This window comes from Pinus tabuliformis, chromosome 4_1, assembly GCF_031772625.1.
Source record: "Pinus tabuliformis cultivar Carrire ecotype Pingquan chromosome 4_1, CPIR1, whole genome shotgun sequence".
NCBI classification, from domain to species: Eukaryota; Viridiplantae; Streptophyta; class Pinopsida; order Pinales; family Pinaceae; genus Pinus; species Pinus tabuliformis.
The window spans coordinates 852,660,944-852,733,032 of NC_142303.1; the positions used below are offsets into that span (position 1 = coordinate 852,660,944).

General features: G+C 40.0%; 1 long non-coding RNA gene across 1 annotated transcript; it reads left to right on the forward strand.

Annotated features, from left to right (window-relative positions):
- The first annotated feature begins 40,117 nt into the window (after positions 1-40,117).
- On the forward strand, positions 40,118-42,199 carry LOC149178897 (uncharacterized). Its single transcript, XR_016258881.1, has 4 exons — positions 40,118-40,176; positions 40,272-40,311; positions 40,493-40,573; positions 42,037-42,199. It is a non-coding gene; the product is annotated as an uncharacterized LOC149178897 (long non-coding RNA).
- The last annotated feature ends 29,890 nt before the right edge of the window (positions 42,200-72,089 follow it).

A 72,089-nucleotide genomic window follows, 5' to 3' on the forward strand; every position in this document is an offset into this window, starting at 1 on the left:
TAGATCAATCTGATGAGATTGGGCTTTGGCAGTCCAGATTACCCCTGTTCATCTTTCCCTAATCCTATTATTTCCCTGAATTTTTCTTGAAGTGCCAAGCCTCTTACCTCTCAAGCAAAAGAGCCATCATATCCCCTAATGGTGAAATCCTTTTTTCCATTACCCCGGAGAGTATAAATCAGATGTTGCAGATCCCACATAGTGAATCCTTCACCCCCTTCTCAATTGATTCTCTCAAAGAGATTTACCAAAAGATCACTTTTCCCCAAGAGCCAAGATTTTTGAAGTCTTCCTGCCAGAAAATTCTCAATTTCCCAAGAAAAACCCCCCTTATCCCTCTTCTATTTTCCCCCAAATAACCAGACAATTCATCTCTATCTTGTCTTTCCTACTTGGATATTTCTCAGATGAATGGGTAGATGAGCCTATTTTAGGCTTTTTGTCCATCCTTTCTACTAAAGAAGGATATTTAGTCATTTTTACTACGGCCACTTTCTTCTAGATGTCATACATGAACAATTCGTTCAGTTTTTAACTGAAGGAATGTTCAGATACTCTTCTATTCTTATGCATATGTTTCTTTTCTTCTAGACATACAAATTTCCTTTTGGAGTTTAGAAACTCAATAAGTAGGGCGAACCTTAGTCTATAATTTTTTGGACTTCAATTATCAGAAAGAATTCACAGGAGTACAAGTTTAAAGACTTCATTGACCAGTTCATATATCCAGCAACTTGTTTGCTGAGCAGCCAACAAATTCCTAGGATTAGTGAAGACATTCAAAAGGTGTTGCATCTTAGTGAGCAGGTGAAAACAGGTGATTGGTATTTATACCAAAATTATACAGAGATCAGGGTTTATGGCTCTGAGCTGCCACCCTATAAACTACCAAAATACCTTCCTATGAGGATATTTTCCTTAGAATACATCAGACAAATAATCCAATCAGATAACATTCACTTTGTGGCAGCCAAGAAAAAGTCACAGTTCAAAATCAAAACACAGATAGGGCCATTTATCTGTAATAGTAGAGCAACAGGAGAGGAAGCAGACCTCCTTGGTGAATTTTCCCCTCAGCTTCACATGGTCTTATGACCCCTTTGGGGTAATTTCTAAGCTAAGGGTGGAGCAAAAGACAACCCCTTATGTACATACCCAAAGACCAGAGATTGAGAAATATAGAAATCAACATGATTGGGTAGAGAACACATTGTAGGAGGCCGAGGAGTAGGTGCTGTCCAGAACCTCTTCAGAGACTCCTACCCCTAGAGAGAAAACTGAGAAAAGGTGAAGAGAAGATGATTCTTCTCCAGTAATAGAAGTCTTAGCAAAGGAATTCAAGATTTACATGAAGAAAACAAAAGCAAGCTGCAAGGTAGATTTCACACCAGGGGAGGAAACACAGGGTACCATTGTACTCTCTGGCCTTCATACTTTACAGTTTGGTAGTACCACCATTGAATCTCCATCATCCTCAACCACTAAAAAGAATGCAGCCACAACACCTCATACAACATGGTCATTTACAAAACAAAGGCAACTGGACATGTTTCAAAGGTATAAAGAAATCAAACAGAGGAATGAAGCTCTCCATGACAACATTTACACTCAATTCAGGAAACAATCTTCCTCAAGTCAACACGGGCTCATTTCAGCCTATGATATAGAGAAAGGAAGAATGCACATGGCATTCTTTTAGGCCCCAGTACCTCAAACTAAATCAACAACTGATTTCAAGCATACCACATTTGAGTTTGAGGCAAAAGATGTCCATCCTTTGGACCAGATGGACATGCACATGCAAACAGGAGAGATGGCGTACTCAACTTTCACACAGAATTCCATTACTGCTTCCAAGCTACAACTATTTTTGAACAATTTTCAATCACGGCTTAAACTAGAGAAAATTTCCTCTCTGGCCAAAGATAATATAATAAAATATTTAGAGGAGATGGTGATCAAAGCAGGTTTTGATCCAAGTAATTCAAAGGCCATGGAAGAGATTATTAAGAAGAAGAATGTTGATATAGCATCCCTAAGAAGAAATTGAAGTTCCCTGCCACTGAAGATCCTCATGCAAAGGAGTTAGGATAAAAATAAATACCGAAAGAGGAAATACTGAAGCTACTGGTGGAACAAAGTGCATAAATTAAAGAGATGGAGACATAGATGGATACACTAATCAAAGAAAAGGAGCAAAATTCTTAGCTTGCTATGGTCCCTCTTGATGCAGTGCCTATTGCATCAATACTTTAAACATGCATTCCTACATCAGCTACAACTGCACGAGCATCCACCTCTACAATACCCTCTACTTCAACTGCAAATGATTCTAGTAAACTAGCCCAATCAATGGAAAATATGTCGATACAAGGAGAAGAAATAAAAAAGGAGCGAGAAGATGTAAAGGTCCTAGAGGAACAGAACACCAAATATGAGAATTCTCTCCTAACCGAGCTACAGAAATCCCAGAGGCTTACCCAAAGAGTGCAACAGATAGAAAAGGAATTTGTCATGGGTAATACCCTAGCCCAGGTCAAGGAGAACATTTGGAAAAGGACAAATGAAGCCATGATAGAAATATGGCCATCTATATAGATCATATTTGAGCAGAAGGAATTAATTGAGAAATATAATGAAGCCATTGAAGAAATTAGAGAGTAGTTGGATGATAAACCCAGTGAAGCTACATAACTCATCAAATTCCTTGATTCCTAAAACAAGTAGGATCTAGAAGAACTAGAGATTGAGGACAGGACTGAGACCATAATAGAGGTAAAAAAGGTGTTGGCCAAAAGGAATTTGATCAGACAGCTGGAAGAAAAATGTCAAGTTCTGGACATTGGTGTACAAAGGTTCTTCAACAAATTGGAAGTCCTCTACAAAAAGGGACTTCCCAGTTTATTAGTGATAAATGACAAGCTCAGCACATGGTCAGATTACAGCCAGAAATTGATGACCATTGCTAAAGACGGTTCTAAGTTTGCAGGAGTGAAAGGCAACATAACAGGGAAAGTGTTTTTAGAGGCATTAACATATGATTTAGACATCCAGTATGAAATCAAGCACATCTTTATTTCCAAACCAACTTTTGCAAAATATACTGAAGTGGACGAAGTCTATAGGAAGTTACTCAAGATGTCTATCCCTAGTGAAGAACGTTGGGATAAATTGTGTGAGTTACTGGAGTAAGAAGATGATTTAGTTGTACAACTCAACATCAACAACACAACAGGATTCGAAGGGCCAGATATTCAGCAGTTCCACAAATCTAGTGCCACCAATTCAAACAGTTTCAATTTTCCTAAATTATTGTAACAATTAGATATATTTTGTTTAGGAATTCCTAAAATACATCCTAGTCAGTTTTGACAGGATATTTTGTAAATAAACTTATAAATACTTCTCTTTTTGAAGTATGAAGGGTTGATTTTTGCGTTCCACAAAGCTATTGTACTTTTTCATTTGATGGGATGATCAATAATAAAAAGGACATTCTTCATAGGATTCATGTGTTGGACTATTTGGTGAAGTTCTTCTCTCACTATCTATGTGTTTATTTCTTTGTTTCCATACTTATGTGTTCTTAAATCTGAATTATTTTATAGAAAGTTGATGAACAAAATTTGTTGAAAGATACACTCTGATTCTGGCTGTGGATAATTTAAATGTTTTCTTCTGATATCAAGTTAAAGAATTCTTAATTTCTCTTTAGCTTCAATTGAACCTATATCTTTTCTTCTATTACATTTCATTTAAATCTAAAAGATCCAGTTAGTTCAGCTACCTTTCCCTGTGAAACTCCTTTGAAAATCTGAGACAAATCCATGTTAAGTTTGTAGACTCCATAGCCTAATGGAAGTTTCAGGCATTTAATCAACCAAATCAATTTTAAAATCAAACTCCGAACTCTCATAATTGGTCTAATATATAAATACAACAAAATTAAATCTGATAGAGAGATCCCTCTCTGAGTTTAGGAAGGGTAGATCCTTAGCTCCAAAGTGGTTTTTTGGTTACCTTTGTGATTTTCTCTTCACAAACTCATAAAATTACAAAGTGATAATAGAACCTGATGATCCAGGTGGATATTGGTGGGCACCCGCCTATTACACTTGGACCCCCACCATTGTTTCTTTCAGTTTTTCAGTTTCCTTATTTGTAGCACAATTTATTATTTTTGGCATTCTTTCGGGTCCTGAACTTCCAGAGCCGTTTTGAGGCCCTAAACGATGTTTTTTTTTGGAAAACCAAGACCGATATGGGTGTTTTCCAAATGTTGGTCATTCAAAGGTTGTAGTCCTCGGATAGATATTTCTAACGAGGTATTGTGCGCGTTAAACATAAATCGTATGCCAAAGTTACGACCCCGGGAAGTTGATGTACCGATTTACCCAAATAGGGCCCATAGTTTGGCGCTTCATCTCGTAGGGTTAGGTTTTTTGATGTTTAGGGTTTTCCATTGTTTCTCAATAATAAATAGGCCTTTGAGCCTCATTGTAACACAGTTCAGAGGCATGTAGCTGCCACATCTCTTCTTAGAGATAAGCTACCATCGCTCGAGCTAGTCTTATTTCCATTCTGTTTGTAAGCATATTTTAGTATTTGATATTAATGAAATGAAGTTTTATTTCTACTGCATCTTTGTATTTATGGTTATATCTGTAATTTGTTGCATTCCTGTTTAAATTTGGATCAGTGGTATCAAAGCAGTCTGCTCTTTCTCTGTTTTTCTTTGCATGTCCCCAACGAGGTCAGGATATAAGGAGTTAGGGCTTGATCTGGTTGAACCTTTGAAAGATCAGCCTCACAAACCCTAACGACTGCCCATGGGGGACGAAGAAAAGAAAGATGAGGGGGCAGAAGATCTTATCAAAATATTGCTTGAGGATGCTCTCGAGAAATAAAGGTACCCGATGATGGATAACTGTTTAGTCAATTTAGTGTTGTCTAAATTGCTATCATAAATTGTCAACCCGGGGCTCGTAAGCTGATGAAGTGAAGGTGTACAGTATATACTTAAGTAACCTCTTAGATCTTTTTGTCATTTGGGGGTGTTGTGGTCAATTTAACTTCCTAAGATGGAGTGATGATTTTATAAACAAATGAGTGATTTGTGTGTGTATGGTGGTTTCTAAATGAGTGAGTGTGTGTAACTGGTGGTTTCTAACTACCTTCTAAACTTGCAAAGAAAGAGCTTGAAAGAAATAACTTGAAATGAAACTGAAAGCAAAGCATAAAAACCACTTTCTAATGGCACTAGTCACTACTCATGCTGCTGCAATAAAAAGGTAAGAAAAACCACTTTAAAGACCAATTATAATGTTCATCTCTTCCTAACACTCTGCTTCCAACATATAGTACTATGTGAAACACGATTAAGAAGTAGTTAGATATAAGTCTAAAAAGTAATCAAGCTCTAAGATGACAAATTATAACACCACTGTGCCTCTCTCCAACATTCTGCTTCCAACATACATTGTAATGTGTAACAAGTGAAGAAAGAGTTAGTGATATAAGTCAAAAACTACTCAAAGCAAGCTGTGATTTATTAGTATTCTGATCTCTTAAAGATGAACAACTTATGATAAGGAGACCATCAATATGTTAGCATACAACTTGAGAAACTAAATTAGAAATCAAGCTAGAAAAACAGAATAAAGGCAGCAACTATGAATATGACAACTGAAAATACCATTAGAGATAAAGCAAATACAACAAAGACACACAATCCCGGGCTAACACCTGCAGAAAACAATCCTGATCAGTTAAAGTAAATGCTGGAAATGAGATGACAGTGAAAGTAAATCAAAACTGTACATGTATTAAAGAAAAGGAAAATTGCTGAATTCAAAAGAAGGAAATGGCAAGAACATAAAGGTAAATTTACTGTACAAAGGCTGTTATGAATGGGGGCCCTCCATCCACAAAACCCAAGGAAAGATCAGCTACTTGAAGGAGTCAAAACAGCACAGTCTTCTATTAACTCATATGCAGAAATTACAGTAAAAAGTGCTGAAACAGCAGCTTCAAAACAGAGTTTCTGTACACACTAAAATTGTAGCAATTACATAAACAAAGCAACTAAAAACTAACTCTTAAGCGTGCGCAGACGCTGGATTTTATAGGCGTATGAACAACTGCCTACTGCGTAAAACATGAAACTAGAAATTAACTGACAGTCATGCTAATTAAATGGTACAGCAACACGTAAACAGGTCCGTGTGTTATCTGGAGGGTACGGTCGTCATGGAGGTTGAATCCAAGGTTGGATCCTGTCTCCCATAACCTGCATAGCGTGGAGGAATCGCCATCTGGAGTGACGTGACCTATCAGCTCACGCAGCACCGTTTGAGCTGGCTTTGTTGACCGAAGTTTGATCCACGTTGACCGGAGGTGTGCGTGGCGTTGCTGACCGAACCAATAGCATAGGAACCTTTAACACCTTCATTCCCACGTGCCCATGTGATTCGTTTTTCAAAATGACACGTGGAACATAGAGATCAATGAAAAGGCTGCGGAATGACTAGATAGCTGCGGAATTGCTGAATGGCTGCGGAATTGCCAGACAGCTGCGGAATCTCTGTGCATATGTCAAAAATCTAGACAAACAGTCAAACATTAGCAAAGTTAACCAATCATGCTTAAAGACATCAAATGTAATGATCTGGATAGGTTTATGAGGAAAATAGGGCAAAAGAGAGGGATAAGTGAGGAAAAGCTGTAGGTAATGATAGATAATTAGGTGCAAGTTAGAGGCTCTACAATAACTTTGCCCAGATCCTTCAACGACTGCCCACTGACGACGCATCCACATCCAACAACCACTCTGGAGGCTCCACTCCTTTTAAGGTACAAGTAAACTTTGAAATTACCATATTTGAGGGCCAAATACATGCAAACGCCATAGATAAATGGTTAAATATGTTAGAAGGATATTTTTTTGTTCATGATTTTTCCAGCTGAGAAAAGATTACTTTTTCTCTTCTCAAAGCCGCCCCCCATGTCAAGGACTGGTGGGAAACCTATTGTGAGAAGAAGGATGAAAGTACGACCTCGCTGTTTTCAGTTGCACCCACTTGAAATTCATTCCGGGATGTCATCAAGGAGCAGTACTACCCGGACGGGTGCTATGAGGATAAATACATAAAGTGGACAACACTACGGTAGGGAAGGGAGCAAGATGTGCCAGAGTTTACCAATGTTTTTCATACCCTTCGCACAAAGTTGGGTATCAAGGATTATGAGAAACATTTGGTATTTAAGTACCGCGACTGCCTACACAGGTACATCCAAGATGAAATGGAGTTCCTGGACATCTCCTCGCTCGGCATGGCGTATCGAGACGCCGTCAAGATCGAGCAGAAGTTTAAATAGAAGAAGCGAGACTTTGGATCTGCGAATCCAAAGCAAGGGAAAGGTGCCCCCAAACTGCAAAACAAAGGACAAATCCAAGGCGGGGCATCTTAGGACAACCCGCCAAAGCCACAAGCAAAGAAAAACACCGCAAAGTTGAATAAGGACATGGGAAAGTGGTGTGAGTTCCATAAGAGCTCCACTCACAACACAAGTGAGTGTTGGGCCAAGCAGTTACTGGTGGCCGAGCTATTCTCTCAACTAATAACCAAAAAATCCTCACAAATCTATCATCATCCTGAAGTTCTTTGAGCATCACAAATTCTCGAGATCTCTTCTTAAATGAAGATTTGATTACACACCAATTACATCAATATTTCTAGAATTCCCTAAAATCATAGAAAATTACAAATAATTAACAACTAGGGAACAACTACCTTAGCAAATGAAAGGCCCCTATGATCTGGATTTAAACAGGAACTCAACAAAACATAGAGATAACAATATACACAAAGATGCAGCGGAAATAATACTTCATTTCATTAATGTAAAATACTGAAATATGCTTACAAACAGAAACGGAAATAAACTAGCTAGGGCGATGGTAGCTTATCTCTGAGAAGAGATGTGGCAGCTACATGCCTCTGAACTGTGTTACAATGAGGCTCGAAGGCCTATTTATTGTTGAGAAACAATGGAAAACCCTAAACATCCAAAAACCTAACCCTAGAAGATGAAACGCTAAACTGTGGGCCCCGTTTGGGTAAATTGGTACATCAACTTCCCGGGGTCGTAACTTTGGCATACGATCTCCGTTTGACACGCACAATATCTCGTTAGAAAGATCTATCCGAGAACTACAACTTTGGGAAGAGAAACATTGGTCCATGGACCCATGTTGCTCCCAGTTTTCCCAAAAAACGTCGTTTAGGGCCTCAAAACGGCTTCGGAAGTTCAAGACTCGAAAAACTGCTAAAAATAGTAAATTGTGCTACAATTAAGGAAACTGAAAAGCTGAAAGAAACAATGGTGGGGGTCCAAGTGGACTTGGTAGGTGGCCACCAATATCCACCTGGATCATTCCTACCCCCTTAGGAAGCAGTGGTCCCCATTGTGTTGAGTTCCTCCATGAGATGAGGAAACTTCTGCTGAACTTGGTCCCTCGTGAGCCACTTGCCCTAGTGAAGGAGTTGGCCTACTTTGACAACTCGATACAATTGGATATTCTGCTGGCAAGTGTGCTTGATCTGTTTGTCCATGATCCAATCAATTGCAGCTTGTTCCATGCAATTTGGATTTAAATCTGTGGGTGTGAGCTGTTCTACAATGTCGGATGTGTCCAGTAATGGTGGAAAGTATGGCCGAAGGCAGTCCACATTGAACACTGGATGCAGGCCAAGGAATGGGGGAATGCTGAACTCAAATGCATTGTCTCCCACAACCTTGGTAATGGTGTAAGGACCATATCAGAGTGATCTGAGTTTTTGATAGGCTCCGATAAAGCATTCCTTTTGCAAATGCAACCAGACTTTGTCGCCCACCTGAAACTTGTGTGGCACCCGATGTTGATCATGTCGCTGCTTGTACTTGGCATTTTATTTCTCCAGAATGTCATGGACCTGCTGGAGAATATGTTGGATGTGCTCAATGAAGTTGTTTGCCTTATCTGTTTCAGACTGGACATGAGCCGAATCTGCGTGAGTAGCTGCAACTGGCATGGCCACATCAATGGGACATAGTGGCTGGAATCCCAAGCCCACCTGAAAAGGGCTATGGCCAGTTGAGTTGTGGAGAGCCCGATTGTAGCTGTGTTGAACATAGGGGAGGCTCTTGTCCCATGTGCGTGGATGCTTTGAGTTGTACATGCGCAGAATGTGTACGATCATCCTATTGACAACCTCTGTCTGGCCATCAGTTTGAGGATGGAAGGTTATGGACTTAGTGAGTTTTGTGTCGAGCATCGAACAAAGACTCAACCAAAATGTACTGAGGAACCTGCTGTCCCGATCTAAGATGATAGACTGTGGGATCCCAAAGTGTACCCACACTCGTTCAAAGAAGAGTTTAGCAGTGGCTTCTGGTGTGATATTCTTCTTGCAGGTGGCCATAATGGCCATCTTTGAGAATCTGTTGATGACCACAAAAACACAGTCGTTTCCATGCTTAGTGGAAGGAAGACCTGACATGTAATCCATGGAGATGGATTCCCAAGGTCGACTAGGGGTATGCAGCGGAGTATAGAGGCCTTGCTTCTTGATGGTTGGTTTGGCAATGGCGCATGCAATGCATGATCTGATGTACTTCCCGACATCATGTCGAAGATTCGGCCATAGAAATACTTCTGCAGTACTGCCACCATTTTTTCGACCCTGAAATCTCCAGTAGCCCGACTGTAGTGTGCTTCCCAAATCATCTTGGCACGCTCGCTTGAAGGAACACAAAGGTGACCCAGGTGGCATAATAGGGCATCTTGGAGGTGAAAATCTAGAACATGTTGACCCTCTAAGAGTGTCTGGTATGTGTGGCCGAATTTTGGGTCGCTTTTGTAGAGAAGTGGACAATTAGAAGTCTCATGCCCACAAGAGTTGAGCACAGTGGTTAACGCCATGATCGGTGGTCGACTAAGGCAATCTGCAACATTATTGGTGCTACCCTTCTTATACTTGATATTCAAATGGAACTGTTGCAGGTATGTGGACCACTTCTGATGGCGATCATTCTGCAATTTCCCTTGGGTCTGTATGAACTGCAGGGGTCAGTGGTCTGTGTGGATGACCGTTTCCTTCCCAAAATGTAATGCTTCCATTGTCGGCAGGCCTGCACAATGGAATACATCTCTTTGTCATAAGTGGGATACTTTTGGACTGTGTCTGAAAGTGTCTCACTGTGATATGCCACTGGATGCCCCTGTTGAGTAAGGACTGCCCCAATAGCATAGTCAGAGGCATCTGTCTCGACCTCAAATGGTTGTTGCAAGTCTGGTAATGCGAGCACAGGTGCCGTGCAGAGGCGATCTTTCAACTCTGTGAATGCCCTCTATTGAGATTCAGACCAAAATAATTTTTCTTTCGCTCCTCCCTTGGTGACTTGACTCAAGGGCCAAGTGATATGAGAAAATCCCAACACAAACCTGCGGTAGAAGTTGGCAAGACCTAGAAAGATGTGGAGCTCTGTCAGAGTGGTTGGAGATGGCCAATCTCGAATGACTTGGATCTTGGATGGATCCACATGCACCCCCTGTTCATTAATAATGTATCCCAGATACTGAACCTAGGTCATGCCAAAAGTGCATTTCTCCAAATTGGCACATAACTTGTGTTGCCGCAGTGTTTGGAGAACCTGTCAGATGTGGTGGAGGTGCTCTTCCCAACTCTGGCTGAAGATTAGGATGTCATCCAAGTATACCACTACAAATGAGTTGGTGAATGGCCGCAAGATGTCATCCATTAGCCTCATGAAGGTTGCAGGAGCATTCGTCAATCCAAAATGTAGAGATTTTGAATAATATGACACTTATTCATAGAGATTATCCTGATTATACACTATTGCGGAATACATGCATAATACATAACCTCCTCTATGTTGATCATCAATTTAGCAGCATTAAAAACAATGAAACATCAATCGCATGCACACATTAACACAGTATGTAACCCGGGGAAAGCATACAGCTGAAAACCCCACATTATCTGTATATTATAATGATTGAGAACATGTAACAATACATTGTACAATACTCCTAACAAGTACTCAGTACTATCTCCACCTGTTACACAGAAACTAGCTCAGATCTGAATTAATCACAGGTTCAAATCTCCTTCGCTGTCTGCCTGCCTCCACTACACAATCCAAAGTGAAAATCATGTGAGCACATGCTACAATTACCTTGGTATTGACCCACACTGTGCAGTCCTCATTGGCATAACTCAATCCCATTGATTGTGCAAGATCTTATGCACAAATATAGTCACAACTGATAGTAATCTCAACCTCTAACACCTGTCTCCACTGAACTGTCCATACACTGAGTTAACTGATGTATTCTTTAGTTGCTTTATGAGTTAATAATTAGTGAATTAATTAATATTTAATTCACACAACTCATTACTAGTGTATTCTGCAGTTAGACTAAATACAACTAGTTCAACTATGTTAGGGTCCCACCCTAACCCCCTTATTTATGTCATGGGATCACGTCATAGTCAAGAGTCAATAAAGCCCATATTAATATTTGTAAGTGGTTAACCCGCAATTAATGACGGGACCACAGTTAGTTGCAAATGGGCGGTAGTATTAGATAGATGGTAAATGGGCGGTAGTATTAGATAGATGGTATTAATAAAACCCACGATATTGGCTCGTGGTATTGCATGTATGAGTCATATATAAAGGATAGAGACTCCCTGCGAGGAGCATTGTGTCTTGTTTTGTAATCGAGCTCTGCTCTATTGGAGGTTGCCCCCTCGAAGAGGCCTGTGAACATTTCTCTCTGAATAATAAAATCATTGCTATTCTGTGCTCTGGGTATATTTTCTTCGCATATTCTGTGTTCTCGGTATCTTTTCTTCGCAAATTCTATGTTTGGGTATTGCTTTGCAGGTTAAGAGCATAACAAGTGGTATCAGAGCACTTTCCAGGGCTCGGTGGGATCTCCAAATTTTAGCAAAATTTTTTTAGGCTAGAGACGTGTTCCGGCGTCTTTAAACCACGGGATCTGTCGTTAAGCGCATAAACCTGCGGATTTGGGGAGGCATGCACGCAGGAAATACAAGAGGTGGTCACATCTGTTGGACTCCCTTGTAACCCCTGTGGGTACCCCTTCGAGTAGTAGCGCATTAGACAGAACCGCGCACGGACTGTCTTCCACGTACCCTCTGGGTATATAGGAAGCCCCCTAGCTCCCTTGAAACCTCGCCATAGATAAACCTTCGGCCGTCTTGTGGCTACAGTACACCGAGAACAACACTCGGAGAGATTACTCGCCCATACGATAGGGTAGTCGGGTTGTACGGCTAAGGGTACGGTCGATCCTCCTTAGTTAGAGCCCTGAAACATTGGGCCGAGTACTACTGTCAGACCCTTATGTATATTGCGATCTGTAGCACCTGACACTCCCCAAGACCATAGTTCCCTTTCTATCGGGGGATCACACATCACCTATTCCAGATCAGCAGCAGCAGTTGTTCCACCATTCAGATCTCTCAGATCCACCAGATCGGATATTCCAGATCAGCAGCAGCAGTTGTTCCACCATTTAGATCTCTCAGATCCACCAGATCGGATATTCCAGATCAGCAGCAGCACCAGATCGGAGTAGTTGTGAAGGGTTCCTGTACCTGGATATAATTTTCGCAGGACTTTTTGCGGCATTGACATTTTGAGGATTTGGCGACTGCAGTATTGATCAGGAAGGAGTAAAACTCTGTTAGGAGTTTTCCAAAAAAAAAAAAATAAAAAAAAAAAAAAAAAAAAATCCCATGATCAACAACTAACAATCAGTATTGGTGACCTAGCCCATTAGTATCAGGACGACGAGCTGAGCAAGGTGGTACCATTCAATTTCTTAGTAAAAATTTTTCGGCGGTCCCAATTTTTCATCAGGTTGGTGTATGGTCGAAACTCGTGCCCAAGCGATGGCCAATGAAAGGATCGACAAAATTGAAAACCATATGCAGTCCCTCCAAACTGCGATGAACAAGATCGAACATGAGCTTCAAGGAATGAGTAACTTCATACAACTTGAGCTTAAAGGAATGAGTAACCAGATACAGCAGGCACTCCCAAAAGGCAAGGAGCCAGCCCACGAGGAGGAGTGTCATGGCCATGACTATCATGAGGGTGAGTCTAGCCACTCTCCTCATGTTTGGCACTCCCGTCCACCACCCAGTCAGCGTCCTCCTAAGTTGGATATGCAGAAATTTGACGGTTCTCACACGTCAGCATGGCAAATGGAGCAGTATTTCCAATTGAATCATATCACAGATGAGGGGACTAAGCTTATGGTGGGCACCATGTACTTGGACAATGAAAGATGGCAATGGAAGGAATGGCATCAACGTTGCAATGGACATTTTCAGAATTGGGCCCAATTTGCCAAAACTCTTCGCAGTCGCTTTGAACAAGAAGACTCTTTTTTTGGGGCGTTTCACTAAGCTTCGACAGACGGGTACAGTGGAGGAATATATGACTGCTTTTGAAGCTTCAGCCTTCCACACTAAGGGTCTCACAGATGAGTTCTACATGGAATGCTTTATCAGCGGTCTTAAAGAAGCCATCAAAGCTCAGGTTCTACTCCACCACCCTCCCACATGGACCGAGGCTTGCCAGGTAGCCCGTAAGGTGGAATGTGCATTAACAGCCCAATCCAGCCGCCCCAACTTCCCCGCTAAAGGTCGTCCCTCACAGGCTCCCAATATGACTCAAACACTTAAGATTCAAAAGGTGTCACCTGCGGAAATGGCCGAAAGAAGGAAGCAAGGACTATGTTACTACTGTGATGAAAAATATTCCCCGGGTCATAAATGCAAAGAGCACAAGTTTTTTCAAATAGATGCCACTGACTACAGCTCCACCGAGGAAGATCCACCACTTGAGGAACCAGAGGCGATCGAAGAAGATAACCAACAGGAGATGGTATCTGATGAACCAATTATTTCGCTACATGCATTGGCAGGAATTTCTTCCCCTCAAACTCTCAAAATTAGGGGTTTTCTTAAACATCGCCCAGTATTAGTCTTGATTGATAGTGGAAGTACCCATAATTTCATCCACCAAAAGATCGCTGAAGCCGCACATTGTTTTGTCCGGGCAGTTTCTAACTTCCAAGTCCAGATTGCAGATGGGGGCACAATGAAATGTGAAGGTCGCTGTGAAAATGTCAAAATTCAAATGGGGGATTATCAATTGAAAACCCACATGTTTGCAATACACATGGGGGGTTGCGACATTGTCCTCGGTGCGGAATGGCTCCGCACTCTTGGGCCAATCACAATGGATTTCCAGGAGTTATATATGAGTTTTAAGCAGAACAACTCCACACATACCCTCCGTGGACTACAGGCGGGAGCCCCCTCTATCATAAGCTCGCATAGGATGGAAAAATTGTTAAAAAAGGGCCATCATGGAGTGGTATCTCAATTTAATGCCATCCAGGTAGTAGACACCATGTCTCCGCCAATTCATCCTGAGATGCAACAGATTTTAAATAAACATCGGACGGTCTTTGACAAACCTCATGAACTTCCACCCTCGCGAGGGGAACATGATCATAGCATCACATTGGTTCCAGGGGCCCAACCCCCAAATGTGCGGCCATACAGATATCCGTTCACCCAAAAGAATGAAATAGAAAAAATCATCAAGGAATTGTTGGAAGCAGGTGTCATTCGTCCCAGCATTAGCCCTTATTCATCTCCAGTCGTCATGGTCCTCAAGAAAGATGGGGAGTGGCGGATGTGTCCAGACTTCAGGGCCCTCAATAAGTTAACAGTCAAAGATAAATTTCCCATCCCAGTGGTTGACGATTTGCTGGACGAACTCAATGGGGCTCAATTCTTCACTAAGTTGGATCTTCGCTCAGGCTACCACCAAATTCGCATGAAGGAAGTCGACATTCCCAAGACAGCTTTCAGAACTCATGAAGGCCATTATGAGTTCCTGGTCATGCCATTTGGTCTCTGTAATGCCCCCTCTACTTTTCAGAGCCTTATGAATCACCTCCTCAAACCATATCTCAGAAAATTTGTCCTGGTCTTCTTCGATGACATCCTCATCTATAGTGGCACTTGGGCGGCACATCTTCAACATGTAGATCTCCTCTTGCAACTGCTCCGCACGCATAAATTATTTGTCAAGATGTCTAAGTGTGCGTTTGGCATGGAAGAAGTTGAGTATTTAGGCCACATTGTGGGGCGTGAAGGTGTCAAGGTGGACCCAAAAAAGATCCAGGCAATGCAAGAATGGCCTCAACCTAAGACCTTGAAAAGCTTGAGAGGATTTTTGGGTCTCACAGGCTATTATCGAAAATTTGTCCGCAACTATGGCCGCATAGCGAAGCCCCTAACGCAACTGCTAAAGAAAAATTCCTTCTTCTGGAACGAAGAAGCACAACAGGCATTTACCGCTCTCAAAACCGCCATGTGTTCCACTCCGGTCTTAGCACTACCGGACTTCACTAAATCATTTGTCATTGAATCTGATGCTTCGGGAACAGGTATTGGAGCAGTCTTAATGCAGGAAGGACGACCATTGGCCTTCACCAGCCAACAACTAAGTGGGAAGAACTTGGGCCAATCTACCTATGAGAAGGAAATGATGGCCATCTTACATGCAGTCGAGACCTGGCGACCCTACTTGTTGGGGCGACGTTTCCAAATCCGCACAGATCATCACAGTCTTAAATATTTTTTGGAGCAACGCCTATCTTCCCCACAACAAAATAAATGGTTAGCCAAAATGCTGGGATATGATTATGAGATCATTTACAAGAAAGGGAAAGACAACAGGGTAGCAGATGCATTGTCGCGCCAATTTGAGGAGGACAGTACTCTGCTCGCAATATCCCTCCCCATTCCAGACTGGATTGAAGAGGCTCGCAGGGAATGGTTTTCACATCCCGGGCTCTCCCAACTCATTTCTCAATTGCAGGCAGATCCTAATTCCAGCAAGGGCTACTCGTGGCAGAATGATATTCTTCGCTACAAGGACAGAGTCGTAATATCACCAACATCCACCCTCAAAAGTCGCATTTTGGCAGAATTGCACTCATCTCCCATTGTAGGACATTCGAGCTTCCAGAAGACATATGCTCGCACCAGAAGATCATTTTTTTGGGCCGGCATGAAACAGGACATCCTTACTTTCGTAGCACAATGTGACATCTGTCAACGCCACAAAGGGGAAACCGTCAACACACCAGGCACATTACAACCATTGCCCATTCCGGCGTCAATTTGGATGGAGGTCTCCATGGATTTCATTACAGGTCTTCCAAAGTCCGGGAACAAATCAGTCATCATGGTGGTTTTGGACCGACTGTCGAAGTATGCTCATTTCTGTGCCCTACCCCAACCATTCACACCCACTTTGGTTGCTCAAACTTTCATGGATCAGATCTTCAAATTGCATGGCATGCCCACTTCTATTGTGTCCGACCGCGACCCAATCTTCACCAGTAATTTTTGGCAGGAGCTCTTCAGAATACAAGGCACTCAACTCAAACTCAGTACTTCATATCATCCGCAAACAGATGGTCAAACCGAAGCCGTCAACAAATGTCTAGAAACCTACCTTAGGTGTTTCACTTCAGAAAAACAACACCTTTGGGTACAGTGGTTACCTCTGGCGGAATGGTGGTATAACACCAACTATCATGCCACCACCAAAATGACTCCCTATGAAGCCGTCTATGGACAACTTCCGCCTTCCCCTACTTCTTATCTCACGGGGTGCTCCAAAGTACAAGCCGTGGATCAACTCCTACAACACCGTGCAACCATGCTTGCCCACCTGCGCGAGAATCTTCATCAAGCTCAGAACCGTATGAAGCAACAGGCCGACCAACATCGCTCAGAGCGCCAATTTCAAGAAGGGGATCAAGTCTTTTTGAGGCTGCAACCATATAAGCAAACATCACTCAAAGACAAGGGCTGTCAAAAGCTCTCTCCAAAATTCTACGGACCATATCAAGTACTTCAGCGCATTGGAGAAGTGGCTTACAAGTTGGCTTTGCCACCTACAGCAAAAATCCACCCAGTTTTCCATGTATCGTGCCTCAAGAAAGTGATTGGGAACAATTGCCGAGTTCAAACCAGTCTACCTGAATTGGACGAAGAAGGGTCAATCTGGCTTCAACCTGAACAGGTTCTAGACACACGAGACAAGCACCTGCGCGGCCGCATGATTAAGGAGGTCCTCGTCAAATGGAAAGACACCTCGCCGGAAGATGCAACTTGGGAACCAACCACTATTCTTTAGCAGTTGCCGCAGCTTCAGCCTTGAGGACAAGGCTAGTCTTAAGGGGGAGGGCATGTTAGGGTCCCACCCTAACCCCCTTATTTATGTCATGGGATCACGTCATAGTCAAGAGTCAATAAAGCCCATATTAATATTTGTAAGTGGTTAACCCGCAATTAATGACGGGACCACAGTTAGTTGCAAATGGGCGGTAGTATTAGATAGATGGTAAATGGGCGGTAGTATTAGATAGATGGTATTAATAAAACCCACGATATTGGCTCGTGGTATTGCATGTATGAGTCATATATAAAGGATAGAGACTCCCTGCGAGGAGCATTGTGTCTTGTTTTGTAATCGAGCTCTGCTCTATTGGAGGTTGCCCCCTCGAAGAGGCCTGTGAACATTTCTCTCTGAATAATAAAATCTTTGCTATTCTGTGCTCTGGGTATATTTTCTTCGCATATTCTGTGTTCTCGGTATCTTTTCTTCGTAGATTCTATGTTTGGGTATTGCTTTGCAGGTTAAGAGCATAACAAACTAAGTCAAACTAAACACAACTCCATCAACTCCTCAATCAACTCCACCAAACTCAACCACATGAGTTCTAACTGAAGTCCTGCATGCAATAGCTCAACTGACCCATAAGAAAAGCGTATTTCCTTCTGATAGTTGCATGTGCCACATCTGTAGCTCAAACTGAAGTGCTCCAAGAGGATAAGATAATGTTTATAGTCCAAATATTATTATGAGACAATAATATTCGACTGTTCTATTTTTAGCCTAGCAGTCTAAAAATAGAAACCGCCCATATGTCTAAAAATAGAAGTCCATCTATTTTTACCAACATGACCAATCATCCACAAATAACATCCTGCAACTCATAGACCATGATCCATATGTCTAAAAATAGACTTTGTGCCAAAAATAGCTTGCGGGCCCACTTAGTGAAGGTGACTTCTTTCCACTAAGCTCCATCATCTTGTTGCATTTTCAACACTCCCTCTCAACAAGATATGGATTATCTGCAACCCCTATCCTGCAACTCTGGAATGTTTTGCATGCAACACATTTGCCCGGTCCACTTGCTCCAACAACACTTGGAACAAAAACACTCCCAACTGACCACTCTGTTGGGCTAGGAACATACTCTGATGCTGAAGCTCTACCTGCTGCTGACAAGTGCTCCCTCTCTAACATCTGCGCTACTGCAACATCTCCATGCATCTCGCACCATTACACACTTCTCTGTGCCACCTAGCATTGTGCAAAACACTTGTGCCTCTCGCATTGCTGCAGCCTGCTAGCTATGTGCTGTCCTGGGATTCCCTACACTGTCGCTCTCTCTGCCGCTCCATCCGCATCTGTCTCTACCCAATCAGTCAGTTCCTGCTACTCCACATCGGGGCTCCCGTAGCAAGGTCTCATCCAAGAGGTTGGGTACCTCAAGGATCCTGCCCCTCCTCCTTGGGACGATCAATCCACATCACCCCACCTCCTACCTGGAGGTATGGTTGCATGCGATCCCTCAGCCCACCTGGCTCAAAGTTTCCCCCTACTGGAGGTCTCTGTATGAGTAGATGTCTCTACTCGATCTCCTCTCAGCTTCCCTTGTTGTGGCTGCTCCACAACCTCCTGAAGCTGCTGCACCAATCGTGGCTCCTCCACAATCGTCTGAGACTTCTTCTGGCTCTGCATGTTGAGAGGTAATATACGCTCGCTCTCAACCACCAAGTCTCCATCAGTTGCCTCGCTGCTCAAGGCTTTGCATGCATCTTGAAACTCAAGAGCATACAGGTTCTTGACCCGTGAACCAATCTGCTTCACCTGTCTAGTGATGATGTGTCTAAGGAAAGCCTTTTCCTTATTGAAGACTACATCATAGCCTATGTCTTCCAGCATCGCGATCAGCACCAAGTTTCTTTTCAGTCCTGGTACATACTTGACATTGGTCAAGGTAAAGCGAGCTCCATGCTCCCTCTGAAAAATAACTATGCCTACACTTGAGACATTATACTTCTCATCATTACCCATCGCTATGAGTATCTGGAGATATTTCTCCTCCAAAGTACTGAACAAACTTTTGTCACCGGTCATGTGGAAAGAAGCTCCATTGTCAAGAAACCAACCACTTCCCACCATGGATGAAACCATGCATGCGAAGAGTGTGAAATCCAACTCGAACTGTGAAGCAAGTCCCTCACCTTCAGATCCTTCCCCAGATCCCTTCTTGGATTTCTTCTTTGGGCAATTAGTAGCATAATGGCCCAACTCATGACAACGAAAGCATCTCACCTTCGACTTGTCAACCTTCTTCCCATTATTGGAAGAACTGGATTTAGAAAGAGAACCCTTCTCCTTCCCCTTCTTTGCTTTGGCAGCCAAAGCGCAATTTTCTTCATCAGATGCCTTTGATGAAGATCCGTCCCTGGTATTCTGCCTGATCTCCTCTTGCACAAGATCCGACCAAAGTCTCTCCCATCCTGGCAATTTCTCCCGACCATTGACAGAGTCCTGATAGGAATGCCAACTCTTCGGAAGACCAAGGAGAGCCAAGCTCACCAAGTCCTCATCATCGACAGTCACCCCCACACTTCCCAGCGCATCCTGACATTGGGTGAACTTCGTGAGATACTTGGGCATACTGTCTCCATTCTCACACTTGATGTTTCTGAGTTTATCCTTGAACGCCAACTTCCTCTGGTCACTCTTGCTTTGGAATAAATCTATCAACGCTTTCCACATCAAGTATGGAGAAGCCTTTCCATGCACGCTGGACACAGTGTGATCCTTCACGCCCTCCAACAGAATCCTTCGACACTTTGCTGTCTTCTTTTTCCAAACCACAACTTCAGCAACATCAGTAGGTTTTGGGACTTCAACATCTATGAAATCCTTCAACCCATTGACATCTAACATCACCTCCATCCTGTCCTTTCATGCAATATAGTTCGAGCTGCCTTCAAGAGCATACTCCAATCGCAATCCGTTGAAAGACATTTCAACTTTGACACCAAGAAAACACTGCTGCAAATTCGAATTCCACCAGCTCAAAACTCAACCGCTTCTGATCTAAAATTCGTGAGAACAAAGTATTTCTCGTACAGAGATTGACTGTATGGGCTTTTATCGGATATCTCACCTTCCAAAGGAAGGATGAATCGAGAGGCTACCTGGCCCGATTATAGAATCTGCCTGAAGAAATAAAATGTAAACACTTTCTAAATAATAGATTTGATGATCAACTGCTCTGATACCATGTAGAAATTTTGAATAATATGACACTTATTCACAGAGATTATCCCGATTATACACTATTGCGTAATACATGCATAATACATAACCTCCTCTACGTTGATCATCAATTTAGCAGAATTAAAAACAATGAAACATCAATCGCATGCACACATTAACACAATATGTAACCCGGGGAAAGCATACAGCTGAAAACCCCACACTATCTATATATTATAATGATTGAGAACATGTAAAAATACATAGTACAATACTCCTCACAAGTACTCAGTACTATCTCCACCTGTTACACACAAACTAGCTCAGATTTGAATCAATCACAGGTTCAAATCTCCTCCGCTGTCTACCTGCCTCCACTACACAATCCAAAGTGAAAATCACTTGAGCACATGCTACAATTACCTTGGTATTGGCCCACACTGCTCAGTCCTCATTGGCATAAATCAATCCCATTGATTGTGCAAGATCTCATGCACAACTATAGTCACAACTGATAGCAATCTCAACCTCTAACACCTGTCTCCACTGAACTGTCCATGCACTGAGTTAACTGATGTATTCTTTAGTTGTTTTATGAGTTAATAATTAGTGAATTAATTAATATTTAATTCACACAACTCATTACTAGTGTATTCTGCAGTTAGACTAAATACAACTAGTTCAACTAAGTCAAACTGAACACAACTCCATCAACTCCTCAATCAACTCCACCAAACTCAACCACATGAGTTCTAACTGAAGTCCTGCATGCAATAGCTCAACTAACCCATAAGAAAAGCGTATTTCCTTCTAACAGTGGCATGTGCCACATTTGTAGCTCAAACTGAAGTGCTCCAAGAGGATAAGATAATGTTTATAGTCCAAATATTATTATGAGACAATAATATTCGACTGTTCTATTTTTAGCCTGGCAGTCTAAAAATAGAAACCGTCCATGTGTCTAAAAATAGAAGTCCATCTATTTTTACCAACATGACCAATCATCCACAAATAGCATCCTGCAACTCATAGACCATGATCCATATGTCTAAAAATAGACATAGTCTAAAAATAAACTTTGCGCCAAAAATAGCCTTCGGGCCCACTTAGTGAAGGCAACTTCTTTCCACTAAGCTCCATCATCTTGTTGCATTTTCAACACGAAAGGCATCACCAACCATTTGAACAAGCCCTCCTTGGATTTGAAGGCAGTCTTCCACACATCGGAGGGTTCGATTGGTACCTGGTGATATCCTGACTTCAAATCAATCTTGCTGAAATATTTTGCCCCCTTCAGTTGGTCCAAGAGGCCATCAATCCGTAGGATTGGGTTCCTATTATGGATAGTGATCTTGTTCAGTGCCCGATAGTCAATACAGAGTCTCCAAGTCCCATCCTTCTTCTGTACCAACACGATCGGGCTCCCACAGGGTGATGAACTTGGACGAATGTGACCTTTCTACAACAGCTCCTGAATCTGCCTCTTGATTTCATCATTCTCCAGAACGGAGTGCCGATAGATTGGTCTATTGGGCAGCGATGCACCTGGGGTCAGATTGATGGAGTGCTTGACCTAACAGTGCAGAGGAACCCCTGCGGGGGAGGTGAAGATGTCCTCGTACTCCTCCACGACCTTGTCCATCTGTAGTTGTCGTGCGGAGGGGCCCTGTTTGGAGGTCATGGCCACCGTCTTCTTCTTTCCTTGAGGGTGTATCATTAGGAAAACAAATTTCCCCGTTTTGGAAACGAGCTTATTGCATTGTTTTGTAGTAATCAAAGAGATGGCGGTAGGCGGTGCTACCTCTGGTATCTTGTACAATTTAGTTCCCAAAGTAACAATAACAGCACGGGGCCTTGATTCATACACAGCATGTCACTTCCACAAGTATGGTTGTCCTAGTAATACATCACAAACCTCAAGGGGAGCAATGTCACACAATACCTCATCCGTGAAGGGCTTGATGTTGTATGGAAGGCGACACTACTAGCTCATGCGAAGATCCCGTTCCTGGTGAAGCCACCCGATGGTGTATGATTGTGGATGTGCTGTGGTTGGTAAGCCTAGCTACTTCACGACCTTTGCCGAAATGAGGTTCTTTTGGCTCCCACTGTCGACAATGAACTGTAGCGGGGAGCCCTTTACCCACATCTGGGAGTGGAAGAGACGCTCGTCCTCCTCTGGATCTTCGGGTTCCTCCTTCTGGATCTTCGTGGTGGCAACGTGGCGTTGGGCTCTGCATTGATAATATTCTTCCCTTTGTCATTCCCCTTGTCGGGTTCTTACTCTAAGTCAGAACCCGCATCCGATTCTGAAACCTTTAGCTCAGCCACCAGTGACTGCTTGGCCCAACACTCACTTGTGTTGCGAGTGGAGCTCTTATGAAACTCACACCACTTTCCCGTGCCCTTTTTTGGCTTCGCGGTGCTGTTCTTTGCTTGCATCTTTGGCAGGTTGTCTTGGGCCGCCCCGCCTTGGTTTTGTCCTTTGTTTTGCGGTTTGGGGGCACCTTTCCCTTGCTTCGGATACGCAGATCCAAAGTCTCGCTTCTTCTGTTTAAACTTTTGCTCGACCCTGACGGCATATCAGTATGCAGTGCCGAGTGAGGAGATGTTTAGGAATTCTATTTCTTCTTGGATGTACTTGTGTAGGCAACCGCGGTATTTGAGTACTGAATGCTGCTCCAAATCCTTGATACCCAACTTTGTGCGAAGGGTATGGAAAATATTGGTGAACTCCAGCAAGTCTTGGTCCCTTCCCTGCTGTAGTGTGGTCCACTTTATGTATTGATCCTCATAGCTTCCGACAGGGTAGTACTGCTCCTTGATGGCATCCCGAAATGAATTCCAAGTGGGTGCAACTGAAAATAATGAGCCCGTACTTTCATCCTTATGCTCGCAGTATGTTTCCCACCAGTCCTTGACGTGGGGGGCTTCTTTGAGAAGAGCGAAAATAATCTTTTCCCAACAAGAAAAATCATGAACAAAAAAATAACCCTCTAGCATATTTAACCATTTATCGACAACATCTGCGTCTATCTGACCCTCGAATATGGGGATTTCAAAATTAACTTGTACCTTAAACGGTGTGGTGTTTCCAGAGTAACTGTTGGAAGCTGATGCGTCGCCCGTGGGTAGCCGCTGAAGGATCTGGGCAAAGTTGTCCATCATCATGTTCCTTTGTCGCTCGAGGGCCTCTTCGAGCAAGATTTTGATAGGATCTCTTGCCCCCTCGTCTTTCTTTTCATTTTCCATGGGAGGCCGTCGGGATTTGCGAGACTGGTCTTGCGAAGGTTCGACCAGTTCAAGCCCTAACTCCTTATATCCCGACCTCATTGCGGACATGCAAAGAAAAATAGAGAAAAAAACAGACCGCTCTGATACCACTGATCTGGATTTAAATAGGAACACAACAAAATACAGAGATAACCATATACACAAAGATGCAGTGGAAATAATACTTCATTTCATTAATGTAAAATACTGAAATATGCTTACAAAGAGAAATGGAAATAAACCAGCTAGGGTGATGGTAGCTTATCTCTGAGAAGAGATGTGACGGCTACATGCCTCTGAACTGTGTTACAATAAGGCTCAAAGGCCTATTTATTGTTGAGAAACAATGGAAAACCCTAAACATCCAAAAACTTAACCCTAGAAGATGAAACGCCAAACTGGGGGCCCCGTTTGGGTAAATTGGTACATCAACTTCCCGGGGTCATAACTTTGGCATACGATCTCCGTTTGACACGCACAGTATCTCGTTAGAAATATCTATTCAAGAAATACAACTTTGGGAAGAGCAACATGGGTCCATGGACCCATGTTGCTCCCAGTTTTCCCAAAAAACGTCGTTTAGGGCCTTAAAACGACTCCGGAAGTTCAGGACCCAAAAAACTGCTAAAAATAGTAAACTGTGCTACAATTAAGGAAACTGAAAAGCTGAAAGAAACAATGGTGGGGGTCCAAGTGGACTTGGCAGGTGACAACCAATATCCACCTGGATCACCCTAGGTCTAGTCAAATTTATTTGACTTGGATATTGGTTGTTCTTGCATCATACTCCCAAGGTTAAAAAAATTCATGGTCTCTTGACCATGTGCTTCCATAGGCTGATTGAAATCCTCCTCGATCCTAGACTTCATGTTGTAACTGTCTATTTTCCTTGTTACAATATTCTCTTTCTCTATTATCTCGTTGCATTATCTTTTGCATATTTCCCTTTCTAGGATCTCATTTCTTGCTCTGCTGTCTACTCATACACATGTTGATATAATCAATATCAATTGACTATAATTTATTGCTGACGACACTTTTAATTTCATAACAATTCCATCTAATTTCCTTATTCTTCAAATTCCATTATTCATCAAATTTGATATCCAACTTTGTCCTCTAATTATATACTTTATTTCTGCAAATTGTTTACTGTTGGCTTTCACAAAAAGTTTGACGACCATCACTATTTCTAGCTCCTTATGCCTTTGCTCATTCTCAACAAAATTTTGTATCCAATGTTTCATATCCTTCTTGCAATTTCAGTTTAAATGATTATTCCAACAACCTCATATTTTGGATCTTACTAAAATGACACATTTTGCACAAAAAATTATACCTTTATGCAAGGTTTCCTCCATAATTATGCTACATTCACCTTAAGTATGATCATCCTATACTATCATTTCTTCTTTAGCCATTTCCATGCTTTCTTCTTTATAGCCATGCATGGCCTCTTCCATGATTTCCTGTACTTCATCAATTGAAGTATCTCCAAGCCATCTCGTTGTTTCCAACACATCTTCATGCTCTTGACAATTTACACTACTTGCACTCATTGTATCTCCACATGTTCCCTTTTTATTGGTTGGATGAGAATGTTGTCTCCTCCACTGATATGACAAAATTATAAATCTATATATCCTTACATTCTTTGCTACCCACATACACAAACCACTCATTAGTTTTAAAAACATGAGACTTCAGAGTCTCTTCAGATGCTTCCAACACCCTTTCCTCATGCAACACTAAAATATTTGAGCCATTCACCAGATCTTCATTTGCTTCCTTTAATGTAATAAATATTTTCTCAACTTCACCATCTTCAATGTCTGTATGCACATATTCAATTAAAAAATTATCAAGCTTAGACACTTATTCATAGAATAAAAACTTCTCTATTTCATGAAACTCGTATGGAAAGAAAAACCTTTAAACCTTAGGATTTTCTTCTATAATTGAATTTTTCCATTGCATATAGTCTCCACTTTGATTGTGTTTACAAGAAAATTCTTTCTTCCTTCCTCTTCCAAGAGAATTTAAATTCTATTCTTCATCCCTGCATTGAAAAAAGTTAATGTTCTTCCCATCATCTACAACAAGTCCTACATCCACACAACAATTATTAGGTTTAAAATCAATATGCTCTTTAGCCTCAACATATCATTCTTCCATCTTATTCTGATCTTCCAAACAATTTATGAGACTCTCAAAATATCTCTTCTTAACATCTTCATTAGTATCATCCTCTCCAAGGATTGATCCCTTCTCTAGTTTATAAAAGTGAAATTCCACTTCACACTCGACTGCTTTGAGTTCTTTCTTCAATTTAGCTTACATCCTTTGTCTCAACTTCATTTGGAATGAAGGCCATATCACATTCTTGTTCTTCATTATCTAGCCATATCCCTGGTCTTATAACGACTTCTTCATACTACCGAGTTCTGCTTTCAACTCAGCTAATTCCCTTGCAAAATCCTCATATCTCATCTGCTTCATGCCAACTAATTTGGCATTCTTTTTCACCTGATTGTGACTTCTCTATGAACCCTTGATGTGAATATCAATAGTCATCCTCACTTCCTTTTTCTGTGAACTCTTCTTGTGCACGTGTGAACTACAATACACCTTTTCCAACCATCTAACAAGTCTTCCACTTGTCTTTCTTCTTCTGGTTCTTTGTAGTATAACCTTTTCTCGAGCCTCCTGCTCCTTAACTTTCAAAGATGTTGGCTTTTTCATAGTGAACTGCTCATTTCTTCAATTCCTCTTTTGAGAACTCATGTTATCCTCTTCTCTTTAGCAATTTTATCTTACTACTAGGTTATGTCACAATTTCTTTCTCTTAAGAGCTTGCTCCCTTTTCCTTTGTCACAGTGTTACTTGTTGTATGGTTGCTACTTTCCTTTTCTGCTACCTTAAAACATAAATCCTTATGACTAGAGTTAACATGAAACATATAAATCAATCTTCAGAATATTGTATCAATATCTCATCCCCCATTGTGCATATTCCTTCCTGAATCAACTTCTTTCCACTGACACATCTACTCTAAATTTCTCCATTAAAACTATCCTCGTTAAGAGCACATCAACTCTTTCAATCTGCCATACCTCTAATCTTGATCTCAATTTCAAATTATGCAAAATTTATATCTTCAACTAATTTTCCCAACTTTGTATTTTTAATTGAAAATTCCCTATTTTAGATTAAGGTTTTGTGGATGGTGTTGGATTCTGCCAACATATAGGGGGTATCCCCAATGTGAAGTCCCAATTAGGCCTCACATTGTTTGGACTAGGAGCCCCATTTGGAGTATTGGCATGACCACCATAACTTGAAGGTTTGCCTTGGTTTCAATGGATAACATAATAGATTATACACATAACCTTTGAACAAACAAGAAAGTTGACATTGTGAAACACTAATTACATTGTGTAAAAGGAAGCCTTCATGAGAGGGGAGATAGGAGTGAGTCTCTAGAAGGAAAGTAATAGTACTATCCTAAGAGAGGCACGAGAGAGCATGGAAATATTTTTTATATATCTAATGAAATTGTTCACATAGACACAATGATCATTAAAGAAAATATGACACACATTCAATAAGATAAGAACCAAAGCCAATGAAGTAGTTCAATTTATTTAGTACACATGAAAATAACATATACCGCAAACATCTAAAGAATAGTCTTACAACATTCACGATATGTGCATGAAAGTGTGTTGGATCAATGAGATTCTAATGATTAGGTGAAAGATCCAAGTACACAGTTACAATGGTGAGGCACTAGCTACAACAATGGAACATTAAGTCACTTCTTGCTTCTTCAAAAGAATGATATTTTCTCCTATGACAATTTGAAGAAGCCAAGGTTAGCTCTCCAAATTCTAAGCCTCCAAAAGCCCTTTGCTTGAGTTACGAGGTTTATTTTATAACAAAAGGAATGACCTTTCATATGCCATATGACTCTTGAACTACCCTCATGAATCTTGGATTTCCAATGTGGCCTTTTGAATTCCATAAGACTTTTGGACTCCTAAATGACCTTTGAATTTATATAAGACTCTTTTGTCCACATGTGACTTTTCATATTCAACATGTGACTCTTGGACTTCCACACATGTACATTTTGTCATTTTCCTTTTGATAATACATCATTACATTCCACATCATCTGGTAAGACACATGGACACATATGGCATTGTGATGACACTTGTATAAGCCATGAGTTGGCAATTATGACATGGAACTTCATGATGATCTGGAAATGACAAACTACTCTCATTGTTGCTTTGTCTTCAATCTTCATGAAGTATCTGCTCAGTACTTCATATTCACCCTGCAAGGATTTTGCATTAGCATCGAGACCTTTTGATTTATCATGCAAAAATCTTCATTCTTTCATGGTCTAGGATCTTCTTCATGTCTTCATGATGGTTTTTCTTTGTGCTCCTTCTCTGCTAGTGCTTCTTTGTGTCTTCTTCTTGACATATTCCTTAAGCATCACCTTGGCTTGTTGAGGGGGTATATCTTCGGATGAATTTCAGTCATGACAAGGAAAAATTAGTATTGAAATAATCTATTTTATTGTTGAGAAATGGCAACAAGAAATTCCAGTTTAATTTATCCTTGAATTAAACTGTGAATTAAAATCTAATTCTATTCTCATAGCAACTTGTAAATAGTTAATTAAGTTTAATTAACTTAATTATCTTAGGAATTTCAAGTTGGAAGTCTTTCTGTAGTCATGTATATGTTCTCCCTAAATTTTAGGGGTCCAATATGAGTTTAAATTGAGTTGGAAATTAGATCACTCAGTTTACTGAGTTAAGTTAGGTTAAATTAGTTCTAAATTGTTTTTGGAACTAATAGAGGACTAACAGTCAGTTGGTGCACTAGCACATCCACTAGTGCTACACCCGTTAACTGAAGATTCCCTCATGAGAAACTCATGCATGTCGATTCTGAGAAAGACCTAGTTGAGACTAGAGTGCAGGGACAATGTACTATCAGTGGTATTATTTACTGAAGTGTAACTATCATGCGTGCATCAGAGATTGATCCTATGATTGGATTGCGCAGTTTTGGAAGCATGAATTTTGTTTAAATACAGGCTATTCATCCTAGGAATTACACAAGATATTAGGGGCTTGGAGAGCTGCATAATTGGCTAAGCGTTGGCCAAGAGCTAGCTTGTGAGATGAGAGAGTTAAACATACTTGTGCATAATTGTTATAGCGAGAAAAAGCTTTGTCTCTTCACTCGTATTTTTGATATATGCAATACAGATAGCGGGGTTTTGAGCAGTGGATTTCCCCATATACATCTTGTGTTATGTTCCATTGGTTTGTCTTCTTCTTATTCATATTGTTTTCATTGATCTATTGGCTTCCGCTGCTTGAAAGTAGAAGTAGCTTCTTTTTCCGTGCTTTAGTAAATTGCACGAGCTTGTGAATCTACATGATTTTCTACATTATCTCTACCTTGTTGATGGAAGAAATTGCTTGTGATAGGCTTATGAAAGGACTGAGAAGTAGAGGCTTGATGAGTATGGCATAGTTAAGCTCAACAATGGCTAAGGAAGGCACCACTGCTCACTAAAATTGTTCCATGCACTATAAGGAGGGTATCTTCAGGGTCCAACGTAGTGGGCAAGTGCAAGAGACAATGTGACGAGCTTGCTGACTAATATTGTGCCATGTGCTATAATTGAGAGGTGGGCTTAAGGGAGGGCACAATTTTCTTCAAAAATGAACTAAATAGGGTCACACTATTGACTAAAAATGCACCATGCATTGGGGATATACACAGGCTCAACAGAAGGTGCAGTTCTTCAATAGTGGCTGACTGTTCACTAAAAGTGCACCATGCACCCTATGCTAGAATAGTTTCCTTCAACAATGAGTGACTGTTCACTAAAAGTGTGATATTCTCCCTAGGCTATTGCAATTTTCTTTAATATTGGCTGGTTGTTCATTAGAAGTGCACCCTGCGCTTAGGAAGGCTCACTCGAAGAGGAAATTTTGCATTTGACTAGGGCAAGCAGTAGAAGGAAAGTCACTTTTCCAAAGAAGAGGCTTAATTCACTGTGAGAGGGAAGGAACCTTGTATGACAATTTTATTTTGCAGAGGGCCACTAGAAATGATCCATGCACCATACAAGGAATAATTGCTCAAAACTCAGTGCAGGGAGTTAGTGCAAGCAAGAAGGGTTAGATGACTATGCTTTAAAGGAGATGACCTTGAAGAGGAGTCAATGCAAAAGTCTGGGAGGAAGATATTTCATTAATAAGGCTCATGAATAGGTAGTTCTCATCATCTGGTGAAGGATTGAACTTTCATAAGTTCTAGTGGGCAGTAGGACCAAGAAGAGCTCCAAAATGGCTAAGTGTGGGACCAATAAAGTAAGAAAGGGAAAATAATCGGAACAAGACTCAAACATGGATCACACACATGAATGGAATCAATACAAGATATGGGAATGCACTAGACTCATGAACATCAATCAAACCTTGAAACAACAGTAAAGTGACACTTATTTCTAAGTGTGACAATTGAACCATAACATTACAACACTTAAAACACAAGTGTCAACTGTGATCAGCAAGTGTGGTAAGTTGTAGGAATGTGTCTAGTGCATATTATTATGATATATAGGACCATCTAATGTAGACGAATGTGGTAGAGTTGCCTCTAGTGATGTGCAAAGGTTAAAATGAAAATGGTTAAGAGTAGCACTTACGGCAATAAGAAAACATGGAAACGACACTTGTAAAAGCTAAAGAAAGTGAAAGAAACACATGCTAGAGAAAAGATAACATGAAAATGAAACTTGTCAAAGTGAAAACAAGCAAAAATGACAGTCACAAATGTGAAAGAAAAGGCGCACAAAAGCGAAAATTGGGAAAACTCACCAAAATAGAAGTACAATTGCAAATAAAATGTGAGAGAGACTGTCAATGAAAAGTGCGCACTGACTGTCAACATGAGTTGCACAGTACACTGTGCTTATGGATTGTGCGTTAATAGCGATTGCGTAAGCCTAACTTTCAAGAGCTGCACAATGTAGGTCTAAGCTTGCAAAAAAAATGGTGCACTCGTGAATTCATAAAGGGATGTGCACGTGTAAGCAAGTGACTTTGACAATTAGAAAATGAGAAGAACACTTGAGTACTTAGCAAAGCATCACTTGACCATTAAATAACCATGGTATTACAGATCGCAATATCCTTAGTAGGTTCTCAAATTCAAGTGTACAAAATTTTTTGGAGGGTGTTGATCACAACGTCAACAGGTTTGTAGACCATTATAAATTTAATACCACTTTGATGTCGACAATTCCACTATGCCAATCATATGGTAGAAAGCACTTCCTTCACCCAACTGTGGAATCCATATAAAACCACCAAGCCCAAATAATTTCTATAGAACCATCGTGTGGGCCCAATATATGAGACATTATATAATTTCTAAAGGAAAGGGATGAGCCCTTTAAAAAAACCATCAGATTCAAGAACTAGCACGAGCCTTTCAAAACTATATATGTGCGTGTGTGTGCGGGGTTAATTATTTTTACCTTTAATTTAACATTAATTAATTCTCTTTCTCATATCCCCCTTCCTTCGATGAAGCTCCCTTTTAGTAGCATTTGCAATAGTGGAACATAACCTTGGTATCAGATCTTAGACCTTTTTATTAGAGTGCACTTTCAAAAAATTCCAAGAGATGGAAGTCAAGACAAATTCCCTTCTGCCAACTGCCGCACTCAATCTCCATCACATCACCATCAACTCCTTAATAAAATTTAAGCGTTCGACTTATAAATTGTATAGGTTGCATGACCAACTCACATAACCATCATACTCAATCTCGGGATCTCAGATCTCGAAACTTTGTATCGAGCACACCTCTAGAACTTCCAAGATAAAAAATATCAGACTTCTGTCTTGATATGGAAAAAAATGTTCCCTGTTAATTTCCGCCTCCAAACTTTGTCTTGACACTTTGACTTGTCAAACCTCCAGGATGGAAGTATTTATCGTCTTCTCCTACTCCTCAAATTCTGTTACTCACCTTAGTCACTTGCCACAAATATTGGCGATTTCTAAAGGATTCTCTTAGAGAAATCTATGAGACGATTTCTTTCATGGTTTTTGCCTTGGGACGACAATTGATGACAAACTTTGGTTCTATTTTTTCGCCGTCAGTCAATTAACAAAACTTCGTAGGTCTGAAATAAAGCTAAATTTCACCTTTATTAATGGAATTACTTATGTTCCTTGCATGTTTCTGTACAGGGATTTAACTCACTCTCCTCTTTGATATCTCTCCCTGTAACTTGATTCTGTGATCCCTCTCCTTATCACAATTTTTTTTGGTCACACCATCTGATCAACAATTAGTGGTTTAGTTAGTCATGAAGAGAAAAGGTCCTCTCCTCCTCTGTATTGATTCCAATGCTACTTTTCTAAATCACACTCCCTCTTGAGATTCTATGCAAAAGACCTATATCACACTCAATTCAATACGTTTACAAGGATTCATATCACACATGTTGAGATAAAAACACTTGAAACTTAATGCTTCTCTATTCAATTAATGTCCACTGTACATGAATTACAAAAATCCCTCTTCTGCCCCGATTTGCATTAGTCGTCCCTTGGACTTATGGCCATACTCGACCTCCATTCTCTCGACTCTCTTCTCTATTCTCCCCTTATCTCTCAATTCCATTAGGTCTACAAATTACATAAAAGGAGTCTGAGCTAGAATTAGTTCAGGTCCAATATTCTCTCAACTAATAACCAAAAAATCCTCACAAATTTTCCCTCATTATAATTTTTTCTAGCCATCACAAATTCTTGATATCTCTTCTTAAAAGATCTGATTACAAACTAATTCATCAATAATACAATCTTTCTAAAATTCCCTAAAAACATAGACAATTACAAATAATTAACAATTAGGGAACTAACTCCCTTAGTAAATAAAATACTCCTAGGTCTAATCAAATGTATTTGACTTAGAGGTTGGATGCTCCTTCATCATCTAGTTGACCATGTCAGTAGGCTAGTGGATAGGTTGGGGTAGAATTCGTTAAGTTCGTTGCATAACCTAACCAATCAAAGTGGACCATGCCCTCGTGACTTCAATGGATTTAGGTACACTTTGGTGTCATATCTAGATGGCCTTATGAATTGGTTTGTAATGGAATTTGTTGTGAAGTTCTTTGGTTCCTTGTGTTTTCTTTGTATAATGAGCTATATCTTATGATTAAATGTTGTAAAGGTATATTTAGACGCCAACTCTTCTTGGAATGTTTATCTCATTGATCTATCCAATTCCTCAGCTTTCTAACATAAATCATTCCTTAACACATACACAATCAATTTCTTTTTGGTTATATTTGAAAAAATGTAACACACTCTATTACATTATTGGGTGAGAGGTGCTCTACAACCTAGAATAGGGGAGATATGTAGATGTAATGTAAGAAAGTAAACTTTTTTAAATATAGTTCAATTTATAAGATGTAAAGGATTTGTAGAAATTTACATAATAAAAGGTTAAGATGTTGTAGTTTCCATAAAAAATTAAAAGTAATAAAATAATAAAATTCAATTTGTTATAAGTTAAGATCGATTTTACCTTATAAATTAAAATAATGATTCTATAACCATATTTAAATTTAATTAATAAGCACGTAAAAACTTTAATACTTATAATAAACTTACAATATAACAATATTTTTAACCATGGATATTCACACCCACTTTACCATAGATAGTATTAACTTGTAAATAGGCTTTACTACAATACCATGGGCTAATACCGCCGCTCATCAACACAACATGCCCAAAAACCATCTCTCATTTCACATGGCAAAATATTTTATTTGAATTCAATTTTATAACATTTTTTTCAATTAACTCTAATTGAAAAAATATTATAATTACTTTTAAACTATATCCAAACCCCCTATCACATTAAAATATATAAGATATAGACAAGTAACTATAATTTAAGATCCATTTTACCATATAAGTTAAAATAATAATTTTGTAACCATATTTAAATTTCATTAATGAGCACATAAAAGCTTAATACTTACAATATAACAAGATTTTTCACCATGAGTATTCAACCCCACTTTACCATAGATATTATTAAGCTTTATTACTATACCATGGCCAATACCATGGCTTATCAATACCATACATCCAAAAACCATCTCTTATTTCATAATCAAACTATTATATATATATATTAATTTGATTTAATTACACTTTTGCTTTGAACAATCTCGGCCAATATGGAAGAGATGTTGTAATGTCATGTTATGTTGTGTTATCTAAACATTTTGACCAGGTCAAATTACATTAAAAAAATAAAAATAAAAATTAATTAAAAGATTTTTACTCAATGAAATTACATAATAATAGAAATGAAATTAATAATTATATTTATAATTAAACTAGCCTGGATCTATCTTAACTTTGGATCTATCAAGCTCTCAGATGGATAAAATCTCTCGAGATGAAAACATTTCCTCAAGTTTTGCACTCAAAAAAGAGGTTTGCACCTCTAGAGATTTGATCCCTCTCGACTCTTGATAGATCTAGAGTTAAGATGGATTTAGGATGGTAGGTATTATGTGGCATATGTTTCTAGTTGTATGTCATGGAGTCTTATCATCCACCAAGAATTCCTAGCTAATGGTTTCCTCAATTTTTGCACTCAAAAAAGAGGTTTGCACCTCTAGAGATTTGATCTCTCTCGACTCTTGATAGATCCAGTTAAGATGGATCTAGGATGGTAGTTACTATGTGGCATATGTTTGTAATTGTATGTGATGGAGTCTTATCATCCACCAAGAATTCCTAGCTAATGGTTATGAGTACAGTTCCCCATGGATGATGGTTGATCTCCCTTTTGTGATTAATTAACAATGAATTCTACTAGGGTAACATGTGATTGGTTCCCTTTCAATGATTATTATTAAGCTTTCTCTGTTAGCTACATTTTGTGTGTTTTATTGAAATTTGGACTCTAATTCTTGAGATGATCCCTTACACATGTGTGCCTTGATGATTATAACCTTGACAACTTATGATGGGTACAACATATTTGATATGTTACTTAGGCACTTGGTGAGGATGTTGTCCCTTCTTTACGTGGCATGATTTATTTATAATACATGTATTGTCGTTTAAGTTAACTAATAGGGAGATGGTGGTGTTGGACTCACCATCCCTTGGCCCTGTTTCAATGGATGATTGGGTAAAACAAGGGTAATAGCTACGATGTGGCATATTGTTTTTTTTCATAGTGTTTTATCGGTAATGACGTATTAATTTTCCAATAATAAAATAAAATAAATTGCTCAGCACAATGAGCTAAGTTCTGCACAATAGGATATAAGCTTTGCATAATGAGTTAAGTTTTTTTTGCATAGTGTTTCCTCGATAGACATATTAGTTTTCCAATAATAAAATAAAATAAATAGCTTGGCACAATAGGCTATAAGCTTTGCACAATGAGCTAAGTTCTGAAAAATAGGCGTTTTCCAATAATAAAATAAAATAAATAGCTCAACACAATAGGCTATAAGCTTTGCACAACGAGCTAAGTTCCACAAAATAGGCTTCGCACAATGAGCTAACTTCCCCACAATAGGCTATGTTTCTCACACAAAAGTTATTAGTTGTTTTCTTGGTAATGATGTATTTGTTTTCAAATAATAAAATAATATAAATAGCTCCGCACAATGAGCTAAGTTCCACACAATAGGCTATAAGATTCGCACAATGACCTAAGTTCTGCACAATAGCTTATAACCTCCGCACAATGAGCTAAGTTCTGCACAATAGGCTAAGTTTCTCACATAAAAGCTATTAGTTGTTTTCTCGATAATGATGTATTCATTTTCCAATAATAAAATAAAATAAAAACAATATTAATAAAATAATATTATGGTCTATTGTGCGAAACTTAGCTCATTGTGCGGAGCTCTGCTGTTGAAATGTGTAGGGTTGTGGGTTATAAGTATCACATTTTATGAGTACACTGTTTTTTCGGTAATGACATATTCATTTTCCAATAATTAAATAAAATAAATAGCGACACACAATGAGCCAAGTTACTCAAAATAGGCTATAAACTCCCCCACAATACACATAAAACCTCCATTTTACTATTTTATGCATCGCAGTAGTAAAAAAACTTGATGCAACGTATTTTTACACGGTGTAAATGATTTTGCAACTAGCCATTGGGGTAGAATGAGCATTCAAAGGGAAGTTTCAAGGTGCATTTATAAGTGCAAAATTTTGTATTAAGAGTAAACTTCAAGCAATTCTGCAACCACTTCCCACAATGCCCTTTCTCTAGCAGGCTCTACAAATATGAAGGTGATCGAGGTACACGTTATGGAAGGAGAAGAGGGAGCCTTTGCATGTGTCGACAATCGGGTGATAGATGATAAGATTATGGGCGTTGTTGGCAAGGTTGGGTTGGGAAAGACTTTGCTTCTCAAAATAGTCTTCTAGGCGAAAAGGTGCAAAATCAATTTAGGAATGGCTTATTGCTTTGACTCTCTATTTCTCAAAGTCCATCTTTTCCTAAGCCTTAGGAATCAAATTTGTACACAAATTGCCATACAAAAAAATGAAAAATTGGAAAAAAATATGAATGAAGAAGAGGACATAAAAAAATGGTTGTCTGAGAGGATGCAGTATAGTAGTGGGTTTGCGCTATTCTTAGATGATGTATAGGAAGGGGATGTTGTAGATTTGTTACAGTGATTGGGTATACTATGGGCTATAAAGGTCCACTGCATCTCTAAATTTATTGTTAGTTCTAGGGATCACAATGCTCTATTAAAACTGGGAGTCACTGAAAAATCATAATTACAATGGAGGACTTGGACGAAGAGGAGAATTAGGCATTGTTTTCTTATCATACTTTTCCATAGAATAATGGTTATTTCCTTAGAAACATCGATTTGAAAATGGCTGAGCTTGTGTCTACCATAGGGATTCCCTTGCAATCAAATTAATAGGGGGCGCAATGGCATGGGGGCTTCACTCAATGAACCTCTGACCTATCACATGCGTTCGTGGCATATTAAACAATACCCCTAATTTGACTACATATTGGAAAATACCCTAAAAATCACATTATTTAACCCCTACCAATACGAACTCAATCCACCTTCCCAATTTAAAAAACCCCTACTTCCACTAGATATTGTAAGTATCCATTTTTTCATTAACATTTTTTATACCCCTTTATATTTTTTCATTAACTTTGAGCTCCATTTTTTATACCTGCTAATGTAAACCTTTTACCGCCTATATATCCCCCAATATATTATGTCATTTTTTCTTCAATATATATCCCCCAATATGAACTTACGTGGTATGATATTTCTCCCCAGTGAAGCCCCTGTGCACAATGGTTGAAATTACTAATCCATAACAATGGAAACAGGCCCGATAGAGGTTGACAAACGCCCACATCCTCAATGATTGTCTAAAGTTTAGCTATAATGCACTAGTCAACCATAATACTAAAATGCTAAGGTTTGGTTCTGGCGCACCAGGCAACATGAACACTAAAATGCAATATTTCTTTCTACATGTGGCTACGACTTCCTTGAAAGACAAAATTCTTTTTGCGGGGCATATGTTTCTTCTGTGGGTAAGAGAAAAGTTGCTAACATACCTATTTGAGATGGGATGGGAATATCTCAACCATCTAGCATATCATCTCATTGAACCAATAATGAGAGATGTCGATGGGTGTGTGGTTTGCTTCAGGATGCACAACGTGCTGTAGGATTTTGCAATCCAAATTGCCAAGGAGGAGAGTCATTTCTACTGTCATATGAGGAAGGGTTGAAGGATGTTGAATGTAGATGAGTATTCATAAGGCACTGGAATTTCGTTGAGCCAAAATAACTTGGGTTTGCTACCTAATGCATTGGGAGCTCTAGGACTCTGCTCATTGTTAACATTCGGAAACAAAACTTTAATGGAAATTCCAGAAAGCATGATTGGAAGTAGGAACTCTCTCATGGCTCTGGATTTGAGTGGGACTTTAGTGTAGTCATTTGCCAGAGAATGTGGGAGATTTGAATCAACTAGTATGCTTAAGGTAATCTGGGGCGCCCATCAAATGACTACCTACCACTTTAACCAATCTTGTAACCTTGGAGATCCTTGATCTTAGTTTCTCCAACATCAGCAAATTTCCCTCTGGATTCATAGGTTGACATCCCTAAGGTATCTTGGCCGAGGCCATTGTAAATATTTGCAATACTTTCCCTCTATCCTTTCTAGGCTCAAATGTTTAGAGTATTTAAATATTATTGAATGCAGCAGGCTACGAATAAAACCCCACTTGTATGTATACAAAAAAGTGGATTTTGTTAAAAAATTAGGGAGTTTGAAGCAAAATCACATAACCAATCTTTTGTCGACGCGTTTCGAACCAACCAGTGTGGTTCATCGCCAGGACAAGTTGAAGAACCAATCTGGCTTAGCTCGATTAAATATAGTGTGCAGAGACTCCAACGGCTAAAATTCTAACGGCTAATTTGACCTAATGAACCTCGTCAAATCACTAAAATAGTTAATTAATATTTCTCTAGAAATAGTTAAAATTGGTAAAAAGGAATTCATTTGTTAATTTAAAATAAATAGATATATTATTAATATTATTTCTATTAATAGAATCTATAGTATAAATGGTTATTATATGTTAAATGATTTATTATTATTTATTATTTAAATAATTGAATAATAATAAATTAATTTAAAAATAGATATATTATTAATATTATTTCAAATCTCTAGTATAATATTACTATTTCAATTATAATTAGTTTATGTTAGAGTTGGTTATATGTGCAGAAGTGCAAAAAAATGGGTAGCCGGAGGTGCCCAGGGACAAATATACGAAGTTGGTTCTTATTCCGCACCTCCGCACAATTAAACTCATTCTTTTCAGAATTGCCCAAGTCTATAGGAATCGAAGTGTTTGGTGAAATTATTCTCCAATGAGAGGTTCTTGAGACCACGAATTCTACAAATCACCATTAGGAACGGTCCCACTATGCTCGTGTTTGAAAGAGCGAATACTTCTAGGAATTTTCGGTTGCCATCACACGAGAGATTTATTACATCTATGGTAGAAACTCAATGGGTCTATAAGAATACATCTCTGCCTGTAACTAATCTGACCCAGGAAATTCGCATGACACATCTATGAGAGTTGTGCTTGACACATGCATACAACACTTAACTTTTATGGCTAATGAGTGGAACACTTATTTTTTTGTTGAATGAATGTTGGTTGATTATTTAATTTTAATCATGATTGTTTGTAAAGTAAGGAATTATGGTTGAATGTTTCATTATGTTCAAAATATTATATTAAAAAATTTGTTATAACACTCATATATATGAATTAAATCTTATTTTGTTGTTTTTAAAAATTTTGAAATAGAAAAGTTATAATTTGAATGCTGGAATGTGAGTTTCTTAATTATTTAATTCATATTCACATTACGTCAATGATATATTGAACCAGGGAAGCTGCGAGGCAGCAAGTCCCTGCATAAAGAAGGCTATGGAGGACAGCAGAGAAAAGCAGAAGGCTATGGAGGACAGCAGAGAAAAGCAGAGAAGCAAATATTGGGAGTGCTTGCTCAGTTTATGTGTGTTACTCGGGAACCCTGTGTTATCTGTGTTTTTTAAGTTTATGTCCCGTTGCAATTTGCTTGCGGCAACTCTAATTTGTTGAGGGAGCTTCTCCCCTTCCCCCTCGTAAAATTCTTAACCGTTCAGCCGAGAAAATTTGAAGAGTTAAATCAAGCACCATTTTAAAGATAGTCGCATCACCTCTCATCTTATTTGTCGCTATCTGCAAGAATGATTTTTTATTAACTTCCAGGGAGCCGCTATCCATCAAGCATAGCCGCCAGACACCTGTAAGAGTGACGTAATTCCCTTGTTCGTTGATAAAGACTGCTAAGAGCCTATATCGCCACAGCGTATTTTTTATTTTATTGAAGCCCAGCGATAAGCTGGTTGATGTTTGGTCCGAGGAAGAAGTCGCAGTAACCGAGCTCATTTGGCCCAAAAACAGCGTAAGGAGAGTTCGCTGAGCGTTTTTAAACCTGTCAGTTGTGCAGAATCCCAACATGCCAGAGCTAGAAGAACGGGGTAGTTAATGCCACTATGAGAAACCCCAACCGTTGCCACTGTCGCTGACCTAGGAGTCGTCCAAATAAGAAGCAGAAGGCCGCAGCCCTAGCCTGGACAATGCCCCGATAAATCTATCATCCCTGAGGTAAGTACTATTGCCAAATTGCATGAACTTTGTCAATACTTTGCCCCTCCATTTAAAATATTCAGAGTGATAAATTGTTGGATTCGCGTATCCAGGGAGAAATCTCAGAAGGAACTCGTGCACATTCTGACAACAGTGAGTAAAATTGCTTTTTACGATTTGACTTAGCGTTCGATTCGAATTGCTGGCGTCCGAATCTTTTCAGTAATGGTGTACATCATCAGTCATAGATATCCACTTCCAGCATTGCAAATAGGATATACGCATTATAATGTAAATCTCTTTCACATTGCTCTTTTAATTGTCGCGAGTGCAGATTCGTGGTAGGAAGATGCTTTTTCTGGACCCGAAACTTAGCGGGCCGCTAGCGCTGATTGCTCAAACATCTCTTTTGAAGGTAAGGAGGGATATTGTCAGTGTTGTCTTCTTTTCATTCTGCTGCTATTCAGACAAACCAGTCTATCTGTAAACCAAAGACTCACGTTACTAGAAACGACAAAGGGAATAGGCAACAGCACCAGGAATGGGGGGCGGCGGGGTTCGGGCCCCCCTGCACTCTGCGGCCTGTGCACATAAGAGATAATTTAGTAAATCCAAATTCATCGAAGACCCAAAAGTTATCAATAACATGTAATTTTTCAATTCCATAAATTAGATGAATCAAATTACATTTGCAGTAAGCTGCCCCCGAAATTGGAATGATAAGGACTAAAGTGGAAGTCCGAAATATGAAAATGGACATCGAGATAGCTGTAATTCTGAATGCTGAAGCTGTAAACTAATGAGTTCTGCTTGGGAATAGCTTTTGCTGGCCACCATTAACAGTTCCCCACAAAAAAATCAGCGCAGTAAACTCCTTTTTTTCTCCTCATAAGAGGTAAATGACAAATTGAAACATGAGAGGGATTAAGTGTTTTTGGGTAGATATAATGGGTTTTGCAGTTGCACTCTAAGATATCCTGTTGGGTGTACACAGTGCTGTTTCTTTTATCTCTTTGTTATTATAAGTAATATTAACATTCCTGGTATCCCACGGAAGTAAGGTGGTGTGAAGAAGTCATTAGTTTCTATTTTCTCCACCTTATCATTCAGGAGTGTGTTCAGATTGATATTGTAACCACATTATGAAAGTCTCGGTGATAGTGACATTGCCAAGTCATTTGTGATGGTTTGTATTGACTCTGAAGAAGAGCAATTCAATTAAGCATTGGTCCTGCTTACTAATGGTGCTTGTGCAAAATTTTACAATAGGCCAAGGAGATTGTGTGCATCATTATTCATGACAGTAACACTCCTCAAGCTGAGACAAAAGATATACGCAAAACAAATATCCTCTAGAGAGAAGTTCTTATAGCTCTTGCAGTTTTCCATAGCACGAGCATGCTTCTGTTGCACCAGTCATATGCCTTGGCCCTTGACCAATAAGTGGAGCAAATGTGGGTAGAAGAAATGATTGAGGTGATTGCTGTATCCACTCTCTTTTATAGGAGTCAACAAGGTGGTTGTTGCTGGTCACAGTTACCATGAACTACAATCACGATGATTGAGGTGATTGTTGGCATCAACAGCCTTGTTTAGTTTTGTTCTCCCAATCAGGTTTCACTCATGCTGGTCACCCTTTTGAATTTGCCATATAATGTCCTATGAGATTGAAAGTGTCTCTTAACTGATAACTTGCTGTGCTTTGCTTTAACCTCATTGAAAGTCTTATTGCAAAAGTTATATGAATTGTAAGAAGTTTGACTGGTTTATGGATTTTTTTAAAAGAACTGCATGACCTAGAACTTATCTTTTGCAATTAAGCTTAGCTTAAACTTGCTGTTGGGCACTATCTTATAGCTATGTGTTTGTGGAATGCAGGAGCATGGGGTGGAAAACTTGCGCCATCTTTCGGCTGATCCTATTCAGACTGATTGTAAAAGTATAATGTACCTTGTTCGGCCTCAAGTTAATTTTATGAAGATGATTTCGTCACATATTCAGCACGATACTAAGCAAAATCTTCAAAGAGAATATAGTGTGATCTTTGTTCCACGCCGCACTATTGTTTGTGAGAAGGTGGGCCATTTCATCTTTCCTTTTGTTCTAATGGAGAGGTGTTATTACAAAAATTGAATTGTTTATTCCCAAGTTACATGACACAGATACAAGATACCCATGTTTGATATGAGGTATGTAGACCCCCTAAAACAGGATATATGTATACACAATTTACAATTTTTATAGAAATGAAATATAGTTAACAATGAGACAAAAGAATTACATCAAATGATTAGGGACTTAATAATAGAATTATAAATTCAATTTTAAATCATAGGTCGTACATATCAATATAGACGATCAAACCATAAAACTCGCTAGTCAGAAGTTCAAGTCGATCGAAAGATTATTAAAGGTCTTATTTTTTAAGCTAAGAGGGAAGACCATAAGTCATTTTTTTTAAACCTATGATACCAAAGCGTTACGGGCATCGAGGCAAGCGCGCGTCAAGATTCGACTGCTCCAACACACAAATATTGCCTGTTGCATGCATTTCACGTGTCAGTAGCAGTGCATGCATTTACCACTAGGCCAGAGTAATCGCAATTACGTGTTATTGCGGTCGAATAGCTCAGTTCAGAGGAAATGGCTTACAACTGCTGAATTGAGTCCTTCCAGTTCGTCCTTCGTGCATGATCTGAACAGTGCATGATCTGAACAGTCAACAACAGTCAGTTCGATTCGTTTCATGAGATGTGAATCTGATCATATAGATATATACGTTTATTTGACTGTAATTGCAGTTAATGTGAACAGGTTCTCGTGTACGGATGCAAGCATGGTTACTGCAGATGACTTCATGTTTAGGGGCCTAGATATTGCAGAGGATACATGTAACATGATGGGATCCAACGTCACTCCAGCCAATGTAATGCAGATAGCAGGCTTAAACACCTTGGGAATCTCCATGGCTCGGATTGATTTCGCTGCTCCTCTCTGCCTTAATCCCCTTCACACTCATCCGCGGGCCACAGAAATCTTGGTCGTCATGGAGGGTACTCTCTCAGTCGGCTTTATCACCACTGCCCATAAATTGTTCAGCAAAACGCTTGAGAAGGGAGACGTGTTCGTGTTCCCCAAAGGTCTGGTGCACTTCCGTGAAGTCTGCTGAGCTTCGATGGGGCAGAGCTTCGATGGGGCAGAAGAGATGAGTGTATGCTGAAGCCCTACACACAGTTGCTGAAGGCCACCTTAACATTGACGAGCGATTACAGATGAAAACAAGAAGGTGCAATTCCAAATCCAATTCGAAGAGAAAGGTGCAAAAGGTACAATTTTCTCCTAATATTCTTTTTTTTAATATGTGCAAAATAATATGTGGTTGAAAGCAAAATTCATTAGGATAATGCATTTCATGGAAGGGATACAGTTAATTGAGATTAAGGAAATACGTGATGAGCATCATATGTCAGAATAATATTATTACCGAAATGTTCTTATCTGGATATAAGAAGGAAAAATATAGAGTGAGGAAGTATAGAATTCCATTATTACAATAAACTAGAGTTCTGATGCGATAATAAACTAGAGTTCTGATGCGATAATGCCTCGTATGTTGGCCTGAGATTAATAAGAAAGAGAAGTCGTCATAGCACTAACGATTTGTTCGTATGGGAATTGTGTATGTTAAGGTCATAATCTAGTGCTTTGGATGAATATACTTACGGCTGGAGATATGAACTATAATCGATCTGTTATGTCACTACAGTTTGGCTTATCTAGACTTTTCTAGTTGAACTCTTCCATTAGAATACTACAGAGGAATAAATTGTAGAAACTTCTTGTACTACAAAAGATATAGAGAATATGATATTCTGAATAGTTGAATTTAATAGTTGAATTTATTAATTGATTATTAAGTTATTGAGTGAAAATCAGATTATGGGAAATTCGTTATCCTTTTAAATCATGAATATAGGAATATTGTTTTAAGTTTAATAGGTGGACTTATTAGGCATGTGAGGAAATACAATTTATCTGGTTAAGTAACAGAGGATTACTGTTTGCACTTAAAAGTAGAACTGTACCCTAAGACTGCAGACTTACAGAGTAAATATTGTTGTGGGTGAAGCCATTATTGTAAATAGAGTACAGAAGGGAGGATAATCCTAGAAATATGCGGAAAAGTTAATTCTATGAACGTCGTAAAATACCTTGTCTTATACCTTGTCTTCTGTGGTGCAGGTGCAGGTGCAGATGAAAGGAGCCGCACAACTTCATTCTCCAAACCTGGTATATGAACCAATGCTCTCTCCATTTTTGCCACTCCTCCGTTTCCCCGACCACCGCAATTGCATGCTTCGCGGAGGTTTTTAGAATGAATTTATCCAGTTTTCTGAAGGTCATAACTTCAATGGATCAAGACACTTGGAAAAAGCCATAGCAGTTGTCGAAGCCATAGCAGATGTCCACGAAGCCGTGGCAGCTGTACATGCAGAGACAGCGAGATGCTTGTTCTCAGTATATAGTAAAGAAATATACATGATTGACATTTGATTTTTTGATTTAATGCTAGCATTACTTGCAAGTTAAATTTCTAAATTTCTAAATGTGAAGCGCAAATATGAAATAACCGTATGTTTTAGCCTCTCCGCCTCGGGAAGAGGCTAAATAAGACGATCAAATGGATTGCAAATGGATTGTTGTTCAAAAGTTTGGTTATTCGTCATAGTAGCTACTTATTCTGGATGATAAGCAGCTCAATTTAATGCTAAAAACGACAATTCCGATTCCTATAGTCCCTGGCCATTGCCAGATGGCAGGGACTAAAAATAATTAATTCTCGTGTTTAGTTGAGGCAGTTTTGTTAAAATAAATTACACAACCCATTATTGCGACATATTATTATGAAATTTAGTTTTAATGGTTCATTGTGCGGGAGAAAGTTGATTGCGCGGGAGAAAGCTGATTGTGTGGAGCTTCTACACAATGTTGTTGGCCACGTGGGATCTATATTTTTCATATTCATTTAACGATGATATATATATGTTTGTTGTTTCGGGAGGAACTAATTGTGCAAAGCTTCTGCACTTCCGCACAATGAAAGTTGTTGGCCACATGGGGGCCACCTCATGACGATTTTTCATACTTCGTTTAACAATGATATATATATATATATATATATATATATATATATATATATATATATATATATATATATATATATATATATATATATATATATATATATATATATATATATATATATATATTCAATGTGCGGGAGGAAGTTCATTGTGCGGAGCTTTCACACAATGAAGGTGGCTCCCCACATGAGGTGACCTTATGACAAATTTTCATACTTCATTCAACAAATGTAACTTTTTGAAACAGACGAGGAATAAAATTAGTGGAGGCAATTAAATATGTAAATAACCCGACCGAACAGATTGTAGCAGGTGTCAAAAAGGAGACCCCGCTAGCTCTCGGAAGGTGTCAGGTGCTCTCGATGAAAGCATACCTCAGAGTCTCATAGGCGGATATATGGAGGCGCATGATGATGGTGCTGGAGTCGATGATGAACTCTCCATGGCCCGATGTTTTGTCGATTTGAAAGATGGCAGGCAATATGCAAATATGTATGATTACAATCCATGAAATAAGATCAAATTCATATAGGCAATTTTATGATGAACTTTATGTCTCTAGATGGGACTTCTTAGCCCTTCATTTGTCAAATCGACATAGAAAAGTGTCAGTGTTTCTCTGGTCATTGTTTCCAAATACAAGTTGATGCATTACTCATGAAATCACCCCTATCTTTTGTGTTATAGGCCATTTTGTCACATATGGTCAACAGGCCTACAAACTGCATCAATCAACATCTGTGAACATGTTGTCATCATCCCTACACAAATTCCTATGCATGACTTCTCTAAAAAACCAGAGTTTCTGGGTCTATATCCTAAAAAAACATATTTTTGGGCCCAACACACCCTACATAACCGAGAAACTGTGATGCAATGTAGTTTCTCCTTCTCTGAGGGTGTGTTGTGTTGCACCGTGCATAACTGAGTAGGTGCGATGATTATAGAAATTCGAAAAAATTAAAAAATATTCCAAAGATTCATCTTCTAGAAGCTTCTAGGAGTTGTTTTAACCATTTACCTTGGATAAGAACTTCATATCCTATTTGATCCTACCTTGGAGACTTCACCTCTTATCCCTTGAGCTCATTCTCTCATCTTAAGTGGATCTCAAGCCTAGATTGGTAAATGAATAAGAATTCCTAAACTATCATCCCTCTCCAATAAATTCACTGCCATCTACCACATCAGGATTGACTTTTGGAGACTGATCATGCCCTCATGCTGCTGCCTTGAATCTAAGAGAGTCGTCGTCTTTATGCATTAGGGCGACATTGAGGTGTGGTTTGTGACAAGGAAGAACAAGTCAAGTTGGGGAGACCTCTACATGATCAACTACTATTCTTGATTGTAAACTCTTCCCTATTCATATTAATACAAAGAGTATACAATTTTCCTATATGTGCTATGTTATATTTACATCCATGTATTTCAATCCCTTGTTGGTCCATTGAATAGAGTAATTGGATAATTCTACATAAATGTCATAGATCTTTGGATTGTATTGATTGTATGTGCAGGTTCTAATCATAACAATCAGAGTTATGATTGGAGCTTACAAGCCAAGAGGAAAGTAAAGCTTGCAACAGATTCCAAGTAAGCCTCTTTCCCATTCTTTAGTTTCTCTAAGATAAACTTTATATTCTTTGCTTTGTATTGTTCTAGACCAGTCCACTAACTCTAGGGAAGATACTTATGTCCGTAGTTGTAAATTTTGTATAACAAATTGGCAACTCCATTGGTGATTGTTTCTTTCCCTTAGTGGTTTCCTTGACCTTAGCACTTGTTTCACCTCTTGCACTGACCTTCATTGCCTCACTCAAATCTTAATTGATCCTAGGAAAACCCGTCTCTAAGCTTGGTTTGATTTTTTGTGTCGTAATTTGGTCGGATATGCATCAACACTCCCCCTGGTTTGGAGACAGAGCGCCCCAATGCACCTTCTCCTTCTCTGCACCTGCACTGGTGTCTATTTTGCACCTGCGTTGATCCCTGTAAGATGAAAAAAATTGCTTCTTTTTCCTTTCTCTCAGATATGCTTTGTTCCAGCTGGTTTTCCTTATATCTTTGAGTGTGTTCTTGTCTCTGTGAAGCCAATCCCTTGTGGGAAATTGCATGTTTTTTCTTTCATTTTTGCAAAAAAATCCCCCCTTAATCTCCTTGGGGCGGGGGGGGGGGGGGGGCGCACGCGCTGAATTTTGTATGAGTGTTAATTACCTTTGAGTGTTATCACCTTTTGGATAAGATTTTGTTTCGTTCTTTCTTTCTTCTTGCCAATTCAGGTTTGTATGCATAGATTGATTGTTGGATTTGAAAATTACTTTTTATATTACAGTTAAAGTCTGTGTGGTTTCTTTTTGTCAAGGATCAAGTTGCATTCTTATGTTTCTTTGCATTTGAAACATTAAAAGAAAAGAAAAACAATTATTCGCATTGCATATAAGGCTTTGATTTTGATTGGAATAGTGAAGTTGAGGAGATCAAATGTTGCATCACTTGTTTTTTGCATTGTTGATTGATTTCTTCTTCTCCTATATAGTTAGGCCTTTTATTGTTAAAAGGAAAACGAAAAGAGCTCCTTTTGTGATATTAGTTGCATCATAGGTTTTTTCAGGTGACATTGAGTTTTGAGCCTTGAAAATTGAAGCATAATTCAAGACAAATTTTAAAATTTATTGAATCAATCTCAAGGAGCATTTGAAAGCATAATTCTAGAGACGTGTTTTGACGTCTATAAACATAGGAGATGTCGTTTTTTGTCAGCATTTCATTCCAGGGGTGCATTCCCGTTCCATGTATGTAATTGTATCAGACTGTTCTCCAAATACCTCTGGGTATATTGGGTGGCGCTCCATGCATGGAAAGTATATGGGAACGCTTTCATCGTATGGTTATGCATTAGACAACACTAAAACAAACTGCACTTCCACATACTGTCGAGTATATTTTTTAAGTTCACCATAGGTTGCTATCCCACCATAGGTAACCGATTTGGCCGCCTTATACAATGTGATATACCAAACACAACATTCAGGGAGATTTCCTACACGTACATAAATCCTTGTTTCACAAAGGTGGTCTATTGTAGTTCACAATTTCTTGGTAAACCCTTCTGCCTAGTTACCCATTTGTTTTATTTTGTGTCTTTAATTTCTAAAATCAATAAATTGACTACAGAATAATATCCTCCCTGTGGAACAACTCCTTAGTGGATCTTAGATTGAGACTAATGACAACAGTTCCCGAGTCCACGAATCAAGGAAACCCCTTTGACATGAATCTTGGTCCTTTTCCTCCTTTTGGAAATATTGGCACTCCATAAATGGTAACGTTGTCCCTTCCTGGATTTATCATTGGTTTTCCAGTTTGGTTGTTTTCGACCCCTATGGTTTCGAATGTCCAAACTTCTTCTCAACCAAGTAGTCCTCCACTTAAACAAGTTGATCTTAACCTTGATCCTTTGCCTTCTTCACCTGTTCAGTCTTCTTCCTCTTCATCTGGTGAAAGCCTCATAGTTAGTAAGCAGGTGGATAAGAAAAAGAAGAAAAGGAAGATTAAGAAGAAGAAAAATAAATAAAGGGACAACCAGGCAACCATTGCTTCCGATGCAACTAGTATGGAGAAACCTTCCAATCAGCCTTGCAAAGTTAAATTCCATTTCAAGATTTGTAAGGGTAATCACTTTCTAAGAGACTGTCCTGGTATTCCATAGGTGTTAGAAGTGTGGTCCACAGGTTCATATCAGCCTTTGGATATCATGCTGGTAACCAACCATCAACTAGTGATAGTAAGTTCCATGGGAAGAAGGGGAAAGTTATGTTTCCCTATAGTTTATGTGAAGGTAATCATCTTATTTACCTTTGTCCTTATATGGATGAAGCCTCAAAAGTGTTGGAAATCCTTACAACTTCTCAGCCTCATCTTTTGACTAGTTATCAAAAGCTTTCTCCCAATCCTCTACTAGTTGATGAAGTGATTGATCAAAATCCAAATCCAATCAATCCCAATATCTGTAAACATGAATCCCATAAGTTTGTTCCCAAAAAACCATTGGTTGAGAAAATGGTTGAATCGATTCCACCTTTAATTAATCGTACCTTTCCCGTAGAGAGTGAGTCTCATACCACTCAGGTTCTTCTCGTTTCTTCAGGTTCCAACGAACTGGGGGAAAATCCTCTCGTTCTAATGGCACAGGGGGGGGGGGAATCCTCCCATTCCCACCACATAGGGGGGAAATCCTCCTATTCCCACAACACATGGGAGAAGTTCTCCCATTCCCATAGCACGAGGGGGAATTATCCTGTTTCCACGACACCCCCTCCATGTAGTATAGTCATTTCCTCTGATTGGATTCGACTGGTAGGATATCATCTTCCTTCTTATGTGCCCTTCCAGATCATAGTACAAGATTATAATGTGCCCGTACCTGGAAGAGTCATAGACGAAGGAACATATGTTAGTATTCTATCCTCAACTACTTGGAAAGTTTTCATTTCTCCGCAGCCTCTACCCGTTACCTAGAATCTGTTGGATTTTAACAAAGGAACCATTCAACAGTTAGGGATCCTTCCTCAGTTGCCTATTAATGTGGGAGGAAATAATGTCTATAAAAATGTGATGGTAGTCCAAAGCCCTTTGGATTTTAATTTACTCCTTGGGTGTCACTATGTTTACAGCTGGGAGCTCTTGTCTCTTCACTCTTTCATGTGATGTGTTTCCTGCATGAAGGAAGAATCATGACTATTGACCAGCTTTCATTCGTTAGTACTAATTTGACTCCCAATCAACCAAATTTTCTAAATGGTCCTTATATGCAAGTGGTATCTTCCCCACCAAAAATTAATTATGTGGCCACTTATTCCATGCTCGCGTCATCTAGTGATCTAGTCGGTGATGTAGAGCATCATTTACTAGGGACATCAGAGTCTTATCTTTCCATTGAATCCTTTGAAACCTTTCAAAGAATTTTTCTTCCATATGATGAGAACTTATTGAAAACCATGGCCTCCTGGAGGTATTGAACAAGGTTTCTCGAGCAGAGTTTCTTGTCTTGTGTCAAGCTCATTAAAAAATGAAACAAGGTCTTGGAGAAAAGTTCATTTTCTTGTGTCAAGCTCATTAAAAAATGAAAAAATATCCCCATCATAGAGTTCATTTTCTTGTGTCAAGATCGTTAAAAAATGAAACAAGGTCTTATGAGCATAGTTCTTTTCCTGTGTCAATCTTATTATAAAATGAAACAAATCCCCTCATAATTTGAGTCTTTGATTAGTTCTCGTAAATTCCCAGTCGAGTCTTTCACTTGATCTCATAAATGAACCTTCATTCCATCTACCTGTTGGTAACTAATACTCTACTTAGGTGAATGACATGAAGCTTGGGGGACATGTGCCTAGAATTGGGTCATTATGTTGGGGGCATGCAAACTTATTTCAAGCATAGTTTTCCTTTGTTTCAAGCTTGTGTAAAAATGAAACCTATCTCAAGCATAGTTTTTTCTTTGTTTCAAGCTTGTGTAAAAATGAAACCTATCTCAAGCATAGTTTTTTCTTTGTTTCAAGCTTGTGTAAAAATGAAACCAATTTTAAGTATAGTTTCCCATGTTTCAAGCTTGTGTAAAAAATGAAACAATTCTCATCCCGTCCCTTGTGATTGCCATTTTTATTAGCTTGATTTCTCCAGATGAGCCTTGGTTTTCTCATTCGATCATCACCGTCTGCTTAGTTGATCATGCACTTTCACTTGGTTGTTTTTTACCCTTACCTGGGGAACAACTGCGATGAGTGGTCTTATTATCCAGCCTCTTGACTTTTGCATGTTTTGAGTAGTTCCATCATAACCAGAACCAATTGCTATCGTTTTATACCACTTGTTCCTCCAGGTGGACTCCTCTTTCAACTCTTTTCAGACTCCCAAAATATGAAAATATTGTTGAGCACTTGTATTTTCGAACTCATTAAAGTAAATGAAAATACATCTACTCATTATAAGTTTAACCCTTTTCTAGATTGACATAAACTATTTACCAAAAATGAATACCTTAGTCGAACATGGCTAATAGGTCCTCCTGATTATTGTTTGCTACCTTTTCGGACTGAAGAGACTATTTAGGAAAAGGAAATATTGAAGTTTTCTTTTTCGCCTCTTTTTCAAACTCTCTAAACATGAAAAGGACTCAAGTTAGAACTTTGTTGGACGTGTAAAAACATCAAACAATGATGGAATTGTCGAACATGACGGTGTTGTTGGGAAAAGTATCCAATTCGGAATGCCCCTATCCCACTCTAAGTTGTGATAGTGCCTTAGCAACAAACGAGGTAAACTAATTGAGTATTCTTCTTTATGAAATGTAAATGAGGAAGAAGGATCTAACTAACCTGTGTCTTCCGCTAGTTTTTTGATCCAAATCACTCCTCTCTTCAGCAGCTCCCAGCTTCCTGCTCCTTCACCGGCCCAGCTTCACCGAATTCCTGCAAGATCACAAGAGAGAGAAACTACACGAAGATACAGATATACATTCATAAAAAGCTCAAGATCAGATTAAGCTAAACATGTAAGCATAACAAAACATCATTGGTATACAACATGTAGGAGAGACTCAAATAGTTTATTGATATGATAATAAAGTCCAAGAGGAGATACAACCAAGTGAGTTCCGATCCAGCATCTACCTCCCAGCAAAGGAATCCATTCCTCTCCTCCAACAAAGCATAAATCACCCAATGTACTAATCTCAATCTCAAACCAACAACAATTCTCTGCAAAGTACAAAATTCCAGCCTCCTGAACCTCTGGGTGAGAGATCCATATATAGATGTAAGCAGAGAGGATGAGTCAGCTTATGTTTTGACTTGTGGCTTCTCTTTGTCAGTTCTTGCTTCCACTTGGAGGTTGAGAACCTCTTACTCATCACTAGTCGAATTCATTGAGGCAAGTGTCATTGGAGAAGATTCTGGAAGCTTCCAGGGTCTTTCCACCTCGTTGAATGAGCTTGCCATTTGTCATTTCCCGCTCAGCGCACCCTGGTAGTGCTTCCACCTGCGTTGCAGTGCACCTAGCCAGTGTAGACTCTGCATTTCAACGCAGGCAGCTAGTGGAGCCTCTGAATTGATCCTGAACTGACTATTTCTGAGTGGTTTTTGGTGGAGAACTTCTGGGAGAAGCTGTCATTGGTTGACCTTGTTCCTTTAGGAGCTGTAACAACATCTTTAGGGACTTTGGATCCCTTGAATTATGGACATTTCATGCTTATAGCTGAAAGGCACAAAAATGTCTATAACAGTTGCCCCCTAAAGTATGAGGCCGTTTATCGGGTGAAATGCTTTATTAGGAGGATCCGAAGTTCATTCAATGCTGGGAGGAGACCTGTAATAAGATACAATACCATATATTATTTTTCATACTATTTTCATGATCTAGCTGAGGCAGGCATTCCCATGCTCAGCTTTATAAATTCATTTTTGTGTACATAGGACAGACAATTGTCTGATGATAGACTGATGATCCTGCTGAAATCATTATCCTTTGGTAGGATGATTGTCTGTGCTGCAATGCTGTACATGTCAATGTCTTTATTTTTCCTGAATATATATCGCAGCCCGGATGGATGAAACTAGATCCGGGGTCTTCAAACTCATTCGATCTTCACTCTAAGTACAAGTCGATCCATGTGAGAGATGTTCTGAAGTCGAACATGGAAAGACATCGCTTGATTACCGGTCAATGAGGTAAACCGTTAACAAGCGCGAGAGGAATCACCAATAATGATAATGACCCTCAAGGTACTGCAGTACAATTCACGTGGTGTGAATAAAGGACTTGGCGTCGAACACCACGCAAAATCTTTCAGTCGAAGGTCATTGATGTATACCTGTCGCCGGAAGTGAGAAACTTGCCATGAGGCATGCAAGCTTCAAAGTACTGAAGGGGTTGTTCCTAGATCAACTTCTTGGATAATGGGCTGATGTCGACAAGAAGCGATCCGTCAAAGGAGGGCCTTAATGTATCCCACATCAGTGACACGGAACGGAGCAAATGATTTTGATGGAGGTGAAAACGATCTGATGATATATGGTTCAGGCTGGCGGTCATGAAAGAATGAAGGATAATGTATGGTAGTGGATGGGACACGGTTGACTTCTCTGGATGACTTCTCTTGAACATATCGGCGACACTTGTGTGATGGATTGGTAGCATTTACCCCAAAGGTGGATGGTATGGCGAGACCATGGTGATGTGACCGGTGAATGAAACAACCCAACCCGACTCAGGCACGGAGTGGAAGTGTCATGTTCAAGAGCGACTTGCTACCAATAAAGTTCTTTGAGTTTCTTCCCAATTTTTCCCCAGTCATTGCTGACCAGTACCTCTTTATTTTTGTCAAGCTTGAGGAGGATAACATATGCTTGTTCTATAATTTTCCCTTCGGGCAAACCCATCGCTATGTTTTAACGAGCCTAGCGATAGTGAAACTCGTTCTCGTCTAAAGACAAGTTTGTCGCTATTTAATGTTTTTAACGAGTCTAACGACAAAGATAACTCGGTCCTTTTCATTTTTAGAGAGTCTGAAAAGGTACGTAAAGTCAACTCCGAAAGTCCTTTTTCGTCATCTAATCCCTTAAGTCCGAAAAAGTATAAAACAATACAGAAGGGATGAGTTTTCGATAGTTTTAACGAGCCGAACAAAACAAGCGCTCGATCTTTTTGTGCAATAATCCCTCAGGTCCAAAAAGATTAAAATCTAGAGGAGGGATAGCACTTCCGGTCGCTTTAACGAGCTGGAAGGTCAAAACTCGGCAATCTTTTCATATTTTACGAGTCAGATGAAAAGAGCTTAAAGAAGACTCGTCTTTTGAGGAACGAGTGATAAAACGGGTAGCAGCTGATTCCAGGTAAGGGTTGGAATTTTCCAAGCACGGCAGTGTCACAAGGATGGCTAGTGAAATCACTCTTCGCAGCTGTTCCTCAAAATGGGTAAACAATCATATGGAGGTGAACGATCGGCCAATGGAAAAGTGGAGGTGACGGTGCAAACACGACCAAAGCTCTAATGGCTGATAATGTTACATTCACGGTGGTTATTTACCGGAAGATAGTTCATTTTTTAACGAGCTTAAATGCGGAAAAACACTGCTCAGTCTTATGTTTATTTTTTAACGAGCATGAACTATGTGCTAAAACTGCTCGATAACATGGTCTAGTTTTGATTTTTTTTTTTTTTACCATAAATAGCTTTGTCTTTTCAAAGATAGTACTGTACCCTCAATTGCTGCATCAAACTAGTTAGAAATGAATAACATTTGCTTGAAAATGAGATTAAAACACTAATATTTCACTTTGAACTACGTAAAAAGCTATTAAAAAGTGTTTTTACCTCTCATTTTACCATTTCATTTGAACTTGGTTTGTTGGAGCTTTGGAGGTGCCTCTTCCCCTTGATTTTCATCAGCTGATTTCGGGAGATTCTGTGGACGATTCTCGGCGCCGTCTGGACCAGGTAGGAGCTAAACCTGAGCTCTTTCATTTCATGGTTTCCTTTCTGCATTCTGTGCTTGATTTCCTGTTTTTCTGAGCCCCTGGGGTTTGATGGGGTCGCTCTGCCATGATCGCACCTTGGGCACTCGAAACCTGTGCTGAATGTCAAGCAGTATGAAGGCAGTTTGACCTTCAACGCAGGTGGAACACTGTGCAGGTGCGTTGGGCGCAGAAAAGGATTTTGTTGCACAGTTCTTGATGAAATTTTTTGCCTATTTCTCATCAAAACCAGGATCTAACTCATCTCATGTTTGTTTTTCAGAGATATTGGAGCAAAATGACCCTTACATGGCGAGAACGAGAACATGAAGAAGAGGACATGATTGCCCTACATGATCCGGTTACGGTGAATGCGCTGCGGAACTGTGGCCTGTTGAAGTTCTTCCGCATCTCTAGCATGAGACAACAGATCAGCCTACTGCAATATTTGCTCGATGCTTGGGATCCTATCAACCAAGTATTCCAGATTAGGGGCAAATCCATCCCCTTGACTGCAGTAGACATTTACTTCTTGACTGGCTTGTCGAGGCGGGGTGCCCCCATTTCTTTGTCAGGTTCGGCCTGAGGGAGTGACTCTGTCAGAGACTATGTCCGCCAGTATTGCAGGGAAGGATCTCAGCCGAGTAAGGACGGCAAGATCGTTATCCATGAGGTTGCCGACATGTCCCTTAGGTCTATCCTGTACACTATTGGTAGGATGGCCGGTAGTGCGTCCCTTCATGTGGCCAACAGATCCTATATGCAGCATGCCTTGGAGTGCCTCCAACCGAAAATATTCAACTGGTGTGATGCAGTACTTCTTCAGATGAAAAATCAGTTGACCAAGGTAAAGGACGGGAGGTTGAAGAACTTTGGGTTCGGTTCTATTTTGACCGCCTTTGCTTTGGAGAAGATACCGTTGATGCAGCCCCAGTACATTGCACTCGACTTGCCTCCTCCTACTGAACCACGCATGCAGAGATGGGTTGACCACATGTCTAGGCATGCTGGTCAATCTCAGATTTCTTTTTCTGATACCTTCTTCAGGTGGTTTGAGCGTCAGGAGATGGTCTATTCCGAGTATCCATATGTTGGCATGGACTTCCGGGGTGATCCGGATTTAGTGCTGCCGGACGGCGAGAAGTGGGGCGCTATTGGTAAAAAATTTCGACCATATCACTGTTTACTGTTTTTATTCATAATGTCCTTGTGCTTTATTCTATCAAGACTTTAATCAAACTCATGTGTGCATGCAGATGTTGGTCCTGTTCGCCCAGCAGTTCGCCCGAGAGCGCCAGCCGCTGCCCCAGTAGGAGAGGCTGCCGGGAGGGTTATTCTTCGTGACCTTGATGTGGCCGAGACCCTTACAGCTGTGCAGGAGCAGGTTGAGAGCCTTACTCTCGGCATTCCAGACGTGAGGATCGACGAGTTACCTTTACAGTTGCAGCGGCATACTACTGGTGTGCCTAGACGATGGACTCGTCTCTTACGCATGATCGCACAGGCCGTGACGTGCTATCATGAGCATCACTAGACTAGGGTGCCCCCTAGCATTTTTGAGTTTTTGGGTCATGTGACCGATTTTGTCTTGGTTATAGAACATTATATGTAAACCATAAACAACTTATATATATATATTTTGATTTTCGGGTTTTATTCTGGTTGAGTTATGTGATCCATATGTACAATATTGATGATGTGTTTCTTTTTATAAATGTCGCAAATGTCTATCTAACACATAGTTTGCTAATGAGTCGGTTAATGTGTTTAAGTTTCTGGAAATATGCTGGTATTGAATTAAATCAAACTGTCTTTCCAAAATATTAACCCTTAGAAACATGCGATAAATGGCTGGATTTCGGACGGAATATATACCATTGAGTTGTAGTATTACGAGTTGTGAGTCTAGCCTGACGATTAGTCGGCGTATACCATGGGTGATGGCATCAAAGAGCAGTTCTATCAACGCGCTACACTCAGCGATGTTATTCGTTGATTGCCCAATACATACACCTCTGAAACTTACTAACTCGCCGCTTGGATAAAAAATGGCCCAGGCTGCGGAGGACAGGTTCCGCGAACTACGACTCGCTCCGTTGGCATATCCAACACATGTCTCCAAAAGGTTTGACATCTGCAATAAATGTAAAAAGGTGGATTACTCAACCAAAACAAACACTTTAGCGAAAACAAAATACAACAAAAGCATACTGGTTACTATTTAAGCATAGTAACGCTTGAGGTACAACCCATTACGGGGTTGCGCCAGTGGAATTCCGTCATAATCCATTAACTCGTAGGCTCCTTTCGCTAACACTCGTTTAACAATATAGGGGCCCATCCATAAAGAATTAAATTTACCTGCTCCCAATTTATCGGATTCTTGGTCGTAAAGCAAGACCAAGTCACCTTCTGAGAAGACACGGGGTTTGACATTTTTGTCGAACTGCGCCTTGACTCGTTTCTTATGGGCTTCGTTAGCCAAAGCAGCATCACGACGGGTTTCATCCAATTGGATTAATTCCAAGAAACGGGCCTCTTCTTCTAAAGTTCCGGGGAGGAGATCAATTGCAAGTTTAAGAGACGAGATTTCACACTGGACTGGTAAGATTGCTTCCAGGCCATATACCAGTTGGAAAGGTGTGAACCCGGTCGCATTCCTTATCGATGTTCGGTAAGCCCACAAGGCTGAGTACAGGATTAGGTGCCACCTTCTGTTGTGAACTCCGATCATCCTTTGCAACATACGCTTCAGGACTTTGTTGATCGCTTCAACTTGTCCGTTGGCTTGCGGATAATACGGGGTAGAGCTGTCGTGAGATAGCCCTAGCTTGGCAGCTAATTCTACCATCATGTGATTGCGAAAATGCGATCCATGATCCGTAACTATAGCCTGTGTTACGCCGAATCTGGCGACTACATGATTGAAAAAGAAAAGGGCAGCTGTTTCACTAGTGTTATCTAATGTAGGCATCGCCTCGGCCCATTTGGTAAAATAGTCAACGACAACTATAATATACCCATGCCCCCCGGTCGAGGTGGGGTTACATGTCATGAAATCGATGCCCCATTTGGCGAAAGGCCCAACAACAACTATTGGCTGTAAAGGTGCGGGTGGTTTTCTGGTTTTGCTATCAAAAATTTGACAAGCATGGCAACTTCTGACTGCCGTTATGCAATCTTTGAACATGGTTGGCCAGAAGTATCCTGCTCGTAAGATTTTTTTGTGCTGTAGCATATCCAGATTGATGCCCCCCACATGCGCCTGAATGACACTCATTCAGGGCTTTTTCAGCCTCCTCATGGGTGAGGCACCTTCTCAAAACTGTATCGATACCACGACGGTAAAGCGTATCACCGACGATCATGTAGTCTTTTTCTTGGTATCGTATACGTTTATGTTCTGAGTGAGAGGTGTTAGGCTTGAACTTTTGGGTTTGGAGATAAATTATTATATCTCCATACCACTCATTGCTTGTAGATATCAGAAACAAATTCTTGTCCACGATTGATTCTTCGGATGTTTCATCGTTGGACGACGATGGGAGATCGCACAATAATTCTGCGAAAACTAGAGCTTTCTTTGATTTGGATTTTACAAATTCCAGATCAAACTCTTGAAGGATTGCTATCCATTTTGAATATTTTCCCCCCAGCAACTGTCGCGACAATATATAAGTCATGGGGTTGCAATCAGACAAAATGGTAGTTTTTCGAAAGAGGACATAGTGTCGAAACCTTTGTATCGCTTGAACAGCTGCAAGCGCTAGTTTCTCAACATAAGAATATTTACTTTCTGTATCATTTAAGTTTTTACTTAAATAATATATAGGGTGTTCAATTCCATCAACTTCTTGAACTAAAACCATTGCAATGGTCGTATCTGCTGCAGCCAGATACAGGTTAAAGTCTCTTTGATAATCGGGTGCGTACATTAATGATGCTTTTATTAAGGAATCCTTTAAAGCATCAAAGGAAGCTTGTGCAACCTGATCCCAGACGAAGGGTACCTCCTTTTTCAAAAGACGTGTATAACCTTTAGCTAGTTCGGCGTAATTTGGAATGAACCTCCTCAGAAAGTTTTCTTTCCCTTGGAGTTTCTGAATCTGAAGCAAATTTTAAGGTGGAGGCAAATTGATGATTGCCTGGACCTTGCAAGGGTCGAGACGAATCCCATCCTTTGAGACTACAAGGCCAAGTAAACGACCAGAACTGACGCAAAATACACATTTGTGTGGATTGAGTCGTATTTTGTAGTGTCGGCAGCGTAGAAATATCGCTCTTAAATGCTGCGGATGATCAGTCCGTTTTCGCGAATGATCCGGAAGGTCGTCGAGGTATGGTTGAACAATGTTCTTGATGTCATGGAAGGCATAATTCATTACCCTCTGAAACGTCGCCCCTGCGTTCTTTAAACCAAAGGGTAATTTTCGATATGCGAATGTGCCCCACAGACAAATGAATGCAGTCTTTGACTGGTCCTGTGGGCGGATATTTATTTGATTATACCCGGAAAATCCATCCATGAATGAAAAGATTTCACATCCGGCGCATTCATCAATTACCTGGTCGATGAAGGGTGTAGGGTAGTTGTCTTTTGGACAAGCTTGGTTTACATCCCTATAATCGACACACACTCTAATTGTCCCTTGTTTCTTCATAACAGGGACAATATTCGATACCCAATCGGTTAGAGGAACCGGGTAGATGAAACCAGCATGGAGAAGTTTTTCAACTTCTGCCTTAATGGCAGCGGCTTTCTTGGGGTGCACCTGCCTGAGCCGTTGTCGTACCGGTTTGACATCTGGATACATATTAATTTCGTGTTCAACGATACTCGAGTCAATGCCTGGCATTTCATCATATGACCAAGCAAAGACATCTCTGAACTTGCGAAAAAGAGCGTTATATATTTCCAGTTCTGAAGGAGAACAACCTTTGCCGACATAAATATTCTCTACAACATTTGTTTTAGTCGAGATATTTATGGCTATAGTCTCTTCAATATTGGATAAGTTTCGCTCGGAATCCACCGTATTTACAGTATTTGATAGGAATTCAAAAACTGTAGGGTGATAAAGGTCATCTTGAGTATCTTCTTCATAATCTGGAAGAAGGGAACGATGGTGGCAATCATTCCATGGTGCCCCTTCAATCAACATTGATTGTAGAATTCCTTCGTCGGTTCCATGCACTCTCGACCAAGGATCTAAAGGGGTACCATATTCTCTAGACCTATCTACCCAAATGCTTGATGAGCGTTGATTTGGGTTCGCCTCCCATGCCAGAAACATTGATTGCTACAATATTTCTATTGGGCTTGGGGGCAAAACCATTGCATGATCCATGTTGATATCGTCTTCTGAGATCTTCGTGGAAGATATCATATTGCAGGTACCTATCAACGCTACTTCCGCCAAGTCGATTGGAGGTGGAAGAGCGAAAGTTCCCATTAGTATAGGATCTTTTAGTAGGCCTACTCCGATATTCTGAAGTGAATGGGGGCTTCTATGGATCATGGGAATGCTTCCTGTAACTTGTGAACCATTAGGGAGGAAGTTTTGTTGGTCGACGATCGTAATCCCCCCTTGAAAGGGGAATGCAATCTTTCTAAAATAGGTCAACACAATAGCTGCCATGGCATAAATCCACGGTCTTCCTAGTAGGATGTTGTAATCAAGATTCCCATCGATGACTTCAACATCTATTTCTACTGTTTTTCCCCCTAGTTCAACTTCCAAGTTATTTAGGATACCATATGGGGTATATGTCCTTCCGTCGAATGCTTTTAATGTTGTCGAGGATCGCGACAAGGTTGGAGATCCTAAATTTTTCCAGCAACTCATCGACATAATACATGTAGATGCCCCCTCATCAATAATTGTTCGATGAACAGTTTTGTTGAGGGCTTTCACTTGGATAAGGAAAGCTAGTTGAGCTGGTAACTGAGGATCGTATCCTTTGTGGTCAAAGGATACAAGATTGGAATCCTTAGGATCAGCCCCACCAATGGCTGATAACAAAGCCTGCCTTTGGGATGGGCAATTTTGTAGTACTTCAAGAGTCGACATAGCGGATGGAGATTGGGCCAAATCTTCCACTATGTTATAATGCTGCGCTGCTCTGGCGCGAGGATTAAATGTCGACTTGTGTATTACTCCCTTTGGCGGTTTTATTGTTAACTCAGGAATGATGGGTGGTACAACTTCTGTCGAAGTTGTCGAACTGCTTGGTTGATCTTTTTCCTTGCCGTTCGACAGATGCGGATTCCCGTAATCTTTGTTCCTTGTTGAAATCAAAGCATCATTTTGTTGCTTGGAAATCGACAACATAAGCACTTGCGACGGGGAAGCATTTCCACTATCAACCAGATTTGTGCCTGGATTTGGAAACGGGTCAGTTAACACAGCTGAGGTTTGCGAACTCTTAATAAATCTTTTAAGCTCAGCTTTGTATGGACATTGTGAGGTCCAATGATCCTCATCACATATGTGCCATCCCGTTGAGGGTGGTTTCCTATTTCCAGGAGGGGTTGAAGAAGTTTTTTCAGGAGATGACTCACCCTGTTTCTTCTTCTTCCCTTTGCTTTGCTTCTTCTTGCTTCCTGGTTGTTTGGTTTCTTTGCCTTTATCTGCTGATACGGCATTTACTTCCGAAGCAAGAATTTCGTCTTTTGCATTTTGATCTGAAATCTTACGGGCCTTCTTGGAGTTGGCCTTTGTTGATTTCACGTTTGTTGTGCCAATCACGCCATCACCGGCATGAGAGTCATTGTTTGATTTTGGAGGAGGAGGAATCGAGAATTCCGGTCTAGGGGCGTCAGGTATTTTGTCGTAGGGCGTGCCAGACTGAGTATAGACCAAGTCTAGATATTGCGCACGAGCGATAACTTGCTCTTCCGTTACGACTCCCCCCTTCGCCACATCTTCCGTTATGGCAGGAAGTAACGACTTGATAAACCATTCAGCTAATAGCTGATCGGGAACGTACGTTTTTACCATCCTACGACGACGTCGCCACTCATGTATATGATCAGATATGTGAGTGGCCGTTGTTTGTTTGAAGTTGGTTAAGATTTCCGTTCCCGTTTCATACGTTATCGGTAATTGAAAATGGGTTAAGAAAGTCGTGGCTAAGGTGCTGAAATTGTCGAACGAAGCTCTAGGCAATTCAATATACCATTTTTCCGCTGGACCCGTTAACGTCCTCTGAAAAAGGCGAAGCCTTATCGAATCATCGTTTAGGGTGTTTGATGAACACCATAGATGAAATTTCATCACGTGATTCGATGGGTCCTCACCCGGATTTCCATTAAATTTAGGAATATCTGAAGGAAGTTTGTGAGGAATCGCTGGCCACCAAGGGGCGTAAGCAATTGGATCGTTTGTTAACCGGTGTAAACCGGGTAACTCTAAAGTTGCCACGAATGGTAACTGTTGATTCAGGTTAGGTGAAGCATACCCAGGATATGATGGAATTGCCTGAGCAATTGGTCTTTGCATACCAGCATAATGTAATTGATGCTGGTATGACTGATACGGTTGGTGGACATGACCACCGTAAAGTGGTTGATTTTGACCGTTTTGAATGTACGGTTGTCCACTGTTCGCAAAGATCTGCTGCTCAGAACCTTGGTATACTTGTTGGAATTGTGGTTGTTGATATTGCACTAGCCACGGTTGCGAAGCCATGTTCTGTTGCACTATACTAACCGTTGGACCAAGGTGATGGTAATTGTACCCATTTGGACCTGTGTCGCCCCACCAGTTGGCGATTGTGGTTGAGTCACAGGGTCAAGGGGCTGTTGCATTACAACCTGAGAAATCTGAGGTTGACACACAACAGGCAACGTTTGAACTTGCGACACGGTCACAATAGCTGGTGTAGTCGGGATGTTCGACATAGGTACACATTGTTGCATAGAATACACAACCCTTGGTTGTTGGGGTAGTATAGGTACCCAACCACTTGATGTAACTCCAGTATAACCTGAATACTGTTGTGAACTCCCGTATGGATATCCTCCCGGAGGGGGTAATGAAAGGGCATACTGCCCCCCATACGGTGGCAATCCGGAACTCAAGGGGATTGTCTGTCCTTGGGGACTGGATTGCCCAAATTGACCTCCAAATGGATCAATTTGGCGAGTCTCAACATAAGAGTTGCCGGATATTATTCCGGAGGAACAAACAGGAACGGACCATACTGTCGAAATAGTCCCTGGGTGGACTCCTTCTAGCGGTTGTGAGCTAGTCGGGACAGATGGTATGCCGGCAAACATTGTCGGAGTGACGACAGGGAGTTCTGCTGTCGCTGTGTCATTCGACACAGTCTTAGATGTTGACGGTTGTTCAGACATTTTGAGTATATCCAAAAGATTACTTAGCGATTCTACAAGAACTTCCACTGGTGGTAGACTAACTTCTGATGTCGAAGGAAATAGAGTGACCCCGACTCCAAAATGTGTTGGAGTACTTGCTTGCGGATCTTCTACAATTTCTTCTATCGCAATCAAACCAGGTGGAAGGGGAAGACCATCAGGCCCGTAAAATATTTCTGGTGCCGAAGAAGGGGTTGAATCAACAGCGACAGATGTTTGAGGAACAAGACTCTCTGAACCGGTTACAGATGGAACTAGTTCAATAACACAAGTGTTTGCTCTCAGACTAGGATCAGTATCACTGTCCCTCTGTGGCTGTTGAACTTCTTCTGTAGAGGCAGGGTTTCCAGAAATGTTTGGAGTAACCGGAATCTCAGATGTTGTTGGAACACTTGTTCTAACTTTGATAGGAGATTTCGAACCGGTTAAACGAGTTCGCTTTGTCCGTACTGTTTTCGATTCCGGAGACAAAGACGGTTGACTCGTAAGCCTCCGCGAACGACGGGGTTTCAATTGACTTTCTTCCACGATTGCGGATTACTCGATCAACCAAAATACAAAAAGGGGAAAGTGTGTTTCCGAATTAAATGAATTTTAGACGCTTTAGACACAACTTGCTTTTTCAATTTTAAAGAGTCGAGAAAAAGCTAAAGATGACTCTAGTCTCCTTCAATGTTTTAACGAGCCCGAAGTGACAAATGCTTGGATGGACTTTTTCCATTATAGAGTCTGAAAAAGGCCAAAAGGAACTGCTCTGGAGTTCTAGGTAGAGGGTGTGCCAAACTTTTTGCAAAACCGCAGAATACTTTTTAAGGTACGGGCGGTCAATCTTCCCGAATGCTGTGTTCAGTGCATTGCGATCAGTAGGGCGGCCGACACGGCTTCCTAAGGATAAAGGTTTTATGCCTATAGGGGTCTCCCAATATATACTCGACGGTACGTGGGAGCACAATCCGTACTGGCGCTATCGTCTCTCAGGAGGAATCACCCAACCATCAACGATATCGACAGTCACCAGGTTTTACGACGCCGGAACACGTCTCTAGCCTAGACCTCTATGTTGTGAGTTAAGTTACAAAGCGTTGTTAAGTTCATTCAATTTATTTTAGGTTGATCTTTCTTAGAAGTTTGCCTTTTTGGATCACCACGAGATGTATGATACAATTCCTAAATGCAGTCTAAAGATGATAAGCAAGCTGTTATATCTTTTCAACAATGAAAATCCTAGCTACAAGGGGAAAAGGAAGACACAAACTTTTCTCAAAGAGCATAGAGCACACGGTAATGCACTTTTCCCTAAATCAAAGCATGCAAACTATCAAAATGCAAATGCACATATGCATGTATTTGTTTTCGCTTTCTTAATATTGATGCCTAAAAAGAAAGCCGTTGTACAAATTTGAATTCGATTTCAAGTGAAAACATAAACAAGTTCCTTTTTCAAAATCAAAAAGACGATTACGACACCTTATGATTTACTTGTTTCGACACTAGAAATGCATAAATTCAAACCAAACGACAAAAGTAAAAGCTCAATCAACTGTGAACAGCAAACAAACTCATTCCTAAGATCAAAACGACGCTTACGACAGGTCTAGATCTAAGGGCGACAGTATGACTAGTTTACTTTTGTAATGGGAAACTGCAATTGATGTAACAAATACACAAAGAAAAAATACAGTTTCTTTATACAACTGAGGCGGAATTGAGGCAAAGAAAAGGGGTTTCAGATAGGTACACTGACTGATAACAGGCTGCAAAAACAGAGATAAAATTGAGCAAAAGGAAGCAGGGAACCACAGCTGCACAAGCAAAGGCTGATCAGCGCACTCTCAGCACAGAGAAACTGAACTTCAGCGCAGGTATCCTTCACGGGACCTGCGTTGAAATGCAGAACCTCTTCACAAAGTCTGCGCTGAAGCAGAAACGAGAGTTGTTTCTGGGTTCTGGGTCACGGTTTGCAGTTAAATCTACAGTTTTTGGCCGGATCAAAGATATCAATTAGGTACAATTAGGAGGATGATTTAAAGGAGGACTAAGATCTATCACAAAGGGCTGTTAGAGCACTTGTGGATCAGTTTGTTCAGATCATAAAAACAGGCCCAGTGAGTGGACTAGAGCGGCAGATCTCTACTTTGCATTTGAAAATCGCAAATGCATTTCGATTCGGCACTCCTGAGTTTATGAGAAGAACAACAATAGAAACACAAATAAACTAACAAGATTCGATCCCCAGCGGAGTCGCCAATTTGTTGTTGGGAAAAGTATCCAATTCGGAATGCCCCTATCCCACTCTAAGGTGTGATAGTGCCTTAGCAACAAACGAGGTAAACTAATTGAGTATTCTTCTTTATGAAATGTAAATGAGGAAGAAGGATCTAACTAACTTGTGTCTTCCGCTAGTTTGTCGATCCAAATCACTCCTCTCTTCAGTAGCTCCCAGCTTCCTGCTCCTTCACCGGCCCAGCTTCACCGAATTCTTGCAAGATCACAAGTGAGAGAAACTACACGAAGATACAAATATACATTCATAAAAAGCTCAAGATCAGATTAAGCTAAACATGTAAGCATAACAAAACATCATTGGTATACAACATGTAGGAGAAACTCAAATAGTTTATTGATATGATAATAAAGTCTAAGAGGAGATACAACCAAGTGAGTTCCGATCCAGCATCTACCTCCCAGCAAAGGAATCCCTTCCTCTCCTCCAACAAAGCATAAATCACCCAATGTACTAATCTCAATCTCAAACCAACAGCAATTCTCTGCAAAGTACAAAATTCTAGCCTCCTGAACCTCTGGGTGAGAGATCCATATATAGATGTAAGCAAAGAGGATGAGTCAGCTTATGTTTTGACTTGTGGCTTCTCTCTGTCATTTCTTGCTTCCACTTGGAGGTTGAGAACCTCTTACTCATCACTAGTCGAATTCATTGAGGCAAGTGTCATTGGAGAAGATTCTGGAAGCTTCCAGGGTCTTTCCACCTCGTTGAATGAGCTTGCCATTTGTCATTTCCCGCTCAGCGCACCCTGGTAGTGCTTCCACCTGCGTTGCAGTGCACCTAGCCAGTGTAGACTTTGCATTTCAACGCAGGCAACTAGTGGAGCCTCTGAATTGATCCTGAACTAACTATTTCTGAGTGGTTTTTGGTGGAGAACTTCTGGGAGAAGCTGTCATTGGTTGACCTTGTTCCTTTAGGAGCTGTAACAACATCTTTAGGGACTTTGGATCCCTTGAATTATGGAAATTTCATGCTTATAGCTGTAAGGCACAAAAATGTCTATAACAGACGGGGTCAAACCACTCCTTCTCAGGGTTCATTAAACATGTTGTGTGTGTGTTATATTCTTTCCACAACTAGCTCCATGCGATGTACGGTGCGCTAGGTACAGCCGGGGGTGGTAGCCCCCCTGCACAAGGTCAAGGGAAACGCCCCAAGATTTTTTTTTTATGCAGACCCAATTATAGTTGGGCAGACCGAAGGATGGGGGGTGGACCTAAAGATGGTGTGAGGACCTACCAATGGTTTTGCTCATGGGTTTTGCACATGGTTTTGGGCATGATGATTTTCTTCTCATGGTAGTTTGTAGATCTAGTCAAGGGAACTACTGTTATGTTATAATTTAGGGTTAATGGATTGGGGTACATGAATGCTTTAGCGTGTATATATATGTATTGTAGCATTGAAAGGAACATAATGAAAAATCAATCTGGTAGTCCCGGGTTTGGGATCACGGGAAAATATCTATGTATATTTTTTATGTTCTCGCTAGTGTATATATTTATGTTTTAAGAATTTGTTTATAGGTAATTTTTGTATAGGGTTAAAACTTACATTTGGTATAAGAGCTATTTCGGCTTCAAGGGGATGCCTTTGCTACTGAAACATTTTTCTTGGGCTTGTGGTAGACCCTATTACAGTGAGAGATCTGTGAGATCAATTCTTGCAGTGAAAGAAGATGGAGAACAGTGGAAAGATAGAGATTGAGAAATTCAATGGAAAAATTTCTGAGTTGTGGAAGCTCAAGATGGAGGATCTTTTGGTGGATAAGTATTAGTGGATCGTGCTAGATCCGGCTACTAAACCAAGGACAATGTCAGCAGAAGACTGGGTGAAGTTGAATTGGGAGACAAAGATAACAATATGGTTGTGTATCTAAGATTCAATATTGTTGAATGTATCAGGGGAAGCTACGACAAAGGCTTTGTGGGACAAGTTAGAGATTTCGTACCAATCTAAGTATCTGGTGAACAAAATATTCCTCTGGAAAAAGATGGATAACCTGAGGATGAAGGATGGAGACTCAGTGACAGATCATCTGAATGCCTTTAATATTGTGGTAAGAGAGTTGTTATCATTTGATATAAAAATTTTAGACGAAGATAAGTGCATCAGTTTTCTACGTTCTCTACCATATTCATGGGATAGTTTGGTAGTTGCAATAGGTAGTAATACAACTACCTTGAAGTTTGATGAAATGGTCTCATCCTTGCTGTTGGAGGAGATGCAATGAAAAAGTATGGAGAGCTAGAATGGAGATGCCTTGTATGAAAGAGGACAGTCCTAGAACAAAAAAAATAAATAAGTCCTTGATTGGGAGATATAAATCTCCAGGAAAACCTGTCAAGGTTTGCTAGAAATGCGGAAAGGAAGGGAACTACACAAAGAACTGTAGATCTAAATCTATTGAGAAAAGGGGTATGATGATTCTGATTCTGCAAAGGCGAAAACCACCTCAGATGAAGGTGGGGATGTGTACTTGGCTTCTTCTTCAAGTACACACGTAGATTATGAGGCATGATTGATTGAATTAGGTGCATCCTTTCACTTCACTCCCCATAGGGAGTGGTTCTGCGAGTATGAGAAATATGATGGTGGTGACATCTTCTTAGGGGATGATAGAAAGGACAAAATCATCGGACGTGGAAAAGTCAAGCTAAATTGCAAGGTGGAAGGATTATAACACTTTCTAGTGTTATGCATATTCCTGCGTTGGCCAAAAATATGATTTCTATAAGCAAGGTGGATGATGCAGGTGTACAAACAATGTTCAAGAAAGATACATGCAAGATGGTTCGGGGAGCACTAGTATTGATGTGGAGAGCTCAGATTGGAAATCTGTACAAGCTTCTAGGTAGCATTGTTATTCATGGGTGCAACAGTTATGTGGTTCGAGAAAGTGGAATAGAAAATCTAGTGGTCTATGGAGAAAATACCTTGCTATGGCATCAAAGTTTGGACATATTGGAGAGAAGGGCCTTCAAATACTTCATGGTAATGGTATGATAGAATGTATGTCTAATTGGTCTTTGGATTTTTATTTATGTGAATATTGTGTATATGGGAAGCAGAATCGGTGAGTTTTCCCTCGGGTGCTAAGAGGGCGAAAATGATATTAGAACTTGTGCACACTGATGTGTTTGGATCCGTGTCAATTCCATCACTGTGTAAGTTTGTGTACTATGTCTCATTTATAGATGACTTTTGGAGGAATACATGGATACATTTCCTCAAGAAGAAATCTGAAGTCTTTGACAGGTTTAAAGAATTTAAGGTTCTGGTGGAAAAACATATAGAGGGGAAGATTAAGGTGTTGAGGACAGATAATGGTGGAGAGTTTTTCATGATAGAAGAATACTCCATACACATCTCAGCAAAATGGCGTTGTAGAAAGAATGAACATGACGTTGATGGAAAATTAAAGAAGCATGCTCAGTGGCGTTGGATTAGGGGAGGGATTATGGGCAAAGGTATTGGATATTGTATGTTACTTTTTTAACATATCACCTTCATCAACATTGGAGGATAAGATTCCACATGAGGTATGAATTGGTAAGAAACCCTATCTTTCACATCTGAGGGTATTTGGATATGATGCATATGTACATGTTCCAATGGAGAAAATAACCAAGCTAGATAGTAAATATGAAATGTGCATCTTTATTGTGTATAAGGATGGTTTAAAAGGTTATAACCTTTGGAACCCGGAAACAAGGAAGGTTGCTTAAAGCCAAGATGTGGTGTTTAGAGAGGTGAAAGATGTTATTAAACATGAAGTTCTACTAAAGGAACCTGAGAAGATAGAGTTTGATCTAAAGGAGGAAGAATCAAAATCTACAATAGAACAAGAATAAGAAAAGGAAGAGCCACAAACTCCAGTTTTGAGAAGATTAGTTCGAGAGACAAGGGCACTAGAAAGGTATAGTCCATCTGCTTTTTGTTCAAATTTTGATTTATCTATTACTGATGATGATCCAATAACTATTAGGTAGGCAATAGGTTCAAAGGATGTAAAAATCTGGAAAGAGGCCATGGTTTATGAAATGACATCTTTGGAAAAAAATGAGGCTTGGGATCTAGTGGAGCTGTTGGCTGGAAGGAAACCGGTTGGAAGGAAATGGGTGTTTAAGAAGAAGATGAATGCAGAAGGCAAGGTGGAGAAATATAACGCTCAGTTGGTAGCTGTTATGCAACTGACTCACAAAGTAGAAGAAAAGATAGATCAATGCCTTCAAAATCATCCTCTTCGAGGGGAAACCTCCTTTACATTACAAAAATAAACAATTCTTGGATGATACAAATGACTAAACCTCCTTTCTATATATAGGAGTCTAAGGGGTCACAATATAATCAAAGCAGACATAAAAATAATAATATAAGGGCACAACAATAACAATAGTGAGATTCTATGGGGAACAATAATAACAATATGGTAACAATAGAGGCACAATAATAATAATAAAGGGCTACAATGACAATATTAATGGGGGATTCACTAGTATTATAGGGGCCTAACATACCCCTGTCCTTAAAAAAAATGTTGTCCTCAATGCTTGAGTAGTTCTGGATGCTTCTCTATAAAATTCTCATCCTCCCATGTGGAATCTTCAGCGGGTAAGTTCTTCCACTTGATGAGATACTCTAAAATTTATCAATTTCATAGATGTCGAGTTCTTCTTTATATGACTTATTTAGGTTCCAATATGATTTTTCCTTCGTCATCAAGTTTTGGCAATATTGTTTGAACTGGTAGCTTGTCACCTATAACCTTATTTAAACATGAAACATGGAAAACTGGGTGCACTCGAGAAGCTGCAAGAAGCTCCAATTTGTATGCCATAGTACCAATCTTTTGCAACACCTTGTATGGACCATAATACTTTGGTGATAATTTATTGTCATTCTTAGCTTGCTTGAGGGACATTTGTTTATATGGTTATAGTCGTAGGAATACCCAGTCACCTACATCAAAACTTCTTTCGCTGCGATGTTGATCTTCCTGTTGTTTCATTCTATTCTGCGCTAAAGTGAGGTTATCCTTTAAGAGTTGGAGAACTTGTTGTTGATGCTTGATGTGATACTTCACTGCTTGTACCTTATAATTTTCTCTTAAATATGATGTGATGGATGGTGGATGATATCCATAAAGTGCCATAAATGGGGTCATTTTTGCTGCAGCACGGAAGGAAGTGTTATACCATCATTAAGCCCGAGGCAACCATTTGACCCATTGTGTTTGTTTATCAAAGACAAAGAACCGAAGATATCCTTCCAAACATTTGTTTACTATCTCAATTTTCCCATCAGATTGAGGATGATAATATGAGCTACGAGCTAATTGAGTATCGAGACAAGAAAATAATTCTGTCCAAAAATTTCCAGTGAAAATGAGATCTTTGTCACTTACAATAATCTTTGGGTTTCCATGTAGATTTTGAATTGCTTCGATAAATGTAGTAGAAATAGTATTGGCTTTAAATGGATGAGATAATGCACAAAAGAGTGCATACTTGGTAAGTCTGTCAACTACCAGCATGATGACACTCTTTCCTTCGGACTTGGGTAAACCTATGATAAAATCCATTGAAACCTCCTCCCAACGTTGGCTTAGAATGGATAAAGGTTGTAATAGACCTGGGGTCTTAACTGTTTCAACTTTATTTTGTTGGCAAACCAAACTTTCCGCCACAAACTTTTGAATATCCGATTTAAGGCCATCCCAAAAAAAATCCTTCTTAACCATGTGGTAAGTTTTTAAAAATCCTGAGTGCCCTCCTAAGGGAGAAGTGTGAAATTCCATAAGAATCTTTTGTTTTAGTTGGGAATTCTTACATAGGCATAAGCATTTTTTGTACCATAACGAATAATTTTTCCAGCTAAATGTATCAGATGTACTAGGATCTTGTTGTAGCTTTTGAATGAGTGCCCACACTTCTTCGTCATTCTTCCATTCATCCCTTGCTTCATTTATCCAATCTGGTTGGATAATAGAAATGGCTCAAAGCAATGCTTCCACATCCTCATCCTTTCTTGAGAGTGCATCCGCCACAACATTTTGCTTCCCTTTTTTCTAGATGATTTCAAAGGCATAGCCCAACATCTTTGTGACCCATTTTTGTTGCTCTTATGAAGATAATCCTTGTTCTAAAAAGTATTTAAGACTATCATGATCTGTTTTTACCTTGAAGTGTCTTCCCATTAGGTAGGGTCACCATTTCTTAAGTGCATGTAGTATTTCCAACATTTCATTTTCATAAATAGCTTTGTGTAAATACTTTACTTTGATTGGATGACTTTCGAAAGCAATTGGTCTTTCTTCTTGCATTAAAACAATACCAATTCCATTTCCTGAGGCATCACATTCCACAATAAAGGTTTTTGTGAAGTCAGGGGTAGCTAAGACTAGTGCTTGGCCACATTGCCTCTTTAAGATATTCAAAGGCCTTTGTTGCTTCTAGAGTCCATGAAAATGCATCTTTCTTCAATAATGTTGTTAGAGGTGCTGCTATTCTATCATAATTCTTAACAAACTTGCGATAATACCCTATCAACCCGAGAAATCCTTGCAGATGCTTTATGGATGTGGGGATTTTCCATCCTTTAATGGCTT